Here is a 60,948-nt window from a genome sequence, read left to right on the forward strand (position 1 = left end):
CCTCAGAACTGGAATCACTAAAATGTGTAGTGCTCTCTCCTCTCTTCCTCCCCACCCTGCAGCTACTCAGAAAATCACACAAAATATGTCCTCAATGGTCAAAAAAGGCAGGAAAGAAATTTATCACAGCAGCTCAAGTGCTGGAAGGGGACCACTTGAAAGGGGCAGAGGATAAAAAGCCATAAATGAATATTTCTATGCACTCTCTGCTACTGTTTATTTGAATCCATTGGTTTTGCTGACATTTCCCATGTGGCTGGAAAGGTTATTTTCTTTGGTAACATCAGCAATTGATGTGTTGCGTTTGTTGTACAGCTAGGTGTATCCTAGGTGATGGCATATCACTCTGACTCTGTAAGTGTTTGGTGCTTTAGGGAAAAAAAAAAAAGGTGCATGTTCACTTTCACCTCCCAGCTGTGCACCTCTGTGTGCTAGGCACTGGGTTTTGCTGTTGGGTGATGCCTCTCTTGCAGAGAATGAACTAGCAGATAGTGAACAAATGGCTGATGACCAAGGGTATACCACTACATTCGTTGCATGAGAGCTCTGGGATTTCACATGATACAAGGTCTCTTGGAATGAATGCCATTGAGGTCTAGCAGGTCTACTGATGATACTGTAGGCCAGGCAGTGGTAGGGAGGTGACAGCATCAGTGGAGAGGGCTTTTAGAAGCTTTTAAAACTGTAAAGGACCATTGCATCATCAGGTCACGCGTCAGCCATAATGCATCACGCATCAACTGATTTATTGAGTGAAGATACTTTTAATAGTGCACCACTTTCCTTATAATTACATACTTTCTCATAATTACACTCATAATTACATACTTTCACTGTTAAAAAAATGTATCCCTTAAGCCTAATCTATCTTTCCATTTAATTGCAGTGTTGTAACAAATGGTATATATGTAGTCCAATACCCTTTAAATCTATTCACTTGAAATGCAAAGAATGATAGAAGATGAAATATTTAATTAGGAACTGTTTTGGTCACATTTGTAATTGTGGAGAATTTAATAAAAAAAAAAATACAACATGTATATGCTAGCACTGGCCTGGTATTTTAACAGAATTGTAACTCCTACAGGAAAGACAGCTTTAGTTTTTGATGTGTTGCTGAAAAGTAAGAGGAGACAATTTCTGTTTATCTGATTCCCTTTCAGTGCATGTTCTGAGAAGATACCATTTCTCCTAGAAACTCCCCAGCTCATGCAGTAATAATTTTAATGAATAACATGTTGCTTTATGTAAAAATGTATCTTGGTTTCCCTCACTATTATTGATACATAGAGAAAGCAATTATAAATCTTTTTCAAGATTCAACAAATTTCCAGTAAAGCACAGTATAGAACTCCTTATGTTTTGGAAGGAGTGGAAAGGGGAGGGGAGTGGAGTAGAAATAGAAAGCGTTTCCCTGTGTTTTGCTTGCTTTTAGTGACCTAGAAAAATGTGATGTGTGTGTGGTTTTTTTTTTTTTTAACCTCTCCATAGTTACCAGAATATCTATTTTTCTTTTTTTGTTTTGTTCTCAAATTCTGGCACCCACAGGAGGTGATTTCTGTGCTCTTTTGAGCATTGGATCAGTAAATGGAGATAAGCACATTCTTTCTTTGTAAAAATGTGCAGTCTCCTATAGTTTTTCCTATTCAGGAACTGCTCAAAAGAACATACCTTTTCAAATATAATTCTTGCTATTCAGGAGGTTTTGCTGAACAAAGCTAAAGCTGAATACTAACCTTTTAAAGGAAATTCTTCTCTTTTCAAGATGAAGCTGGTTGGATTCCAGTTTGGACTGGCTGCTGTTTCTACTTTGGGAAAGATGAAGAAGCAGATACTAAGACAAAGGGATACAACTGCCATGTACCAAAATGCCTTTTCCTTGAATCTTTCTGTGCACGTTCTTAGAGGAATAGTGAATATGATGATTCAGAACAGAAGAGCACGGAAACTGGTAAATAACCTGGTATGGTGAGGTTCTACTTCAGGAGGATTCTCCCACCACCTAAGTCCTTTTAATCCTGTCTGACCTCTACTTAGTAAACAGCGGAGGGAAGAGATTTGTTGCTAGATTACTTTCTTGTCTTGTGCCTGGTACAGTAGCGGCCTGGGCCTGGGTTTCTAGACACGCTTCTAGAAAAGATAATAAATAGCAAGAATATTGTGGTCCCTTCCACCACTGTTATTCTAATTATACCAGGCTAAATTTCATTTAGGTAATGTGAAAAGCCAGAGACCTTCTAGAAAACTGCAGAGAAAGAAGAACTTGTGCATAGCAGCCTGCGTACACTGGGACTGTGTAATGAGCCTTTATAAAAGGAAAGGTGCCATATCTCCGCAGAGCAGCAGGTACAAGCTACGGTATAATCCTATTCCTGATTGCTCAGAACAGGGACCTGTCCAAAGTATGCTCTGTTTGGACCCGTGCACCCAAGTTTTGTTCCTGCGCAAAGCAGAGACTCAGGGTCAATATGGACAGGGGCAAGGGCTTATCATGGCTGGGCCTCAGCTTGAAAGAGTCAGAATACAGAGGGGTTTTGCACGCTGACCTGGGGAGGGCTCTTGGGACTCATCTGAGATATGGCTTCTCAGGTCAGGCACAATACAGGAGAGCTGGAAAAAGAACATAGAGAGTTTTCACCACTTGTTTTTGGCAGAAATTCGGAATGTTCGGGGCCAAGGGAACTGCCAGTTTTGAAATTAAAAAAAGATCAGTTAGCTTATCTCTTGCATCCAACTCCCAAATATGAATTAGCAGCATTAGTTCCCTGCAATGTGTTGAAGGGTGATGAAGTTCTGTGAACTTTTCAAAGCAGTTCACAAACACAGTAAATCATAAGCATAGGAGTAGTCTTGTTTATGCAGCATATCTTAGCATTGTCTGAGGCATGTTCCCTTAAACCATATTTGACAGGTGAATGCAATAGAGGAAAATATGGTTCTAGTGTGTATATTGAAAGCAGATGCAGTAAACAGAGTTCAGCGGCTCAGAAGGAGGCAGCTATCGCAAAGCTTGACAGAGGATAAATCATGAGATGCTATTTCTGGCCTCTGGCAAAAAAAAAAAAAGGGGGGGCGGGTTGGTATGGTGGAAGATCGACTTGAAAACAATCACTTTAAATGATTTTTGAATTGAATGACCTGGCGATGTTCTGCATTTACGCTGATGGGTGAGTCCAGAGGCTGACTTAGTTCCCCTTAGTTTTGTCATATAGACTTTTCTTTACCTGTTTTGTTCACAGAAGAAACATTTAAAAGGAACTTAAGAGTCATTTCCTGTGACTGTGAAGCGAACCCACTTGACTGGCTACTTGTTACCTTTTTTTAAAGTAAACAGGTTACTGGGTATTTATTTGCTTCATGGAATTCAACCAAATCCTCCATTGTGATTTAATTGTTTATTTTTGCATAAACACTTGAAGAAAACCAGGTAGATTCAGTTGCTATTTCTCACTGTGATAGTAAGTAGTCCCTGTGCTTTTCTTGGTTATGCATTTCACTAGTGAGTTTTGTTGCAAATTTCTCACATGCCTTAAGCCATGCTAATGAATACACATAAAGAGAAGTGATTTGTTTGCTATTTTCCCTATGTCCTGACATTCACTGTAAATAAGGTTTGTTTTTTTTATCTGCTCCTGTATCGTTTCCAGTTCACTTTGTTGTCTTGTAGTATCTTCGTTATGACATTGACCCTGGGCCACATATTCAGTTGGTATAAATCAAAGGAACTGTATCCACGACTTAAGCGATTTAAGAGCCTAGTCCCTCGGTTCTAGGCGTAGGCATATGCAAAACTTGTGAAGCTTGCAATGCAAAACACTATGTATGCTACGGTAGTTTTGCTGCCACTGTAATTCTGCCAGCAGAAGTTGCCCTAGAAAAGAATTATGACTTAGAAAGCACAAGTTTTTGACCATATTAGTATGAAAGAATATTTTCTTTGAGTTCTGCTTTGACTTCAGGGGAGATCTCTATGAAGTCAACAAGATAGGACTCTGACTTAGAAATAAAATCTGTCCTAGTGAATCATTTTTGGAGCAGGCAAGGAGCAGCTTGCAAGAAGGAGGGACAAAAGCAGAGAAAGTAATTGTCCTGAAGCATAATCTGTTAATCGTACTTACTACCACAGAGGAACTGGGATGAGATTTGATATCTTTTGCAGTGTCAGAAGATGACACTTAAGGGTGCTAGATTTTTAGGAATACTTGAAAAGCTTCTTTCTCCATCTATTTGCATTTCCTGATAAGGTGTACCAGTGATTAGAAACAAACACTTGACAGAAGTAAAGATGTGAATTTTAAATATTGTAAGTATTCAACCACCAGGAATGCTTTTGCATGTTTTCATCACTTCTCTGTTCACATGCTATCAGGAAATTCTGTATTTATTTTTTATTTCATTCTGATATGAACTCAGAATTGGTCTTCAATAATGTTCATCTATGTTTCTCCTGGTTCATTGCTTCCCTTTAATATGTTATATGTGCGAAATGTACAAAGATTCCTGCAGTCTATGGTGAACTTGAGACAAGAGTGCTATCAATTAGAAAGCAGCTTGAAGCACAGTTTTGATGGAGTGAGATCATGGATTAATTTACTCCCTTAAGCTGGTCATGGATCAAGACCCTATAGTGGTGGGGGCTGTTAAAGAGAAAGGCAATGTCAGTCCTTCGAAGCCTGCAATCTCACTGTCAAGCAAGAACTAAAGAATGGATTATAGACAGACAGAGAGGGAGGCAAAAAGAAATATGAGACCTTGTTAGTCAGATGGTTTCAGCACATCAACAGCCTCACACTTAGGGGTTTTATTGACATAATGTCAAAGGAGAATTTTAAGGCGAGATTGGATAACAAAGGTAGCTTTGCAGATGCTTATAGCGATATGGGAAAAAGCACAAAGGTGCCTAACTGAACATCTTAACGAGTGGGAGGTAATAGCTTTTATAATGAATTGATTGGAGGAGAGAGTTGGCTTCTTGACACTTAATGAAAGACAATAACTAGACGATAAAGAACCTTGCAAGTGAAACTTTTGTTTGATGTAATAGAAAAGAGGATCCAGAAAGAAACTCAAGAAGGGTCTGACATGGTTTAATAACATGGTTTGCTTGAGTGGGTACATGACTGTGTTTGTTGAGGGCAAGGGAGGAAAAGATGTCGCTGCAATTGAGGAAAGAGGAGAGAATCCAGTTACGAGATTTATGCCTTTGGACAGGTAACAGAGGCTATATGCCGAAGTGTTACTTACACAGAATTTGCAAGACAGCCAGGATATGGGACATAGATGCCTGAGGTGAGACAGTACCCAGGCAGGACGATGATTCTGCTCCCAAGAAAAAGAGGTAAGGGAAAGAGATTAGTTTCTCTCTCTGTTCATTAATTTATAGCTCTCTTTAGGTCATGTTGAGGTTGAGCTTATAGTTTGATATACTGACATTGTACTACTGCTAGAAAGAAGGAGATAAGGAGAAAAAGGAAGCTATGGACTGCAGACAGAACTTGGATTGGGAAAAGAGGCTGAAAGTAAGAAATAATTAAAGAAGTAGGAAGAAAATCAGAAAGGACTGAGCAAAGAAGTGAGGCAGGACAAGACTTTAAGTGCTGAATGATGCCAAAGCCCTGAGCAGATTGAGGAGAATGTGGCTGGAGCGCTGACTGTGAAGTTTGGTTAAGAAAAGGTCACTTGCGGCCTGGTAAGAACAGTTTCCATTAATCATTAAGGTCTAGAGCCCAGAGTCTGTGTACGTGTTTTTGTTCCTGACTAAGAACACTTAAAAATCTCTTTAGCATTTCTTATTCCTGTGTTTTAAGTTTGGCTGTGAAACTCCTTGCATTTGTATAATTCCTTCCACCCTAAAAGATTTTACAGATGGAATGTTAGTTTGGCCAGCTCAGATTTTTGAACAGAGCAGAGCAGATGTCAACTTCTGACCCTGAACAATGCAGAATGGAAAGTGGGAAACAGCACCGGATCCCACAGAATAGGTAGGTGGAATTTCTTTTTGGTACAAAATTGAAAAGGGACCAAGAAATCACATGCCATAGGTATGATAAGTGTAAAAAGACTACCATTAAAACCTTCCTCAGCATGAGAATTTACTGAAAGAAAAAGCTTTAATTAATCAATATTTCCTCTCTTCCTATACTTAATGAAAGATAAGGCTCCAGTTTTAAAACCTAGACGTGGCAAAAACATGCATTGTCCTCCAGGAGGAGGAACCCTGGACGCTGTTTTTCCATTTTCAGAGAAAATACCAAGAATAAGGAAGCTGATATCCAGTATCTAATTCAAAACAAAGACTAGGCGCCAGCTCTTCTGTTGCTGCATGCTGTTGGTTTATACCAGCAGGATACGTGATCTTTTTGTGCAAAAATTATTTGTCAGTGTCTTAAATGTGAAAGCAAATGAAAGCTTTCCTACTCTAAGATTAAACTGTCCTAGGAAGACCTATTTTTGAAACAGCAAGAAAAGTTCTGCCTTACACTTAAAAGCATTATACAAGACAAAAAACATTAGTAGGGCTCTATATGGCAAGGCAGCAAAACGTTATAATGGCGGTGGCACTTGTTCTCTTCCCATTTATATATTGTTTTTGCTTGTGCAATTACTTTTTGCCCTCCACCCTTAATCTCCCCTCCCAGATTTTCCCCGAAAAATTCTGTTGTGCCTATTGCACATATGTATTTTAAAACTTCCATTAATCGATACTGGTTAAGATGTATCAAATATACATAGCCATTATTCAAGCAAATACACAACTTAATGTTTTTCAGTTTTCCTGCATTATTGCTCAGAAAATGTCATTCTTCCGTGCTCCAGCCCTACAGAGGACTGGCTCCACCTCTAGGCGAATGATAGTTGGCCTTACAGGGTGAGCTGCCCATCACCGTTTATGCCACTTTTTTATTCTGTTCATTTTGTAAAAGCAAACCAGAGTGTTTAGTTACACTGATGGTTCTTGCTAACTGGCACAATGCTGCTGTTCCATATATCTGGGGAAAGTCTGTGGCGGACTGAAAGCTTTCATGGGTAAAACACTCTATTGAGACTTCATGGGGGGGGGGGAAACAACTGCCAAACATTTCCTGAATTTTATGCTTAAATGTATTGGTAATGTCCCTTTTACATAAATTCCACACTACCGAGAAAATCCTATTGGCATTGGTTAATATCAGAATCCTTTGCATTTTTTTTCTTTTGAGTAACTTAAATTATTGTGCTTTTATACCCACACGGTATGAAAGAGGGATTGAAGACTAAAGTGCAACCAAATTATAGTGGAAAAGCTTTGGCAGATTCTCAGAAAATGTTATGTACTCTATTATGTAGCCTTATTTTAATGGAACCAAAGTTTTCATGGATTCGTGCATATTCTCTGAATTCATTTTGAGAAAGAAATGAAATACATAATGATACAGTAAACAAAATCTGTTCTGAGAAGTCTAGAGTTTCCTTCTGGCTTTTACGCAGGAAGCACTTGTTTGACAAATGGTGTGCTTTTAGAGAGCTTACAACAGAGTGCATACACAAGTGGAGGCGTAGGAATGGCAGAAGATTACCAGGAGATAATGGAGCAAGTCAAATGAGAAAACATGATGAAACAGCAGAAAATTTACATACTGCTTTTCTTCCTTTTGCGTTAATAAAACTGGGGCCATCATGTTTACTGCCAAATGACACGCTACAAGCGCGTGTCACTGGATGCACTTGTGTGGCTAAGGATCGGCACAGCCCTCGCCGGCCCTGTGATACCCACGGGGGAGCGTGCTGACGTCTAATGATAGGCTACAAAAAACAGTGTCGGTGAAATATCTTCAGTAGCCTTCTACCACATAAAATTCACCAGGCCTCTCATGAAGAACCTAAATCCATCAGAGGAGCCCAAATGATATATCTCCTTTGGCCTCAGGGAAAATAGATTGGCGCTGGCTGGGTTCCCCTGGGACGCAGGTGGCACTTGCTATGCAGGTGGATGGAGGTGGCTCATTGTGATGGGGCAGAGCCTGCGCCAGCTTCTGACAGGCAGCTGCCCTCCGAGGGAGGACATCTCCCTGAGAAACCTGCAGCGCACGGGGTTGAGAGCCACAGATGTAAATACAGCCTGTATGCATGTTACCTTTGCAAATTGTGCGGAGTGCCATCCCTCTCAGCTGTGAGACATAAAGGCCCCCTGGTGGAAATGGCGGATGAAAAGAAAGGGAGCCGGATTAGTTCAGCGCTTAGCTAGTCCAGCCTTGCTGTCGAACACTCTCCTTCGGTGACATCATGAAATATCTGGACAAGTTTGAATTTCCAGCATGTTATTACCTGAAATAGATTTTTATGTTTTCCAGTTAACATGCTGTCAACAACTTTGCTTTGTCTAACCATGCACAATTTATGCTGCACGCTGGCAGCTTCAGCTCTGAGGGGCAAATTTGTAAAGGATTTTTCGTTCTACCACTTCAGTGCCTTGAAAGAGTCTTAGCCTATTGCATATTTCTGTCTTGGACTCGGGCCAGGACCTTTTAGATGTCTGAAGCATTCCCTGGAGGTAGCTTCAATTATCTTTATATTTTTTGGTGCATAAGCACTAATGCACCTTGCACTTTTTAAGATTTTTCACATGTCCTGGAGGCAGGCAGCTGGTTTTGTAAAGTGCTGAACACACTTATTTCCAGAGTCCTTCCTGTTGCTAGCACTGGCCCTAGCGTAGTCCAGACATACTAGATCTGACTAAAGGCCCAAGAAACCTCCAGAATGAGGTTACCAATGAATAATAACCAATGCACTCTGTTATTTAAGTGTAAGTTCCTTTTGATGTTGGCTTATGGGGCAGAATAGTGTAGTCACATCCATAGTTAGAAGGGCTTTAACCCATATCATACACCACAAAAACGCTTCTAGTGTAGTTATGCTGAAAGAGTTGTGCTTTGTGCCAGTGCTGTAAACCTAAGCCCATATGAGCAAAATGCACGTGCTGTAAAATTACAGCATACGTTTGTCAGCCAGCCTTCTGTCATCATGGCTCTGGATAAGCCATTGCTTTATATGTCTAGCTGACACAAAGTTTACAGCCTATGTTAAACATAGGCCCCAGCCCAGGGAACATGACTGTATAATTCTTTTTGTTCTGCCTATTCTTATGCATTCATACTTCTTTCTTTTCAGAATTATTTTCTTTTTTCACTGCTGTTTAGAACCAGGGCTATTAATCTGGGAAGTGTTTTACCTGTTGTCTTAGGGTTTGATTGAAATCCCTTTCAAATCAATGAAAACTTGACTTCAATGGACAGGGCACTTGGGAAATATGGCGAAGTGGTCACTGTAAAATAAGGATTGTATCCATGTCATGTTTATGATCAATAGCAGGAAATAATACATATATCCTTCCTAGATAAGCTTTGTATATCATTTACCCGCTTCCCGAATTCACCCAGCTCTGAGGTGGAGGGCAATAGCTGTTACAGGGTACCTGTCAACTCTGCTTTACAAATATATCTCTATGAGGAAGAAGTAAACACTCGTATCTGACTGATACAAATGTTCATCTAAAAACTGAAATTACCCTGTTGCATGTTTATCTTTTGTGTAAGTGTTACAACCTGCTTCTGCGAGCCTATAAGGGAAAAAGCTCCCTTGTAGCCTTATTTCTAGAAATTTCAGTGTAGAAAATACTTTTTTAATGACTCATACTTTCCACGGGTGCTGTTAGGCAACTGCGATCCTCTCCTTTAAACTGTAGTCAAGCTTGAGGCTGTGACCTGGTTATCAACAGTGCTGAGCAAAAACAAACAAACAAACAAAACCCCCCAAACCCTTGCCTACATAATTAAATACAGATTTAAGTCTCTAAAATGAATCCATAAATGTTAGTAGGTGAGGTTAACTGACTAACCGCAGCTCACTACTGGATCACTGACTGAATTGGGATCCTGACCTGGCCTTTTCTCTTATTATTAGAAATTACTACAAGTCTGCTTTCTGGCAAGAAAACACCTAAGACCACCCCTCAGGTGACCACATACAAGACTAAACATGTTTCTGAAGCAGGTCCTTCCCCTGTAGTTTACACAATCTTTATCCTTTTCTCTTTTTCTTCTAAGCGTAGAAATCCACGAGCTGTTTTCAAACACGCCGTGGAATGGGGTACCAGCACTGATTAAGAGCTCTGTTTTTAGGGGGCCAGATAAGGCCTCAGCTCCTGGTAAGTGGCTGTGGGTTTCCTCACTTGCAATTAAAAAGAAAAACTTTGGGACAGATGCTAACGCCTTAATCTGTGGTGTACTTTATATCACCATTAGTTGGAAGTCGGTGAGGCTATTTCTGGATAAAGCCACGTGTAACGGCCAGAAGCGACGGCTCCCGTGCGGGGGGAGGCTGTGAACTGCTGTGGGCCGGCACAAACCAGCGGTTCCAGCCAGCTCAAACCAGCGTACGCGAGAGTTGGGGGGAAAAAAACCCCTTGCACACTAAAACTTCAGTCAGTCAGAGGAACGCACGGTGGTCCTGCCTGGACGTATTTCAGAAACTGGCAGCCGCGGGGCCTGGCGATGCGTGCTCAGAGGGGAGCAGCACTGTGCCAAAGGGGGTGCGGACACCCCGCGGGTGACCTGGGGCAGGGACAGCAAGGGACAGAGCAGCAAGACCACCGTTAGGAAGGGAAGAGGGGCAGCAGGCAGCTGGCTCAACCCCCTGCGCCGCGTGTCGCTTCACCGGGGGAATTGTCGTGGACTGAGCGTAACCCCTGGTGAAGAAGAAAAAAAGCAGGGCTGTAAATACTCCGAACGCATAATCCAAGATCTAATGATTCACTGGCATTTAATAAGATGGAGAAATGGAAAGTACTAAATTTGGGGTTGAGCAAACTGCTAGTGGTTCACAGTTCGTTGTTGTTTTTTTTAAATATATGTTTGAGAAAAATACTGATAGTGGTTCACAGTTTGTTGTTGTTTTTTTTTAATATAAATTTGAGAAAAATTCTGTTAGTTCAAATATATAATAAAAATGCAATAGGGACAAATTACTTTCATCACTTGCCTTTATCCAAGCAATTCAAAATGGACCTGTTTCAAAGAACAGCGAAATCAAGAACAGAAGATGCCGTTACAAAATAGGGCAGTTTTGTCACATGCTAAAACAGGAATCAGTATTTCTATTTGCAGCATCTCTTTTCGTAAGCAATTCTGGAAAGAGGCTAGCCACTTTGCTTTTATCTGAGTTTTTTATTTTTGCTTCTCAAGTGAGAGCAAAAACCAAGATAGTGGAAATTTATTTTCAGTAAAATCCCACCTTCGTTTCCATTCTTTCCTCAAAGCAACCTGAACATATAGTTGAAAATGAAAATAAGACCTAAAGTAATTATACGTGAATGAAACTAGAAAATATTTTTATTTATTTTTAGCTGTTACATTGGTGAAAAAAATACACAGTTCCATGTACCATTTCTGCAGGCTTTTACTCAATCATGGGACAAAGAAAACACTGTAAAACAGCAAGATTTTGCAAGCATGTTAAAGATCACAAATTAGTAAGAGAGGGAAAGATGGTGTAACATCTGCAGTGATGTTAAAATAATTAAAAATAACGGGGATTTTTGAGTTGGTGGGATCTTTTGACTGTTCCAATCAAAACATTTACTGTATGTGAAAGCAGCTTCCCACTAGAGGGAGATGTATCCAAAAGGCCTGAATATGAATGCCAGCTAAGTCTTTCCGCTTCCAAAAAAATCAAGTTCAGCAGGTTTTGCATTAGTGCTGACAGTACAAGTGAGAAATGAAAGCAAACCGTGAAACCTTCTGTATCCTCACCTTTCAAGTTAAAAATAATTACTGAGCTTGGAAAGAAATGATATTCTGAAATTCTTTTTTCTCTCCTTTGCTAAGGGAGATGTTTCTCTCTTTCTGCCCTCAGTTGCGGCCTGAAAGAGGGGACTGAAATGTCTTGACAGAAAACTGAAGTCTTAACATGAAAACGCACTTCATTACTTGTTTGTGGCTGATGAATACAAAGCGGGTCTGTGGTTTCAATCACTTTTTTTAACATTGTCTCACCTGCTAATAGCATATTCCCTCCAATTCTTTAATGAGAGCTCAAGTGTGCAAAAACAGGAAGTGACTTAACACTTAAACAGTGTAGTTTTTGGAGAAAACACCTGTAGATTATCTGCCTTGTTTTATGATTGTCTAGCTTCCATCTGGATAACAGAACCAGAATTAAAAACGTACATGCAAAAGGCAAGCAACAAAACCTTTTTGAGCGACCTCTCTCCTGCTTTCTGACCGCGAAAGGTTTCATTATATTGCTCTCCTTTCAAATCGTCCCCTCCTATGCAGAACTCCAGCACTCAGGGCACTAAGGACTGGGCCAAACCGGTGACTTGGGATTTAACGGCCAGCAGATAACGCGGCCCTGCTTCATCCGTACTCTGCTGGCGACTCCCATCTGCCTGTTTCCTTCCGGTGCGCGGCACCCGGCTCTTCCCGCTGCCGAGCACATCCAAGGTGAGGACCTCGCCCGGGCTCCTCCGGGGAGCGAGGAGAAGCCTTTCCTCCGCCGGGGCCCTCCCCCGCCACAGGGCGCCGTCCCGCCACCCACCGCACCCCCTCGGGCACCGGCCTCGGCGGCCCGCCCTAACGGCCGCCCGCATCCCACTGCGCACCGCGGGCGAGCCGCTCCCGCCCGCCCGCCGCGGCCCCGCCCTCGCGCGCCCTATGGCGAAGGCGGCGGCGGCGGCTCCTCCTCCTCGAGGCCTACGGGAGCCCCGCCCCTCCGAACTACACCTCCCACAACGCCCCGCGGCCGGGCTCCTCGCTTTCCCTCTCTGTCTGCCTCCCCGCTGCCGTCCGCCGCAAAGTGTCGTGGCGCGGGCGCGGCGGTTTACGCCGGGAGCCTGCGCTGGCCGCCGTGCCGTGCCGCGGCCCTGCCGGGAGCCGGGCCCCGCCGGGCGGTGTGCGGGCCGCCATGGGCGGCGGGCGGTGATCCCCTCCCCTGCCCCTCCGCGCCGGCACGCAGCGGGGGCCGCCCTGCGCGGGCGCCATGGAGGAGGAGAGCATGGAGGAGGAGGGCGGCGGCTGCGAGGCCATGATGGACGACCAGAACCATAACAACTGGGGGGCCGGCGGCTACGGGCGGCACCTGCTGGGCCCGGCCGCGGCGCCGCTCGGCGACCGCCTCCTGCGCGGCGCCGCCGGCGGGCTGGGCCCCGGCGGGCCCCCGGCCGCGCCGCAGCTCCCCATGGCGCCCGAGGCCAACGGCGTGCTGAGAGGCTGCGACCCCGGGGGCGCTGCGGGGAAGGGGGGTGCCGGAGCCATCGCCGCCGCTATCAACATCAACGCCTCCACCTCCAAGTTCCGTGAGTGACCGACCGCCTGCCAGCCCCCCGCCCTCCGCGGGCCCCCTCCGCGCCTGCGGAGCCGTGCCGGCCCCGCCCGCCCCGGCAGGGCTTGGGTGACAGTGGGACTTCGCCCCCGGGGCGGCTCTGCGGCGCTGTCGCCCTCGCCCTTCTTTGCTAGGAGTCCGCTGCTGCTCCCTCCCTTCTGCCCTGTTTCCCTTCGGCTGCCCTATATATTCTCCTGCACTTGTGGCTGGTCTCAGGCCTGTCCTGCAATAGGCCGATTAGGTGCCCTGAAAGTCGTCTCGAGTTAAAATCAAATGTGCTAACACGTATTGCCTCCTTGGAAGGAGAAGATATCACCTTTCTTGCATTCTGCTTAGACTGTGCTCTTGCTTTCCTGTCATGGCAAGCAGACACATGAGGTGTGAATGTTAGGTGTTAGAACTGGAAGAGCCAGTATGCTCTGGGTGCTCAGAGCTATGGAGATACTGTGTCTTTTCCTGAAGCTGCACTTGGGCAGGATTTTCCTAAAGGCTTTTTCTTTTTGATTTAAAAACTAGTGATAGCCCTGGCTGATTGACAGCAATAGAAACATATGCCGCAAAGATGGCTGTAAAACCTGTTTCTGGTTATTGAAACTGTGGAATGGTGAATGTGCAGCACACCTACTGCCCTGGAACAGATATAAATGTCTGTGAAAGCCTGATTAGAACAGAAGGCATGTTTACTCAAGAAAATGGTTCTGAAATATATTTTGGATGTAGTTCTTGACGGTAATGGCAAACACAAAGAATTTTCTGTGGTTTTGCTGAGCTGCGATCTGGGGAAGATCTTCCTGTCATTCATTTAAATTCTGCCTTTATTTCTAGAAGTCATGCTTCTGGGCAAAATGTGACCTTTTTTCTAATGGCTGTCAGAGAACTTGGATTTGGCTAATTAAAAATAGTTGTGGAAATATAACTGCCATGATGAAATTCTGATGGGAAATGCACCTTTTTTTTTTCTTTTTTCTTATGCCAGCTCACCTGCACAGCTTTTCAGTGGATCAGAAACTAGGAGTTCAGGCTTCTAGATTCCTGGTTCTTTGGTAGCCTAGGTTCTGGCTGTAGGCAGGTTGCCAAGGTCAGCTGCTTTGAAGTTGAGGCTCCCAGACACCTTGAGCTTTCTGGCTCTCTGCCTGGCTGGCTGTCAGGGCTCCAGGTACCTAGGGGTAGCTTGTAAACACTTGAGAAGGTTGAAATGAAACTAAGCTGTTGAATTCCCAGTCCAGAAGTTTAGAGAGGTTAGAATTTTTCCTTTTATTTCAGAATGAAAGCAGTTTTTTTTCCTCCCCACAATGTGAAGGTGACTTTTCAGCTAGCTTTACGAGTTAAGTCTGAGTGGGAGAAAAACCAGCTGTGCATTATTTTGCTTAGCATGTGGTTTTTGAGTTCTTATTTTCACTTCTCAAGCATCAGGAGCCCAACAAAATATCTCTTATTGGTGCTGATAAGTGTGCTTTTTTTTTTTTTGAAAGAAATTTAAAGTTCCTATAAAACATGAAATTCTCTGAGATATTATGTTCATTAAAACTTTTCTGTACCTTTACTTGGCGTTGCTAACTTTGATGTTATGTATGTAAGAACAAAACAAGTCCAGTATTTGTGAAGTAGTACAGTAAAAAAAAATTATGATAGCTAAGTTTGGATCCTGTGAATTCTAATCCTGATCCTGACAGAGGGTGCCTTAATCTCCTCAGTTTGATTCCCATATATGCAAAATGGGAGAAAGGTCGCTTCACACTTGGTTCAGGTTGAGGGTCCTCTGAAGAGGTAAGTATAGAACGACAAGGGAGGGAGAGGGAGTGTGCTTAGTTCCCCTCCTGCCTGCTGTGTCGTAACAGTGGCAGAAGCTGTGCATAGAAGTTGCTTGTTAGTCTTAAGTCTGACAAGAAAGTTGTGTATTGTGTTTAATTGGTGCTGATGACCAATACAGTTGGAAATGGAGCTGAAAGTTGTTTAGTTAAAGGGTGCTGGGAAAAAAAGAAAAACTTTTTCACAGAAGTGTAAGTTGGCTTCAGTATGGCTTGGTATCAGGAAAAAAGTTGGATGCTTCTGACTCTGTAGACCTGAATTGCTCAGCATCCATTACTTAGAGTTTTTGGGGGGAACAGAAGGCTTTTCGCACAGCAGAGAAGGGCTTTGTTCCTTGCTTGCATCATGCGGAGGCTTAGTATTGGGACATGTTTCTCCTACAGGTGAACTTCAAAAACATGGGTTGCTTATCATTTCCTACAATCTGATGATAAATTGGAACTCCAGTGACCTTCAGACAGATCCCTCCCTCCTATTTCTTTCCTCTAAAACAAAAAATCATGATCTGTGTTCTACTGTGTAATTACTTGCGGCATATGGGTTTTGTTCCTGTTTTTAGTTGCAGACTAATGCGGTCTAGTGGGCCTTTTTTTGGTCTAGTTCAGTTTGCAGACTAATAGAGGAAGAAAGTTAGAGGAAAAGCCTTTAAAATCTTTCTAAGAGGCCAAATATTCAGTTCCACCTTGAAATTTTGATAAGGTTGGTAACTAAAATCACGTAAATAAGCTAAGCGTTATTTTAGTGAGTTTTTAAAATACTTTAGTGTGTTAGTGTGTCACTTTTTAAAATACTTTAGTGTTTTAAAAACAACCTAAGGGAATTTTTCATGTTGTATTAACCTATAACTAGATGTTTGTTTATGGTTGATTGGGTTTAGTTGTAGCCATGGGTTTATAAAGTGATAATATAATGCAAAATATATATATTTTTAAGGCCATTAAGAGAGAAAAGATGGGTAAGAGTTTTTAATATTTTAAAGGAAACATCTTCTGTGGTAGTCAGTGAAGCTTATCCTAGCTGTGGGGAAAATTTAATTTTCCCTTTTTATTTTTGCATTCTTTTCAAGCAAGGTTGATACAAATATATTTAATCCAAGGTCCCAGTTAGGATGGGCACATGTGACTGTTGAATGTTGGCATGTCCATTAAATTTCCGATAACCCAGTCGAATAACGCAGTTTAGCGCAGTTTATATGCTTTATTGCATAGACAAATTGTCTGATGAATAACAGGGGATTAAACTTTACTTTTACTAACCATTCTTAGTGCAGACTGAGTACTGGTATAAGAGAAAGTCACTACGGAACAGATTCATAACTTGCTAACATACACTAGAATGTGGTGGAGGTGTAAATCATTATTCTCTTAATGTATATGACTCGTGAGAAAAAGAAAACAGCAGATTCATAACAATAGCTACAATCTGTAGTTTTTTATTGTAAAACTCACAGACTTCTACTCGAAGAGTTCTTAGGCTTTCACAAAATATTTTGGGATTGTAGTGAGCATTGCTACTTAAGCAGTAAAGCTTCATATATTTCACTTTCTGAAATGAAATATTCAAAGCTTCTGAGAGTTGTTCTTGCACCTTTTTTACTGTCTGAATAAATGCAGGTAACTGTCAGACCAGTACCTGCTTCGTTGTCAGTAAGTGGGATTACCTACTGCCTTCTTCCCCACCCCCTTTTTTACCCATATAATAATAAAAAGATTTTTTTTTTTTAATTTGTGAATGTAGTAAACTTTTTGAGTGCCTTTTTAGGTTAAGTTGCCATCCGTAAATAACAGAAGCAACACTACATTAGCATTTTTTGCCGTTCTTCTGGTTAAAGTTGATATCAAAGAATTTGGTAGCCTAGAACAAGATATTTCAGTTATAGCTCTGATATTGAAATATCTTGGTTATAGTATGAAGATCGTGAGTATCCCTTTTCACTTAAATGGTTTTAATGCCACAGCAGTTTTTCTTTGGAATTTTCCTGAATAAAGAAAAACAGCAGTTGCTTTTCTAGCTTTACTTGCGATGCCTTAGTTTTATAATTTGTCAGAGTATATTGGCTTCTTTCCTTTCCATTTGATCACGACTGATTTCCCCCCACCCCCTGCTTGCTGTAGTTGGATAAAATCATGGTCCTAGCATGCTTTATTATTAAATATCTGTCACTTACCAGAAATTTGTAAATCAAAAGGGAGTAAAACTCGTCTTTTAGAATTACCTTTTCCTCCCGAATTGGAGATGGAGGCTGTTGGACAAATATTCTTTTAAATCTTGAATACCTAGTATAAGGTAAAACACTTAAGAATGACATTCTAAAAAGACGACTAAATAAAAACTAAGTGTTTCTAAAGGGATAGTCTGTTTCTTTCTAATATTTGTGTGTAATTCCTTTCCTTCCCAGTCTTGATGATCTTGCAGAGCTCATAATTGGAGGAAACTTCTTTAAGTCATCCTTTGCTTTGTGTATATGGAAGCGCTGCCAGTGAAGAAAGGATATTACTGATTTGTAATTAAGAATAATTTGTTTTTTGGATTAGAAGAATAAAAATAGTAGTGACTGTTCAATGCGCAGTTCTTGGATTCTCTGTTATATAAACATTATGGTTGGCTCATATTCGGAGCTTAACTGTGGAAATCAAACGGAGTGAATAGTACTTGTAAGAGTCTTTTGAATAAAACAGAAACTTACAGAACGTTAGTTTAAACCCATCAGTGTTTACCATGCAAATCTATCAGGACTATCCATAAAAGCACTTTATCCTTTACCTATGCAGCACTTCTAGTGGGCAGGCCTTCCTGTCTGCTGCTACTTTTTCTCCGTATCGTAGAAAGAATTGACCCTTCAACAGCCTGCTTAAAAATTTATTTTGCAGGATTCGATTTGTACTTGACTGATTTTCTTTGAAATGAGTAGAGCTTAGTTAATACGCTAAACCAGATGTGCGTGTAATTATACAGTCAAATCTTAACCTCAGATTTGGACTAATATTTATGCTGACTTGTGTAATGTTTCCTGCAAAGCAGAGTACTTCTGTGTAGACCCACGTTTTTCTGTGGCCAAGTGAAATACAGATGTTTCAGTTTTGCTACTGAGTGTAAACACGAATCTCCAAAGCTAGGTGGAAGCTGCTGCTGAGAACACCTGCCCGGAGCCTGGGCTTTGTAAGCGAAGAGAACTCGGATCACTGAGATGAATGAGGGGGTAAACTTACTGTCAAGTAGCTGCTATGCTGCTCTTGATCACATGGGTACTTCTACATCATGGAGCTGACATGCAACTTAAGTCCTAGTTATTGTTTGTATACCAAGACCCTTTATGAACTTGACAGCGAATGGTGATGTGCTTTCAGATTGCAGACTTGAGTGTAGGAAGAGCATCTTACAGCACTTGGTAGTGGTGACCTTCACTGTATTGGTTTCTATGTGAGGTATTAAGCAAGAGCGAACAATGCGAAGGGGGACTGGGACTACTGCACTAACACTCTTCACTTAGCAAGATTTCTGTCTAAATTACCCCCAAGAGACACATGATGGGAATCTTTGTAATACCTGCTCTTAAGTATGACTTTCAAACATTTTTCTTGTCTCACACCTCTCTTTAGTGCACGTTCTTTTTATATTCTTCTCTTGTCGTAATTCTGTTAACTGTTTTGTCTGTATGTTCCTGAAATGCTTCCTCTAAATGCTGCCAAGACAAGAGTGACAGACAAAGCTCTCTTCAAGCCTTAATGAAACAGAGTTCAGAAATCTTGCTCCTCAAAACAAGCAGTAAATGTACATTTAGATAGATATTTAAAATGCATCCCTATTCAAAATATTCCTTTGCAGTGTGATGTTTAAATTGCATTGTTTGGGGTGGGGACTGTCTTCGTTCTCTGTTCCATACAGCCCTCGCCCACCTGTGGAGTTCAAATAAAGAAATGACTTTAGATTCCCTCCACTGGTCAGGTTTGGTACTAAATATGCTCTGTACTGCTAGTTATTGAGGGTTTTCGGTGGATGCTCACAAGCTATGGTGGTGTGACAAGCCAGGAAGTTAGTCCTGCAAGTCTGTCTCTGGAGGCTGCTATTGGAATTGAGCCATATGTACTTAATTCAGAAATCTTGCCTGAAAAGAGAGAGCTTGAAACTCTTCTATATCAGTGAAGGTACCCAGAGTGGCTTGGGGAAGGGGTGTAGTTGGGTGGCTCAGGAGTAAAAGTCTGGGATTGATAGGGAAAACAAAAGTAAAAGCCTCCTCATTCTTCATCGGGTTGATTACTACCTGGAAAAGGTACTACTACTGTGCCTGATGGGGGGAACGGAAATATGCAAAATATTGTCCAGGTGCCTAACCACAATTGGAGGCAAAGGGAGTTGTATAAACTTTGAGGGCAAGGAAGCCGTTGGCACCATTGGAGACTTGCAAAATTGGTTCATCAGCTGGAAAGGAATATTCTAAAAACTACCAGTCCTGGCCAAACCTTGTTCTTCTGTATGCAAGAACCTCAGTGTTAATTGTGGATTCTGGTCTCCTACAGAGTTATGTAATTTGTTAGTCAAGTCCCTGAACTTTTTATTTGTTTATTTTTGATAAATTTCGTGATATGAGAACTCCCAAGAGTTCATTTTTCCTTATTACTTGGGATTCTGAGAGGTATCCAGGCACTAATTTGACTGATTTTCTGATTTTTTTTTTTTTTTAAATTATAAAGGTACAATTTCAAGTATGCGCTTTATTTTTACATGAGGATATCCTAGCAGAAGTGAACTCTTCCCTTTCTTTGGCCAGCTTGTTATTACTGTGATCTGAAACTGCTGATTGTTCCTTTGCTTCTGCTCTTCTAGCTTAATTTACTAAACATAGTTTTGTCTTTTCTTTGTAGTAATGAATGTTATAACAATTGAAGACTATAAGAGCACATATTGGCCAAAGTTGGACAGTGCCATAGATCAGCTTTTAACTCAGAGTCCTGGTGACTACATCCCTATCTCCTATGAACAAATATACAGGTAAGGAAAATGTTAAATGCTACATGACTGTTGCCAAATTGAATGTTTATTCTGTTTTGCAACCTATGCCTATGTCGTATTTTGTATATGCGGGGAGGAAAGTGGAAAGGTACAGGATGCTTAAACTGTTGGAATAGGTAAAAAGTACTCTCTAAATATCTTTACATTTTATGTTAGCAGGAATAAATGCTAAAGACGACAAATGTAAAAATGTTGAAAACGTTAGTGTTAAAAGTAAGCTTCGCCGCAGTTTAGTGTAATATATTAAGAAATGAATTAAAATCTCAACATTATTAATGATAGGGGAGGAAGAGAATGGTATGTTAGGTGTTTGATATAATGTTTCAGAGGGCTTCTTTGTCATGTTTAATAGTAATTAATTTGGTGCAATAGGAGTGCAGAAGTAAATCAAACCTACTGAGGTCCCTCAGTCTAAACTCCAATTTGGGTATTTGATTTCAAACCAGCTTAGTCCGATTTTCCCTTTGACTGACTAGCCTGCTGCACCCCTGATTAGAGGCTGTCTGAAGGACCAGCTGTTGGTTCAAACCCTTGTGACTTTGTTCTGATCTGGACAGTATTCGTATTGCACCTGGCACGGAGCTTTTGGTTATTACTTTGCTCCAGAAGGAATGCAGGTCACTCATTGATTGTCCTGCAGACTAAGCCAGTGCACAGTGATTGGGTTGGTAGGGGCATTTGCTTCAAAACTATACTACTGCTCCAAACCAAAATGCTAAAGTAGTGCAGTTTTTGGAGACCTGAGAGTTTCTTAGCAGGTTAGGTACAAGGGAAAATTTTTGTTGATGTTTGGTGTAGATGAGCAGGTGTTCAGGGTGTAGGTAATAGGAGGGGGACTGGGGAGAAGCTGCTGTATTTACTCGCCAAGATGCCAGTAAAACCACTGGCCCTTGCTAGCACCTCCGTCATGTTGCACTCCAAAAAATTACACAGACGTCGTGGTCGCTTGTTCTTTTTTGAGGCTTTGAGCCTCTTGGCCCTACTGTCTCCTACCCATGTGCTCTTAGCTGCTTTGTCTCTCCAGTTTGAAGCTTTGGAGTAGGTACAGATACAACTGTAGCAGATCTTCCCTTTTAACGCCAGTTGAAAACTTCAGTAAACTTCCCCTTTCCCCTCCCAGCTCTTTTGGAACTGTTCTTACTAGGACTCAGATAGCAGTGTCTGTATAAATAATTGAAATGGTCCGTTTGAGTTAAGAGAAACATTGTTGAAACTTCAGTGTAAGTAATCAAAATAATCTCCTCAGCAAAAAATCTCCTCTGTGCATACAGCCGTCAATAAGAGTTAAGCTGATGTTTACTGATTGTGATCTCTGCTAAACAGTAGGGTGTGTAAAGTCAATGCTATAATATCTGGAATAGGTCTATACCTAGTTATGGTTTCCAGATAACTGGATTTCATCTCTGTTATCGTTTTACTTCTCAAAAGTTTTTATATACTGAAGGAATAACAGGTTTTAAGTTTCTCCTAGATAATTCATATACATCGGGGCAATACTTTATGATGTGGTCTAGAGCTCAGTGTTACTGATAAAGCTACTATGTCAATTTTTGAAGTTTTCCTAAATATTATATTTATGGACATAATTACTCTGACGCAGCCTCTTCTGAAAACTGAGAGGTTTTTTTCTTTTTTTAGAAGGTATCTCTGCTTAATTTACAATCCAGACAAGAGATTGGAGACAGAAGAAAAACTGCTTTTTTTTTGTTGAGTTCTAATGGTGACATTTGCTTGGAGCGTTACAGGAAGTCTGTAGCAGACTTAGGGTTTGGATTCTCTCTGCTTCTCTAGGCTAGTTCTTTAGTCTGAACAATGGGGTGCTCTTTATTTTTTTATTTATTTAAACACCAGTGGTTCAAGCAGCTGTATATCTTTATATTTCTTACGATGAGCTGATTTGAAAATACAGTGGTCTTCTTGATCACCTTGGTGCTGACTAAAGGAGTCAAGGTTTCTATAATGCAAATTGGAAATACCCTTTCAGATAGCAGAACTACTGTATTTCATCTGATCAGCGGTATCTAGTCCACAGCACTGAAGAGGTGTGTGTACAGATATCTACCTGGATCAGTTAACATGTTACCACAGTGTGATTAGTTATTGTTTTCATCTCTGAGCCCAAAGCCTGCCTGTATATAGTCACTTCTTATTAAAAGGCTTAAATACATTTGCAGAAACTTCTAAAGGAAGCTTCAGAGATGAGGAAATGTGAATGGTTAAATTTTACTTCTGGCAACTTTTACATCTACTTCTCAAGTGTAATGCAATTATATCTTTATTCTTCAGGATAACCTAAAATCTCAGATCTACATTCTTCTCGCTAATTAGTTATCTTCTAAAGTCCTACTTGGGTTTCATTTTCTTAAGGCTTTGCATTATGCTAAAGGATTAAAAAATTGGTGACTGCTTTTGGGTGGTAGGAGGGCAAGGATGATTCACAGGATCAACCCACAATTGGGAACTGAAAACAGGATCTGAAAATGGGGAAATAACCTCTAAGAAGAAGTGTTCAAATAAAATGCAAACATGCTGTGCATGTACAAACAAAGACTGGTGTTTGACTACAGAATGTGCTGCAGGAGTATGTACAGTAATATTGTGTATAACATTAAGCTGACATGTACTTTAAAATTGGGTTTAATTAGATAGTTAGAAATGGAACTGTCAGCTTGTGGAAGTGGCTATATACTGGTTAGTTACTGAGCAAACAAAACCATACAGCCATTTGCTGTTGTCACCTAGCTGGCTGGTTTGTAAGATATCACAAGAACCAGTCTGGCTTTTTTACCTGTGTGTTTCGCTCTGATCCGAATTAGACTGCTATTTTTGTTGTTACTGCATCATACCAAAATGCCTTTTCTGCTTGCTTGTTCCAAAATAGGATCTGCTATTGGTAGACTATTTGCTAAAAACGTGGACTTCTGTTACCAAGAGATTGATAATATCTAACTACAGATAATTACTTTCAAAATACAATAGGAGCAGAGGTGTGGGTTTTTAAGAAACAGTGTGGTTTGCCACGCTACAGGACTTTGTATAGGGATAAGCAGAGTATTTTTTTTTGCCCTTGAAGTTGCCAAAGGCAATATATGTAGAATTCTACAATGTAAAAGACTTAAATCTTTTGGTGATGACTTGCCTGTGGAACCTTCTTCAGGAAGACTCTGGGGGTGGCAATTACCGACTGAGTGAACTGTCTTGGCCCCGGAAGACTTGGTGTTAGTGCCTAACATCTCACTTGCATTACAGAATTACAGTAGCCCTTAGTCTACACTTTTTTTTACTCCTATCTTTGCAGGGTTTTTTTGTTTGTATGTTTTGTTTTTTTTGGTTTTGTTTTGTTTTTTTTTTAACCATCTCCTCAGAAGGGAGTTGAAACGTTGTAGTTGAAGTCACTGCTCTAGAGAGGCATAAAGAATGTTGCTGTACCACGGCTTTAGCCTTTAAGTACTTAGTAAAGCAGACAGAATTCAAGCCTGGGATTTGGACCTTACTGGAAATGGAGTTTTTATGGGTATGTGCTAAAGGAGGAGTCACTAGTCTAAATTGCTTGCTGTCAGAGTAGTGTATGTAGAAGGACAGAGAGAGGAGAGCAGAAATAGAGGCACGGGCAGGAAAGTCAGCTTGTCCAAGGTATCAGGTGAAGTCTCCCTTGTGTGTCAGGATTTTTGTAGCTAGTTTTCAAAATGTTGACCTAAAGAATGAAAGCTTAAAAGAAAATTAAAAGCTGCTTGATACAAATAACATTAGCGTTAGTCCTGAGGATTGAATAAATTAATGTAACTTTTTGCTGAAAGTAATACAAATGTTTGTTTTAAATGTGTTCTTAGTATATAGACTTATTGCAGATAAGCTGTTATAGCATACTACATGGGAGCAATAAAATATTTTAGAGAGCAGCGATAGCACTGAAGATCAGAGTTAATACGTCCAAGCCATGGAATGTAGAATTAGTTTGTTGCTCTTTCATTTATTATGCAGATATAGGGGTTTTTTTTAGAATTTAAGTAACGATGCATGGAGTCACGTGCATGAATCTATTTTTATAGCTTTTACTATTTCCTTTAAAACACTAGCACTATTTTAGTGCAACTTTTATAACGACTTCTCAGTATTGCCCATCTTTTAGTAAGGATTTTGCCCTAGAATATACATAATCCTTAAACCTTCTTATTGTCCTGGAGCCTCTATTCATGTAGTTTTTTTGAGGGCGGGGGTGCAGAGACAAAAGCCAGGATTGGGAGTATGCTGTTGACAATTATCCCAGCTGTTCAGAAGCACACTGTTAGAGTTCGTTGAAAATTAAAGTGAAGTCGGGGTGGGATGCTGGGGTTTCCAGGGTGACTGGGAAGTCTACTGGAACTCATTGGAAGTTTAGGTTGTATTTGAAACTTCAGCAGCCATTCCATTAAATCTGTTATCCTCTAAATTGTGACTTGAACAAAATATTTTAAATTCTGTTACCCTTCATTGCAAACTGTTGTAAGTTCATTGTTTGTTCCTATATTTGTTTCTGCAGTTGTGTGTATAAGTGTGTATGCCAGCAGCATTCGGAACAGATGTATAGTGACCTAATAAAAAAGATAACTAACCACTTAGAGAGAGTCTCAAAGGAGCTGCAGGTAAGAAGCTGCACAATCTAATTCTGTCTTTCCTGGGATCTGTGGTTATATCAGAGCAGCATATAGACGGACCATGGAGGGGATTGCCATTAAGACTAATTTACACTAGCTTACTGAACTGTGAATTGCTTGATTCAGTACTAACTGGCTGCCAGACAGAATACCAGCTTTTAGGTCAAATTGTACGGCATCTGATTAGCCTTAGAAAAATGAATCACAGTGGCTAAAATGTAATATAAAATAGAATCAAGGAGTGGATAGTAGAGAATCTGGAGTATAATCTAGGCTGTAAATACTTCAGTCAAACAGGATCTGAGCACATGATATCGATGTCTGACATTGGGTTAATCTATACAAACTGTTTATGGTCCTTGTGCATCAGAAGCAGCACAAAAGTGAATATCTAAAGGAAATATTCAAAGTGAATTAAATATGAATTATGGAGTAAAATTTGTGAATTACCGCATATGAAAATGTTGTGCTACAGATTGTTCTGCATTTTTTGTACCTATCTCTAGATGTCAGTGGTTTACAGTGTTTCTAATGCAGTTTGTGTATGCCTGTCCTTCTCTGCATATCTTATGTGTGCATCCGTGTTTGTTTTTGTGTGTGTTCCTTGTCTAAAATTCCTCTTCAAATCTCCAAACATATTTTTGAAATTGTCATTGCTGTAGCAGCAACACTAATATCTTTCCTTACAGCTTTTGTCACTTCTAAAACTGATGTTAGAGTTCTGTGCTGACTTGAAGGGAGTCAAATAGAGACTCCAAATACAAAGGAAGCCTAAAGCACAGCAGCTCCTTCACAGTGCTTCTCTTATTTAACTGACTGAAATCAGTTATTTAAAGCGGTCTTGCTGCTTTGAATCATATCAGGTACTTATATGGACATACACGTTTAGCTGTATATACAGCATTTTTATCATTCTGATGTTTTACCCTTTTCCTCCTCTCAGTTTCCTTAAAAGAAAAAGTCCCTAAATCTAATGGATGTCATCTTTGGGACAGTCTTTGACTATGAAGTATTTAGCTCATCTTGAGCTAGATTCTTTGTTTCTTTTCTACTTTACAATTCTTTATTCCTCAGGTAATGACAGCCTCAGCTGTTCGGTAAAAATTGGTCAGCATGGATGGCCGTAATATTTAGAATAAAGTCTTCCCTTGGTCCTGCTGAACCGGTGTAGCCTGTAAATTTTTCCTCTGACTGTAAGCGCTAAGAATCACTGCAGCTGTACAGGTTTGGCCAGCTCTTCTCGTACATCCGTAGTAGTGTACTACTATGTTTTGAATCTGGGAATACCCAGCATTCTTTACTCTGTTGCTGTCCTCGACTCTTTCTTCTTGAGTTTCAAAACTGAGTGAGGCAGCTGGTTTTGAAGTTTGCTCTAGCCCATAGATGCATTCAAATGCATCTGCTGAAAAACAAGGTTGCCCTCTGAACATCAGTTATTGAAAGAACAATTGAGACAACTATTTAATGCAATCTTTGTCTTGCAAAAGTTTCCTTACGTAGGTTAGACACACCTTATGGCAGGTGGTATGATGACTGTAATATAACATGATACAATCTTCGATTTGAGTTTATGATGTGATTTTTATCTGAAGCAAACATGACTGTATGTTTTTAGATGCTAAATCCCTCTTTCGAGCAGCTTAAAGCAATACTTGGATGCCTGGAAAAATTGTCTGTAAAGAAACTATATGCTTTAGCTGTGGACTGTGAAATTGACTATTAAGGAATTCCTTTCCTAGAACATACTTTATTATCCTGATATGTTTTTAATCTTAATGTGTTTTGGTGGTGTTGGCTCACTTTCTTGGGTCTTATGTGGTGATAGACCTTTACCCAATTACTATGTAGATGTTGGTCACTTCTGCTATTGAACTCCTGGAAATTTTTAGTTCGTACAGCAACACAATGAAGAATTACTTGTGTGAATGCTTTTAATGCACGATGTGTGATATCTTACTCTCTCTGACAAAGTCATCCCAGCTGCCACTAATATTTAATGTAATTGCTGAGCTCTGTTTAATTGGCAACATGTGAGCTGATGCAAAATAATTTCTTTTTTCTTTTTTTTTTTTTGCACGTAGGGAGAGTCAAATGTAGCCCAGCACAGGCAGGAACATTGGTTTTGTGTGAGCAAGTGGGTGATTGTGAAAACTAAAATGGCCAGCAAGTGCAAAGTCTTATTCTAGACAAGTTGAGCAGCTTCTTTGCATGAAAGTGCAACAGTTCTTTGGCAGGTGATTGCGGAACATCTGCGTGTAAGCGACATGCCAGAGCAAGCTGTGTTTCCTGTAAAACTGTCAGATGCCAAACCGTAAAAGCAGGAGCACCTCAGCGGGCTGGTCAGACTTATCCTGGCTTGTTCCTTACTAGAGTTGATCCTCTTCCTGCGCCGCGTTCACGGCAGAGCCCCCCCGATACTGTGATTTTCGTGGTGCCGTGCGTGCGCTGGGCGTTACGCGGCGCGCCTGCGGGGGCTCGGTGGAGGGCTGGGAGCGGCCGGGGCCGGGGCCGCCCCGCGGCGGGCGCGTTGCGCGCCCTCGGCCCTCTAGGTGGCAGCAGAGGGCAGCCCGGCGGCGCGGCGCGGCGCGGCGCGGCTGGGCGCTGCGGTGGTGGCAGGGGCGCTGTGGAAACGTGGGCAGGGTGATGGATACGTCTGTGCGTCAGGCATTGGGTGAAGAGCGGTGAACGTTATCTACTGAGAAGGAGAATTAACCGTAGGTGATATTAATTGCTTGTCATGAGACCATCAGCCCTCTGAGGCAGGCGCTCCGCCTATGTCTCAAGACGTTAAAATGTCAAAACACACTGACATGTTGAGCTGGTGCCCGATAACAGCCTTCTCGTGCAAGCGCAGATAAATATTTTCATTTTAGTTAGAATAATCTCAACTCCTGTAGGAAGTGGCTGGGAGCTGAAAAGCAGTTGTCATTTTGCACAGTGTTTTTATGCAGAGCAAAAGAGGGGAAAAAAAAAAAAAAAGGATCAAATCAATTCTAAATCTTGACCAGAAACAGGTAATTCCTGTGTTCAGTGAAATTAATATGTGAGAATCGATCTTTAAGTAAGTAAACACAAATTTATTTGCATGATGTTTAGTTCAAACCAAGGAGAGAAGTGGTAGAGGTAAAAGGCCAAAATTCCTTAGCTGAATTCCATCTGTCTAAAAGTATTACAATACCTTGTTAAACCGTTGTTTACTTGGAAGAATATGTATAGTAGTCTGATTACTGTAAAAACCATTGCAGTAGTGCTCTCCTGGCCTTAAGGACTGTAAGATCTCTAGGAATTCAGTGCTTTGTATCACACCACTCAATTGATCATCTTCTGTTCCCAAAAATATCTGGCAACATAACTGTTGTGGGCAACCTGTTCCTTTCTTACCTTTTCCGTTCTTCCTTTTTTCCTTTGTGTTTCATGTTTACCTTCCATTTGTTCCCTATGATTATATGGGTTTCTACCATCCAGTAGTGAGAGAACTGTCATTTCCTTCCCTATCTTATCCTGAAATATTAATCTGATAGCCTTATTGTATTTATCAGGTTAGTAATTGTCAGAGGCCTGGCTCTGAACCTTTAATTGCTTTTTGTGCTTGTTTATCTCTTGGAAACAGTTGCCTAACTTTCAGTATTTCTTCTGACTATAGAAGATGTAAAGTATAAACCTTAGAAGAGGCTTATAATGTTTACCTTGTTATGAGCTTTGCACGTAATCTGGGTGGTGTAAAACTGTGACCAAATAGTGCTCTGAGAGATAGGTGAAACTGAACTCCTGACTGTTACCCTTTCACAGTAATTCTTAATGGGCATTCCTTCGAGTAATTCTACCATAAATATTTTTGTAGATATATTTTGTTTTCCTTCTAAGGTACATTGACTACCTTTATATAGTGATATATATTGTAGTTGGAGGCTGTATGACAGAACTTTTGACAAGATCATCTGTGCTTCTGTTTTTTTTTGTGTAATCTTAGTGAATCAGATCTCTAATGAACTTACGATCAGACTTTATTAACGTAGCTGTGTAAGGCCAGGTTACGTATACCATCCATGTGAAGAAGCCTGTCCTTAGTAATTGTGTGTGTGGGCGTTGTTCAGCTTGCTAGCCAAATGAGAAATAAAAAGCCTTCAGGAATTGATGTCTCATCTCTTGTAGCACAGAAATGATACTGAAATTAACTTTAAATTTAGATTAGTTCATCCCTGAAATACTTCAGAGATATGGTAGTGGTGGCAGATCTGCTTTCTAAGTAAGTGTCTGAGAAACTATGTTCTGCCTACTGAAAAAAGCAGTAGAGGTGGAAAATTGAAACTTAAATCTCACATTTCCTAGCTCTTTTTACTAAATGTGTTAAATTGTTGATGTTTGTTTGAAGTCTATTTGGGTCATTGGCATGTCCTGTTAATAACTACAGTCCGTTATACATTTCTAAACAGTGAGTCTGAATCTCTTCTTTTATCTGTCATGTGGTCTTTGAAAGAAGAAGAAAAAAAAAACCCTTCTATCTCCAGTGCTGTAGGCATTCACCCATCAGTTTTGCAAGAGAAGTATTGCTTAATCGTCATGAAACAAGCCTTTGATGCTGTGATCACACTGTGAATTGAACTGGATCAAATTAATGATATGGTAATAGAACTGATTTAGGAAAACTGGTTTAAAAGATTCAGATCGTTTCTTGCATGAATAACAGATTAATTTGTGTAGCCGTAGCCATTTTTCCTTTTCAATTGGCAGGTATGGGAGAGATGCTACAGCATGTGTGCTGCATTTTGGCATTGAGCATGTTCCCAGAAAAATGGAATTGCCCATTCCGTATAGGCGTGCAAGCCTTATTGAATATAGTGCCGATTGTGCTAGATTACTGTTCATAAACAGATTAACTTTGCATTTGCCTAGCAAAAGAATGTTTTCCTTGTTTCTCGTGAGCCATTTCTGAGTTGTTTCAAGCTAGCAGCATGCGTTCTAGTGTTCCTGTATGTTGAATCAAACCATGGTATTCAAACAATTTTTTTGAACTCTTAAACTGAAAACCCAATACCTTTTTCATGTTTTAGTTCACTTTGTTGCTCACAAGTTAATTGGAATGACTAGTTATTAGATTACAAATAAGGGAAAGGTGATTTAGTTTGCTGGGTCTCCACCTACTTCTGTTTGAAGATGTCTACATCTTGCATGTCATCCTCTCTCAAATGTGGTTTTTATTGGTATTCCTCATGTCTCTCAGTGCTGTGAGATGTCCAGTGTGGTACGTGAGGAAGTTAAATGACGTCCTTAACATCGGCTTTTAACAGCAGCCATATAGGACAGTCATGCTAGGAAAAAAAATCTTCTCAAAAACAAGCTGAAGGTGTTCAGTGCAATGCATCACAATCTGAGAAATCTGATCAAACTTTCGCAGCTCCTGTGGGCAGATGCATTGTAGGGTTGCTGCTAGAAAACTGTTCTTAGCACTGTGAGTGATAGGTGAGAGAAACTGTAGGAGAGGACTTAAGCTGTCTCCCCCTAGTAGAGTATCCTGAACAAGATAAACCTAACTGTCAGTTTGATAGGATTCAGTCTGGAGAGTGAAGGATCCTTTTCCTTCCTGGAAAACCTTAGGCTCTCAGTATATTCTTCTTTCTCTGTTTGAACAGCTGCTTTAGTACAGACCCTCAGGTAAGAGAGCAGTTTTTATACATGTGGTTTTAAGAAGCAAATGTCATATGTTTTTTCTCCCCTTAGTTCAAACAGCTGAATGGATGTGTTGTCTTTTCTAGATTAAGACCAAGAGTGACAATTTTCACCCTGAGCAGTTTCTTTATTTTTATGATGGTTATAGCTGTATATATAGAGATTTTAATGACAAGCTCTACTTTAATGATGGCCATTAAATAGGAAAATCTTAACACCATCTTTGCAGTCATGACAGCATGTGTTCAGTAGATTTGGTGTTAAGCACTGCTTTTTAGCTTATAAAACTCAAATCTATGGAAGTTAGTCCCACTCTAGTCATTGTCTTATTAATGTGAATACAGATGTATGGAGAAAGTTCTGACCAGAAAACAATGAGGTGGTTATGTTTTCTCCACATGGATTACAGTAATTCATAGATAAACTATGAAAATGCTATTCTTGAATTCTTTGGCTGGCTTTTTTGTTGGTTTACAAGTCAAGCAAAAGAAATGAGGAGAGTTTGATTTGTCAAGTTTTTATTTGGAAACGAATGGAAATGCCCATTCAGTGCTTTCTTGTTAGTGTCTTGACTGTCAAGTTGTGAGGCTTGCTGTGAAACATTAGGAGAATAAAACTCAAAAATTAACATACTTAGTGTTAACTGCTTAATTAATATTATGATTTTGCATTCTAGAGGTTAAGATCAAGGCCTAATATTTACCTAGTAGGAGTGAGTGCTTCTTCTGAAGCTGTTACATCTTTGCTGGAACAATTGTTTTCTGCTTGGTTTTGAGGTGGTAGTAGTGAACAACTTCCAAGTATTCCTTGCTAAAGTGTGAATTTACAATAGTTAGTAAACTAGGAACTTTTGACACTGTTCGTGGAAGATAGTATGGTGCACGGTTTTTGTTTCCTCTTAAAACTGTTCTTTTAAACTCTTTTTAAAACTCTTTTAAACTCTTTTTTTCTTTTAAACATGAACTCTCAGGTGAGGGAAAGGTGTGTTTTCATCTGCAGCGCGGAAAAAGAAATGAAATCTTAATGTCTCCTGTAAAAAGCAGTGGCAAGCTAGACTTATTCCATTGGACGGAATCTGTGGATGTGGCTAAGTCATTTACTGTCCAGATAACTCTTGTTTCTTTTAACAAAAGGTGCAAGCTCTCAGTATAAGATGATGAGCACCTTGTGTCAGACTGTTGTCACCTTTTGTTTGACACATTCTTTGAAGCAGAGTTTTCCTTTTTTTCTTTAAGATTAAGCAGCAATGTGTCAAGTCTTGACAAGTCAGAAGTTGTCAAATCAGCTAGGGCCACCGTACTTAAAGTTGAGGTTTAAAAAAAAGCGGAGCAGGAATGAGAGGAAGCGGGAATACATGTTGCTTAGAAATGCAGATTTCAGTGCATGTTATTTACAGCATATTATATATATTATGTATGAAAGGGAGCCGCTGGAGTTTGTAGCCACTTTTATACATTATTGGCGTTTTGAACTACGTTTTGGCCACTCTTGAGAACTGCATCTGCAATCAGATTAAACGCTTATGGTGAAAATGAGCAATAACCATATATAACCTTTGGCAACAGCATATGGAATAACCCTCTTTATTCCTTTGCCAGTTGTGCTTTCCTTTCTGAAATGTGTGTTCTGTATCATTAGGTGCTTACTGTGCAAATTAACATTATCCACATGTTCATTAAGATTACTAAAGAGGGAGGCAAAGGAAGCTAGTGTAAAGGACAAAATTCGTGAATTCAGAACACTGTGTAGAGCAAAAAGTCAATGTAAGTTTGAACTATTCTCTTAGTGCCTCTGATAAATGTTCATGTAAAGAATGAAAAATCTCCTTAAAAGATAAGAGCTTTAGGTAATGATGAGGTAATTGAGGTGCAGTTGGTCTTGAGCATTTCTAATACCAAAAACTAGGTGTTTTTGCTTGAGGAAAAGTCTTTGAGCTTGTTTTCTGGTAGGGTTCCAGTTACTGCCGAATTTTTTTTCGTGCTCTCCTTGCTTAGCACTGTCAGAGGAAAAAGGTGCAAGCGAAGATGAGCTTTGCTTCTTACAAGTGAGCAATGCTTTTCGTTGGGGTGTGGGGTAGTGATGGTGTAGGTACATCAATAGTAGGAAGTAGGATAGTTCCTCCCCCCCCTGCCCCCCCCCCCAAAAAAAAAAAAAAGGGAGAAGGAGGTGAGGCAGAGCACTGTATGTGGGTGGGTTGGGATAGAGATGGAGCTGCAGAGAGCAGTATTCCTCCAGTAATCCCCACTTCCTTGGCTGGGTGTGCATGGGCAGTCCTGAGCGCTCTGTCTGCTTCTCTCCAAGTAAACGTCTGTGAAAGAAAGGGTGGTTAGTGCTTCCCATTTTCCTGGTTCCCTTCTCCATGTAACTGAGCTTGCTGAAAATAGTTCTTTTCTAGCTTCCCGATTTCCTCCTTTGGGAAGGATGGTATTTTATACCGAATATAGCAGTGCTGTCACTGTGGTCTCTACAGGGTCAACCGTAAAGCAGACTCCTTTAGTTTTTGAAAGGCAAAGTTTTGCTTGGGGCTGCAGGGTAAGGCTTATCTGTTGGAGGACTGCAGTTGACTTAGTGGGCCTGATTTGGACTGTAGGATTCCAGATGCAGAGCTCTGTGTGGAGGCATTGCTTTGTAGTCCTTCCAGCTCAACATCTCTGAATATTTGTCTTGCCTTATGTGACCCAGCAAAAACTTAAAAAATACTTTCTGTGAAGGACAGTGCTTCCTGGAGCTGGAAGATGTGCTGTATGCCAGCTCAGATGCAAAGCAGCAGCTTAATATCCCCCTACAGTTCTGGAGTAAAAGCCTGCGAAGGGATCAGTGCACGCACCACAGCACTTGTTCAGATCTGGTTATGGATTTTAGGTTTGCCATATGGCTTTTGAAAGAATGTCTGGCATTTAAATGTTTTCATTTGCTTATGCTAAATGCTAGTTGTTATAGGCATACCCTACTTAACATTGAACGTACTGACACATAGGCATTGACACGTAGGTCTTAGTAAAAACCAGTTGCTGTTTAAAAACTGGTTTTGCTGGAGGGAGTTATAGTAGAAACTCTGGAATAATGTGTGGCTTGCTTTGTGTGGACTTAGTCTATCAAATAATTTGTAGTTTTTGGAGTTTTGCTATGAAAGCATAGCCCATGGTGTTCCAGATCTTTCTCTTGTTCAAATTACAACCTGACTTTTACGGTTTCTTGCAGGCCAGCCCTCCAGATCTCTATATTGAAAGATTTAACGTAGCTCTTGGACAGTATATGGGAGCATTGCAGAGCATTGTGCCTCTTTTCATATATATGGTAAGTTTTAGAAAATTCTTTTCAAATAAAGTATGTCCGTACACAACATGTTAACTGAAAGTGAAAACAGTAAAATACAGCTATAATTATTTTTCTTGTAGAATTTTATTAATGCCTGATTTTGCTACCTACATAACAGTTACGATCAAATCTTGTCGGCAAAGAAAGGTGAAGCAGTGCTTTTAAATGGAGTAATTTGCAATTGGTTTTCTCTGGTATTCCCTTCTTGAGAGGGGGAAAGGCATTTTATTTTGATGGAAAAAGATCTTCCGAGATAGGTCATTGTTTATCTTTTCGAACAGCGATAGTTTATTGGCTTGTTATATGTTGACTTGATAGTTTGGGCAGGGTACAAAGATAATGATTTCTTGCTCTAAATTGCACTGATTCAGACAAGACAGATAACATTTTCTGTCTTTCAGACAGCAAACTAGTCTGTATTGTCTATTGGAAATGTCTGTTTCACTTGATCAGGCAATTTAGAGCATTGACTGGATGAAGGCAAATTTGTTTTCTTAGCTCTGTCAAGCATACTTGCAGAAGTTGAGAAACCATTGGCTATAACTATTTGTCCTGTAGATTCTGGAATTTATGAAGTCTTCCATACCTCTGATAAACTTTATTTGCATAGTTTTTGTCCAAGTGCCAAGATTTTTGTAGCCTTTTCATGAATGAATAACATTAAGTTTGGATTATGACCTTCTCAGAAATGGTCTTTGCACTGGCATCCTTCAGAAATAAAGGAAATATTTGTTGGGAAAGAAACTTAAAAAAAATTAAAGTGATTAACTATTAAATTTTTGAAATTCTCATTGATAGGTTCCAAGAACTTGGAAAACAGCATCGTTTTAAAAGATGATCTGTGTTTTAGCAGATGTACCTGAAACAAAGTATTTGGTAGAGTCTTTCAGTACAGTGTCACCATGTAGATTTGTTACATTAAAAGAAAAATTCAGCTTTCTTGAACTGGGTGCCTTCTAATCTACTCTTTATCTAGTTAATATAGAATGGAATCCAGTTGCTACAGATTTGTCCCCTGTGTCCTGTCTTGAAATGCTGGGAAAAGTAGGAAGAGACTTTTTTTCTTACGTTCAGACATTTTCTTAGATTCTAGTCACCTCTCCACCTGTATGTACTCGACTTGTTTATTGCAGGCAGGTTTTAAGCAATCTCATGCTTATCTGCATTTGTAAATGGATATTAAATTATCAGCTCTTCCAGTGTGTATTTTATTGAAGGCTCCACATGTGTCGGGTTCTTGGTCAAAATCTATGCTTAGTGATTAAGACCACAGCAATTATAGCATCCAAGAGAACGTTCATGATAACGATAAAAACCTTTATTTATGGCTAGACAAGGTGTAACTGCTGAATAGATTTTAATATCCTCCTTTGTATGCAGTTGTAATGAATGTTTTTTATACTTTGAAAGGAGAATGTTCTGAATTTTATCATTACTTGATTTTTAGTTTTTAAGAGTATAGCTGATATCTGAAAATAGTCAAAACTGATTAATGAATAATAAGCAGGGCTGTAAAATGAATAGTTTAGTAGTAATTGTTCCTTTCTTCGAGAACAAAAAAAGTGTAGTTAGTCTATCTTTATTTTAAAGGAGAAGCTTCGTTAAAACATGACTAGTGATCTGTTTAGGTAGTAAATCTCTGTTCCTACTAACACTTTCTTATTTAAGTGACTCCATTCAAGTCAGTACTGAGTGCTAGTGACTTGTGTGCCATTCATTGTGCCAAACGCAATGCTGATTTGACTCAGCCTTCATAGGTATTTTTGAAGGAGAATGTGAAGTTAAGACTCATTCCCTCCCGCCAAATATTTTATTCATCAGTGTTTTTTGTAATGTCAGAGAGAGTTATTTGTCATCCTATCTTTCTAGAGATATTTTCTTCTAGTTTTTCCATATGCATTTGAAAGTGCTTTATGTACAGTCACTTTTGCAGTTCTTACATTGAGTCTAATTGAGGTTTCTTTCATACAGCAGCAGATGTTTCCTTTATTTAGACAATAACATACAATTATAAAACAAAATTGCAGGAGCTGAAAGCCTAATTTTTCTGTACTCTGAATTACAGTTTACAGTTACTTTAATAAATATATATTTCAATGTATTTTTAAATGGAGTGGACTAAGTTATTGAAATCTGCCTTTATCAGAAATGACAATGTTTTCCTTTTCTGTTAGTGAAGTTAATTGTTCTTACAAAGGTTGTTGAGTTGCATTGATAAACTTTGTTCTGAAAGGGTAATTACTTTGCTACTTAAGAAAACTTTTAATATATATTCTTAAACATTTAAAAATGTAGGAAGCCAAGGAAAACCTAAAAGCTTTTAATACAACTGGAACATATTTTTATGCCTTGGTTGGCAAAAGAGGCGCTGTATTTTGTCTTAGGCGTATCCATATAGGTTTTGAAATTAACAGCAGCGCTTTTCTTGATTTACCTGGTAGGTATCAAACTATCCTTGCACATAAATGGTAGAAATACAGGAAACTTTACTAGTTTAACTTGCTTGTGCATGTTGTCCAAGGTATGTTTCCGAGCCTGTCTTGAGAAACTTCTGAGAGGGATGACACTGCGATTGATTCTTTTTTCTTTTTCTTTTTTCTTAATTTTGCTAGGAGCACTAATGTTTTTCTTTTTTACAGGGTGATGTGTTTTGCTGTCTCTGACTTTAGTTGCCAAAGTAGACTTTTCAAGAAAATATGGAGGGCCAAAGTACTTTTCTCTCCCCAAAATTCATTGGGTTTAAGCACCTTCAAAAGTTTCAGGCTGGAACTACTGCTAAACCAAATTAAACTGGAGATCAGATTAGTACAAAATGCTTTATTCCTTGGAATTATTTCTAGTAAATAACTATTCTGTATGCTCTATAAATCTAAATGAGGTTATTCTGGAAGCTTAGAAGTTGTATGTATCACATACTGCACACATGAATAAAAAGAATTATATTGCTACTTCAAGAAAAATTCAAATGAACACTTGGAAGATATACTTTTCATGTTATGATAGATTCAAATTAGCTAATTACATTCAGGGGGGTAGCTGAACATCTTATCTTGTGGCATGAAGTGATCCTAACAATCATGAGTCCTGAGATTTTAAGATAGATGAAATTAGAATTTTTATTTGCCTCTAAAATGTTACCATTCTTACTGGTTGGTACTGCAGTCTGGTGCTTATCGACTAGAGGACATTGTGTGTGTGTGTGTATTTATAAAACATATATACATACATACACAATGTGTGTATACAGACATGCACAAAAGGTACGGTAGTAAGCATTCTTGTGTATTATTCACTTTTTTCCTTTTCAAGTTCCCCCCCCCCCCAATGGCATTAACACAGTCAAGTCTTTGATGTTGGCCAGATTGCTGTACAGTAAGAGTTTCTAGAAGAAATGCTTAAACCATATCAGAGTTTCTTGGGCATTGATACCTGCTTATCTTTCTACCTATCTGTTAAGCCTTTAAGTGACTTTGTATTTTTTAAGAAATATTGATATAGCTTAGGCAGTGAAATCTTATATGAAAAGTCTGCTGACTTCTCTACTATCAAGAATGGGAAGACTAAAGTTCTGCTGTCCCCTTTCAGCAGGGTTGATTGGAAACAAAGTGTTTATTTTACCTAGTTTTTCATAGTTTACATCTGCAAGTGTAACCTTTTTTTCTGAAAATGTTTTTCCAAGTGAGCAAATGAGAAGGGTATTTTGCAGCTTTTCCTGTGTATGAGTAGAGTACTACTGTGTTGTAACTCTCCTCCTGAAAACTACTGTTTTTTGTTGCTCGCCTAGTTATAAAACTTAAGGTATAGTACAGCTTTTCAACTCTTACGGAAAAGAAAGCATTACTTCTCATGCATGTTGTTGCCAGATGCATGTAAGAAGGATCTGATGCTAGGAAAGGAACGGAGTCATTTATTTCTTTAGTTGGGCATGTCTCATCTGTCAGCTTAAAGGTGCATTAATTTGACCCTGTCAGATTCTGAATCAAATCAGTAAACTGTTGCCTTGTGATGCTTTGGTCATTTCTGTATGTTGCACCAATGCCTACATGATAGTGCTGTCTCAGAAAGCTCAAGATAGAAATGATCTAGGAATTTAGATCTGGTGAAAGACTATAGTTTGTAGCTTAGCGCTTGGTAGAAGATGCATTGGAAAAATTCTTCCAATTGCTGTTGCACAAAATCACAGAATTACAGAATAGGCGGGGTTGGAAGGAGCCTCTGGAAATCATCTGGTCCAAGCCCCCTGCCCAAGCAGAGTCAGCTGGAGCAGGCTGCCCAGGACCATGTCCAGTCAGGTTTTGGGCATCTTGAAGGATGGAGGCACCACCACATCTTTGGGCAACCTGTTCCAGTAATCAACCACTCTTGTTTACTGTGAATTTCTATTGCAAAGAGAATTAACCCTTGACAAGAAAACATTAAAAATGAAGTTAGTCTTTTTCTTGCAATGTAAGTAGCTCTATCTGCAGAGCTTTCCTTCAGTCTCTTTACAAAGAACAGGCCCGGATGAGGGGGAAACAACTGAGTAATTAGCCCTTTATTAAAGGCTGTATGGTAGGATAACTAAAGTGAGAGAACTGGCAATAGGAAATTACTAAATTTTTAAAAATCTCTTACGATTTTTGTTCATTGCTGCAATGGGAACCTACAATTCAATGGAGGCATGAACTCAGCCCTAAGACTGCCTTTGTTCTAACAGGTTCAGTTTTGTTTAAAGATAAATAACTGCAGTTGGTGCTGAATGCTTGCTTTGAACATTTAAATGGTTTCTGAATGGCAAGTTTACTACAGTGTGTTTTGGTAATGGTGAAGAGTATGGGTTCAGGAAAAAGTCAAAGGCTGCTCTAACAGTTTTTTGAGGGTTTATTCTGTTTGTTAAATGCTTCAGTGCTTCAGAAGATAGACAAAAAAACTTGATTAAATTGTGAGAAACCTTTCTTCTTTGAACTGTCCTTTAGTACCAATAAATCTTTCCCAAATAATCAAAGATAATGTACTGGGATACTTAAATTGATCTTCTATTACCATGTCTAGTTAACTGTTTATTATAATACTTGTCCAGATGAAGTCAGTATGTCCATTTGCATACTAGTATTGTAAAGATAGCAGATTTATCCTGAAACAGCTATTTTTTTCAGTGTTTAAAACACACCTATGCATAAAATGTAGACAAAAAATCTTGCTATTCATTGCAGTCTTGGAATTGAGGAATAAGAACCTAATATAAATATTATATTAGGTTTAAAACTCCTCAAGGAACCCACCAATAGAATTTCCTCTGAGGGGTGAAGAAAAGAATTTATTATTAATACCAAGTGGGTCAAGGTAATTAAATTCTCAAAATTTTAACATAGTTCAATGTTATATAACTTTGTGTATCACTTCTGCAATTGTTTTAATTCATTTTGACTCTTGATCCTCTGAGATTATCAATGAAGCACAAAAGCAGATAGCTCTACTGATGATTTATTATCGTAATATACCTGTTCTAATGGCTTAATCATTTTTAGACACTAGTAAAATGCTTATTTTGTTATAAACATGATGTCCAGCCCTATTTTGGAGTTATAGCATTCATAAAGTTCTAAAATGAAGTGTATTCTCACAGGCCTTTTCAAACTAAAAAAAGTCTTGTTACCTCAAAGTATATTCATTAGTGTGAATAGTAGCACGTGCGTTCATAATTCTAAGTACGTGTTTTTGTTGTACGGGACTGTTCTATATGATATAAATGCATTTATGAAGGAAGCACTTTACATGGTCAAATGATTTGTTTTAAAATTTGAACTGTTTTTACTCAGGGGAAAGTAAATGTACTTAGTTTACTGTTATGAAAACCAAACATAAAAGCTTCTCTCTCTCTTGCTTTCCAGAATAAATTTTACATAGAAACCAAGCTTAACAGAGACTTAAAAGATGACCTTATAAAGCTGTTTACGGACCATGTTGCAGAAAAGCACATTTACAACCTAATGCGTAAGTACACTTACTGAATTTTTCTTATAATGGGAGCCTGGACTGGGAGGACTGGGAGTCTTTTTAGGTATTGTAGAAATCCACAGCAAATAGGGGAAAAAAAGGCAAATGGCTAATGGGCTTAAATACAAATTCCTTTACCAGGCATATGGAGGATGGTTGTTTTTTTGTTTTATTTTTAGTTGCTGGTAAAAAAAAAAAAAAAGATGTTTTAAAGCTGAGCCTTTTGTTATAACACTTGCAATTTCTTTTATTCTGTGTGAAAGGGTATGGCACGTGTTAGCTGTTAATTATTTATTTATTTTTTAAAGGCATGGTTTTGTATGTAGTCATAGTTGCCCCAGTATGTTGGTGAAACAGTGTTAGTTGTGTCAAAATCATGAGTCTTAAGAGAAAACATACACTTTATTGTGCTGCTGCTTATGATTTTGTTTGTCTAACTTCATTATCAAAATATTAACAGGTGTCATCAAGAATATGGCATGGTCAAAGAATTATATGATACAGCGTATTGTCATGATGCGCTCCAGAACTGCGAGCTAGTTGGTGAACTGTGCAATGCTGGCAGCCCTTTCTCTGTAAAGCTGAAGAGGTGATGCAGATAGAATGTGCTTAGAGTGATATGCTTCCCTTTAAGCATTCCTGCAGTTGACTCCATACGGTGAAACTCTGTGCTTGCCTGGAACCCCGCTAACATCAGGGTGCGTTGAGGTAGGCATAGGGACATTGGTATTGGCAAAGTTAGTCCTTTGAGAGGACAGTTAGCAGAAGGCTGAGGTAATCAGTCTTGGAGTTTAAATTGCAGAACACCTCAGCAATATTGCAACTGTAGGTGCTTTATGCAGTATGATAGATCTTGAGTACTGTATGGAGTTCATTATGTAGCCTTTTGCCCTACTGTGGTGTGTCATCTGGCCCTGCTGTGTCTCTGTTTTCATCCAACTTCTCCCTATCTCTTCTCTGAAGCATTGCTATCTATATGCTAAACAGAGACCAAATTAGGGTGATTGGAGTCAAGTTGTATTTCTCCTTTCTTTCTGTTTAGGTAGTAATGCTCTTTTCTCTGCAGTCAAAGGCTGGGGGAAAGCACCTTTGTGTTTTTTGGGTTGCTATGAATCTGAGCGTCCTGAAAGAGGAATAGGTGAACAAGGTGAATATCCTGGAGTTAGGGAATTTGGTGCTCTGGAATCATGGGGAGATGGTGGTTTCTAATGCCAACTAGTTTCTACATTTTGGAAAAATCTCTTAAGAGCTTTTAGCACTGTAGCAGATTAGGTCACCAAGGAAAGAGCAGGAGAATGAGAAATGCCAGCCCATGGACCTGATGTTTTACTTTGTGCTTTTAAAGAGGTTTAAGAGCATCATGAGATGTGGTAATGTGATTTTTTTTTTTTTTTGAAGTTATTGAGACCGTATCATGGAAAATTCGATTAACACTGCCTGTCACAAGATCTCATGTTGTCTATATGTACATGTTCCAGGCAGTGAAAAAGTGTACATTAGTATGATTTTTTTTTTTTAATGAGAAAACAAAGGTCTTGTGACGCTTACAGTCAAATTCTTAGGATATTAGTATCTTCCGGAATGTCTTGCTATGTAATGCATTTTCTGTGACTTGTAATTATAATAATCAAATAGAAATTATAGGTAATGTTGTAATGAAGGGAAAATCCTGTGCCAGTGAGAGCAAAAAATTCTGATATTCCCTATGCTTCCCTGCCTGTGTGTTAGTTGCAGAAATCAAATTAAAAGAAGAAAACATTGAAAAAAATAAAAAAGCTGCCACCTGCTTTGTTCCTAAATGTGGAAAGCACTGTTTAACCTTTGCATTTCATTTCAGTCTTACTTTCACCTTGTTATGACTAAGTTATTTAGCACTTGTTTTACTCTGAAGACTTTTATGAACTCTTCACTGACTTTGTTAGATCTTGGATAATAATACCTTTAAGATGAGTAGAAATATGCCTAAATAAATGTCTAAACTTGCTAACTAGGAAATTCAGTTATTTGCTGGGAAATAATTGAAGAATACATGGCATGTGATATAGTACTGCAGAAGTACTGGAAAAGCCGTAGTATTGTAGTATTTTCTGCCATTCTCACCTGTTCTTCTAGCTTACTGAAATTCATACCAGAATAGATGTGAATTTATTGATATCATTTTCAGAAGTGTAAGGGCTATAGGAAAACAGGATACATAACAGGGGTTTGTTTATGCCTTTGCTTACAGGCTTAATTTTCACTATGTGTAATACTGTTTTTCTGATACTTGAATGTAGATTTGGTTCAACAGAAGAGTGTTAGTGTATTATGAGGAAAAAAGATTAAGGTTTTGAGTAGATGTGCTTAGGAAATTGAAGTCACTGAATTTTTAGTTTATATAGAAAAATGGAATTCGTGGATGTTCCTTACAGATGCTGCAGCTGCCACTTCAGCATGAAGAAGCATGCCTTCCCCTCCATATGTTAGAAGAAGAAAACAACAGTTTAGTCAGTTCGAGATCTAGACTTAGAGGGAAAGAATAACATCTATTTTTACTCTTGAAATTTGTTAGTATATTTTTCATACACAGGGATTTTTCTTTGTAGAATTGTATCATTCTATCAAGGCCTGGAAACTGACATTTCTATTTCAAGTTGTATTCAGGAAGGACTATAAGTATATTTCAAGTTCACTTGATTTAAGGAAACGTTCCTACTCCACTTAACCATCCATTTAAAAGAAAACTGTCAGAAAGTGCAGCACAGATGTCTTAGCGTTCGACCTTGCATCAAACTCCCATTGGTTAAAGAGGCTCCAGGCCTTGTGTTGAGGGCAGGAGATGCAAAATGAACTCTTGATGCAAAGGTTTTTGTGCGAGCATTTGTCTGAACACTGAGTTGCAGAAAGAAAATGGTGAATACCTGTGATCAAGGCCAAGAATTCATTATTTGCAGAAGAAATATTGCATAAGTGAACTTTACTTGGACAGACTTTGCCTGCGCATACACGGGTTCCCTTTTTGGACAGAGGAAACATTAAAAAAATTGCTCTTAGTATCTGGAGCACTTCTGAGCTCTTAAGTACCGTTAAAAATTATATAGTACACAGATGCATGAACACAGTTGTGTTTATAAAATACACTCGGACATATTTGTCAAGTCAGTGCTCATCACATTAAAGTAGATCCATGTGAACTAAGTGAATATAATCTGATTATTTTCCTTATGCAGTCTAAAGCTGGCTCTTGCTCATAAGGCCACCGTATTATATGGTTTGGGAGAATTTGCTGTGTACAAAACTGCTTGACTGAATATAACAAGCAAAGGTACAGCATCTTATTTTGAAGAAGCTTCTGAAATACAGAAAGATGCAGATAATACCTAGTTGCCCCTGGGAAGGAGCGGAGGAGAATGCTGCTGCTGTTCCTGCTAGAGTCCTGCACAAGACTATTGCACAAAGTTCAAAAATACATGTTTTCTGTCCTTGTGCAGTCACTGTCTTTTTTAGTAGGATAGACCTGGATTTCCTGAACTATAATCTCAGTGCCCTGGAAACACTCTGCCTGTTTGTTGCTTCTTGTGTTTAGAAGAATGTTAATTTTTATGAACTTTAAGTGTCTTCAGCAATGAAAATAACAGCTCCTGAAACTCGTAATCCTTAGTGTTTGTAGCAGGTAAAATTCAGTGGCAGAGAGTGGTTTATAAGTAACAACTGTTTTTCTCTTTTTGGAGATCAGCTTGGTGTCTGAAGAGACTTAGGAGGGAATCTGAGGAAAAGAATCCTCCTTATTCTTTGTTGAGAGCAGTAGCGTACCCTCTGTGTTGTTGGAGCGGGGAGGACTAGGAGGTGTAGAATTACTTCGTTACGGCACTTGCAGCTAAGTGGTAGTCTTAGCATATCGGTATGATACTTAACCACGCACCAGCCTGTGTGTGCCTAGGAGCATTTTTTTCTTACCTTCCATGTTAAGGTTGAATTCAGGAAGTGGTTTCTATTCCTATAAAATAGGGTACTATTATGTATCATTTTGAACAAGCTGGTTCTTTTCATAGAAGCATCTACCTGTGCTCCTGGGCAGTCATTGCTCATCTACTATCTGGAAAGCCAAGTGAATTATATCAGAGGAAAAACTGCTTTCTTCACCACTTCTGACCTTTTTCCTCTTGACTATTGTGAGCAATGAATAAATCCATTTTCTAATCTCTGATCTACTTTGTCAAGAATAGATCAGAGAAATGAGTTCTTTTTATCTGGAGAAGAGGAAACCTTGGGCACTGTAGCAAAAGTGCACTGTAAGATTTGTGTATGTGCCGGACAAGTGCTATAGGGTAAACAGAATCCAGGAACTGCTTCACTTCTCTAACAATTGTTATCAGAAACCAAACTGATAGTGTAGCCTCTGAAAGAGGTTTCAGGCTGTTCCCTGAAACTTACTGGTTCAGAACTAGAGCATAGGCTTGAAACTGTGTGAAATACAGACAAGATGATTTTCGGGATCAAAGCATTAAATCTCTGATTCTGGCTGCTTTAGTTCGATATATACCTTAGGTAATTATATAATTAGCCACTTAATTGCTGCGTATTCTGTTTTGTTTATCTATATGTAGGTTCTAGTAGCATGTAGACAATTGTTTAGTGTAGTGACATATAGGCATGTCAGTGCCTATATGAATTCAGAGTAAAAACCTTATGTAAAAATATATCACAAATATCCAATGAAAATATAAGCTTTTATATGGTTTGCCAAGGGAAAAATACTTTGTGAAAAGGACTCGTGACTTTTTCCCCCATCTACTTCATTATGTTGGCAGTTTTTAGGTAGATACACTTTTCTTTGAAGATTCTTGCACATGAGGTTTACCTTTTCCCACTAATGTCACTTGGATTCAACGAAGGGTAAGAGACTTTGCTGTTCTATCTTTTCATTTTTATTAGTTGTTGGCCTTCTGTTACAGTTCAATAAAAGGGCTATTTACATTGCAAAAGATTTCCCTTTACAAAGATGGAGGGGAATATATTTCTGCTGTGTTGGTGAAACCAGAAAAAATTGGCCTGCAAGTTGAAAGAGATTACTAGCAGCTTTCTGGTAATGAGGTCTGTGTAACTGTCCTTTTTTTGGCTGCAGCAGGTACAAATTCATATCCTAGAAAATGAATGAGGCTCTAACAGTTGGAGGTTGATATATGTAGCAGGGAACATATTTCCTTTGTAGAGATTTGTATATTATTGATGCAGTGGATAAGCAGGAGAGTGTGTCATTCAGTCTGTACACGGATATATGTTACTAACACATGTACATTGCTGTGTTAACAGACTTCTGGAGGTCAGTGTCAGTGATTCAGAATAATACCCTGATCTCCTTGGCTGCTTACTACTATGACATAATGTCTTTCACTAATAATCTCCATATTTATCTTTTGTGAATACCACAAGAGAAGAACAACTGTTAAAGGCAGGACTGTGCCTGGTGCCAGGTTCATTGCCTGGCTATACAGCTACATCAGAGAATCTGAGGTTTCGTTTGGTGTGTTGCTTTTTAATTCTTTCCCTTTCCCCATGTCTCACCCTTTGGCAGAAATAGGCAGGAAAAAGATTGACTAGTTGAAGACTTCTTCCCTGCCATAGCTGGCACCTCTTTTTTTTTTTTTCTTTTTTTTTTTTCCCCCCAGTTTGAAAAGTGTCTCTAGAAGAGTCAGCATAAGGGAAGCAGCCTGTCATTGCCTTGACCCACAAGACTGCAAAGAAAGTCTACTGAAAAAGGAGGAAACAAAATCTTAGCAATTTTCAGCTTCTTTTTTAATAAGAAGGGTGAAGGCAGTATTTTCTGCACGTTACCCCTCTGGATTTACATTCAGGAGTGCATCTTCCTTTGTGTTTCTCACTTCCATATCAGATCTCGTGCTTACACCTAATTAGGAAATAGCAGTTATTGTCATAAATGACCATGATCTGGAAGAGCTGAAGAATGGTTGTATTGGGTGAGATCAAAGATCTGTGTTGCCCAGTGTCCTGGTCTCCGCAAGGGCTGACAGTGGATATGATAGGAATGCATAGAGCATCAGTATAGGTTTGGTTAAAGGTGCAGCAGGAGCTAATTACCATGGTTTTCTAGCGTGAAAGGTGCATACCGGACCTAACAGATGTTGTGTGGGAAGAGCTGAAGGTTTTCTTGCAGGATTTAGTCTATGTCTACACTAGCAAGTGGTATGGTGTAACACGAGGAGATCTGCAGAGTGAAGCAGTTGGTGCTGAGGACCTAATCTTCACATTTACGCGCATTTACAAGCTATATTTCATGCTTGCTAAGGTCTGATCCTGTGGATGCCAGTTAATATTTTGAGCACATCTGCTTTAATCTTACCTGAAAAGGAATAAATTTCATGTGCTCTAAGACTGCTCTGTGGTATGAAGGAAAGGGTGTGATAGGTGGATCCTTCAGATATCCTTCAGATATCCAGTGGTTATTCTTCAGAGGTGCGTTTCTAGTCTGAAATAAAGCACTAATGTAGAATGCAACCTTAAGCATTTGAAATCAATAATTTTCTTTGGCAGACAGTGTGACTACTGTGATGACAAAAGCAATATTATATAAAAAATGTGGGACTTGATTAGTGAAGCTCCTTTTTTCTGTAGTGTATTGGATGTTGCTCAGCTCCTAGACACTGCTTTGTTTACTGTTTTCCTAAAAGTGTGCAAACTTAGCATGAGAAGAGAATCTGCACAATGTAACTACTACCTTCATAAAGCTGTACAAACTTATATGCTATGTTACACTTGGGTTTTAAGTTTAAGAATCCTACAGAAAAATGAAGTGTAAGGTTTCTAAGAAAGAAGTGCTACTGATTTGATTACTGTGTAAGCCTGTGCTAAGGAATTAAGCTGTGCATTTATTATAGTTCTATTGTTATTATTATGCATTTGCAGATATCTTGTTTTTACAGTTGTGTAAGGGCTCAAGTTCTGCAGAAATGTAAAAATGATTACTCTGCAAAATTAGTTCCCATGAGTTCAGTGGAACTGTATAAATATTGGAGTTAAATACTAAAGAGTTCGTACATTGGGATTAAGTTTTCTTTAACAAATTTAGTTTATTTTGCCGCCTTATTACACATATCAGTTCTGCTTCCATTTAGTTCTGCTTAGTTTTATTCTGTCTCGCTCTGCCCTATCTGTGTAAATGCTGCAGGTAGAGCTGTCTGGAAGTACATATAGAAGGAGCCTGTGCAACTTCTCTGTTGTAGTCTCTTTAATTATTCTAAAGAGACTTGAGTGAAACAGCTAACTAATGCCTTAGCTGTGAAAGTTTTTGGAGTTGCTTTTGGTGTGACTATGTTTTACAATTTTTGAAAGTGTGGTTTTTGAGCACATCTGCCCTAAGGCATACTTGTATATGATTTGTTGCAGTATCTTTTCTGAGGTTCTCCTTGATTACCACAAAGGAGGATAAATCATGTAAGCCTACATGCAGAAGTTTCACTGTTTGCCCAGAAAAAAATACATCTGTGCCAAGCAAAATAACTACTTTGAAAGGAATTTTGAAGGAAAGAAAAAGAATCTTAGAATAGTGAACTCTTAATTCTTGCAGGTAAATCTTGGGTTATGAACAAGAGAAACAGTAACACATTGTCTGCTCCTCTTGTAATTACTGGGGTTGTTTATCTTGCCCTAAGTACCCCACTGTAATTATGAAGTAGCTTAAACCTTAATTAAGGAATGATCTACTGCGGTATTACTGTGGAGTAATAGAATACACTTGGTTACTGCAGAGTGCCTGAAGTGTTGCAGGTTCATTCCTGACCGACTCCACTGTGGTTCATCCGCTGCTCCTCCAGCGTCCTGAGGTGATTATGGCTGTTGTGTCTTACCTCAGTTTAACAGTATTTCGAAGCATCTTATAGCTTTCTGCACTCAAAGCATTTCATTCGTGGGAACCCACAGCTCTCTCCTTTGATTCTGACGTGTTATTTTCATCGGTATTTGCAGGTTAATTAAATCTTTTACATGTTGGTTACTTATGAAGTAAAACTGCATTTCACAAACTAAACGTTGTGGAGGTGGTCAGATGGTATCGTGTCTATCGTTTCCACTGTCGTTCACCTGAGATTTGGTTTTATTCTGCCTCGCCCTGCCCTGTCTGTGTAAATGCTGCAGGCAGAGCTGTCTAGAAGTAGGTAGGAGGAGTCTGTGCAACTTCTTTGTTGTAGTCGCGCTAATTATTCTAAACAAGCAAGAGCCTAACCTATGTCTTGCAGGTCTTTTGTAAATATAAGATTGTAAAACAACAACGTAGCTAACTTCTGTGTGTCTGAGACAGCTGTTTCTGCCCTTATTTCTTCTGAGCTTTCCAATGACGCTCTCTTAAGAAGTAGTATTGGATTGAAAGTATGGGTAGGAATTGGTTAGGTTTCGTTGCAAAACTGAAGATGAATGTGTTTGAGTTTTACATGCTTTGTGTGTTTATATCTTTGTCTGTAAAACTGAGTTGAGATTTTCAGATCCAGAGACGTTTGGAGTCCTGTTCGTTCTTGTGGAAATCCTTCTGAAAGTACATCTCCTACAGCGGTGTTACTCGTTCGTCAGATATTGGCATCCAGCTTTTGGAAGAAGTATAGGCTGGGTTACAGTTTGTACTGCAGGGTTTCATGAAAGGAATATTTTTTGCTTTCTTTACCCTGTTGATACATACGGTCAGCGTTCTGGAATAAAAACAAATTGCTCATCATTATACTTGTTTCATATCACAAATACATCTGTTGACAGGTGATCTGTTAGGATCAGAGTGGAGTTGAGAGTTTTATAGGTGAAAATTAGCTTCAGAAGAAACCCATGAGAAATATAGCATATTTGTAGTGGTGAACTGTCCTTGATTATCATATTAAACTGTTGTGCAAATAATTCTGCCATCCAGCAGCACTTTGAATGTGTTAAGGGACTGCTTGTGTGGGGGGTGCAGTGGTGATTTTCACCAGTCGGAAGATGAGAAGACAGGGTGGAGCATCTTGCACACCTGGCATGTCTCCAGTACATGAGACACGTCTGAGAGGAATGAGATGGAGAGACAGTCTGGTGGGCTCTTTGCCTCTTGGAAACTCTTCTCTTTGATCCATATATACCATAAAATATAACTTTCATTTGTCTCTGCCACCTACTTGAAGGTGTGGTCATGGTATGAGCATCTTATTTCAGATTCCCTCTGGAATGGATGGGATATGTCTGGCCTGGAGTTCCTCATTTACTCAGAGGAGCTAAATGGTTAGATGCATTCTAGTTAGCTATGTAGCTGTGGGGCAGCTTGCTTTAAAGCTTGGGTTTGTCCCCCAAAGCAACTCTGAGTAGCTTTTTCTCCCAAGGTATGTTCTGTTTATGTGCAAATATACGAAATAACTTCTGAAATATTTTTAAATTGCTCTTGCTGGTTATAACCTAGACATTATTGGAGAGTACAGTTCTCAGTTTGTCAGTAATAAAATCAAGTAGCTATGTTAATCTACCTAATCTATCTAACAATTAGATAATTGTTCCTTAACATTTGTTAAAATTTAAATGTTCAAGTGATTTTTTTTTTTTTTTTTAAAACTCCAGATTTTCTGGTCCATATTACTGCTTAGACTTGCTGTGTTTTAAATAATGTTACGTGTATGTAGCGTGAACATAATATAACGTATTAGTACATCAGAGAACATATGAAGAACACTTAGGATTCTCTGGCCATTTTGCAAATCTTTTGAGACTTGTATTGAAGTAGCTACAGTCTAATTAAAAATGTATATATAGTGTAGGGATTGTGTATGACTGTCTAGATATCTTCCTTTTAAAGTCTTCTACCCCTTTTAATTTTGCAATTTGTAACTTTCTTAGCTGCCCGGAAGCTGTTTCAAGAATAGTGTTTGGGAAAGAGACCCTAAATGTGTCATTACAAAACAAATCACAAGCCCTCACCATCTCAAGGCTTCAGCTGTGGAAGGACTAAGCTCTTTTAAGATGAAGTTATTTGTAAAATATATTCATTTCTAACAGTTACATTTAACTGCTTTGACAAACTCCACTGAGAGGTGAGAGAAAAAATACTTCCTTAGTCAGTTTCCCTGTTTTGTGAGCCGCTTTACCCACCTTCAGGAAGAGAAGAATGTAATATGTAAGTTTTCTTCTTTTTTTAGGGTAAGAGCCATAGCGGCAGATGCTAAAGATAGAACTGGAGAAGCTCTGGAGTTAAAAAGCAGTGTCTCCACAGTACAGGTGGAAGAGATGTGCCCTTTAGGTAGAATGCCACAGTCATTTCTCCTTTACATAGTAGCTTATGTAATGCACAAATCCTTTGTAGAAACAAAAATTGAGAGGCAGCAGTTGGTGTGAACCGTACTCATTTCTTTTTGTTTGTCTATTTTATAATTCATATATATGTGCAAACCTCAAATTAAACGCAAGCCAGGCTGCAGTCCTGAATATCATAATGTAAACACTCAGTCTGCTCCTACTGACAGGTTTTTCCACTAGAGAAAGAGGCAATTATTGGTATGTTTACTACAGATGATACCAAGAATGAAATAGAAATGTTCATTCTTGTTCAAAGAACAAACAACTTTTTCTTGTTTGATTTCACATTCTTTTTCATACTCACTTGTACTTCATTCATAGACTTTCAGTCCAGCCTTAGTTTTGTGGACAAGATATTAAACACCATAATGCAAGGATTTGTGAGCCTTTTGGCATTTACCACAGCGGTGTTCATAGTGTGCGAGTGCTTCTAAAAATAAATTGTTTACTTCAGTTCTGTATCTGAATACTTAAAAGCTCTTACTTGCTTATTTTTTCTCTGTACAGCTCCAGATACCTAGCTAAAAAGGGATGAAAATAACTTATTTCACACTTTCATCATGCATAATTTGAATAGGATACTCTTACATAATTCAGGATTAATAAAAGATAACCTTAACTTATCAGTCAGATACCTGACCATTTCCTTTGTGAGAACATGAGATAACAGAAGAAGCAGAACTACTATATTACTTTTACACAAAACTACATGTGTAGGATCTGCATTTTTGATTAAGATGATGGCTAATTATGTGTCTCAATTTTATTTCAGCTTTACTTTTGGAAGCTCAGTCAACACCGTTTCAAATAACTCCTTCAACCATGGCAAATATTGTGAAAGGCCTGTATACACTAAGACCAGGTAAAAAAGAAAAATGTTTTTAGGAGTATCTCATACTGTGGTTCTGTTATGCATTACACAGTGACTACATATTTAGGGAAACATATTTAAAAAAAACAAAACAAAAAAACCCCAGGCACATATTATGCTCCTGTCCATCATAATGCTTAGCTATACTGTGTAAAGGCCCTGGTCTTACTTTGTAATAGTAAGATGTAGACTTTTAACAATATTAAAATTATATTTTTTATGCTCTAATGACCCATTGCAGTTCCTGCTGTAAATCCCTATTATCAGCTGTATCTGCCTTTGAGAACTGAAAGGAAATGGTTTGGCCTTTTTGTGACGTTTCAGAATCAAAATGTTCATCTATTATTTTTCTATATTTAAAAAAAAACAAAAACTAAATGAGCAAGAGAAGGATTGTACCCCAGCTGTAATCTGTTTTTTTTTTTCCTTTGGAATCCTCATTTATAGAAGTGAGGATGAGAAAATTTTACAAAAAAACCTAAACCCTTTTTGTAGTGCAATATTCAGCATGTATGCAAGCTAGGGATGTTGTGGACTGTACATTTACAAAACGCATTGATTAAATCACTTTTAGTGGCTCTAAAACTTTTGGAGTGCCTCTTCAGCACTCCTCACTTTTTTTTCCCCAGGATATGTATGCTGTGCTATGTTTCTTGTTCAGTGGGGCATGTTCCTTTGTATGTATCATGGAGATAGGGGACTAAATGGGGAAGCATAGAAATAAAGCAGAAAATCTGGCCACTGGGAAGTGGCTGGCGGTTTGGAGCAGCCCTGGGAAGCCTCTGCTTGGACAACACAGCAGAAGGAGGAGAAGCTGTGTTGATGCTGCAGGTGGCCATACACTTTCTCTTCTTCTGTTGTCCGCATTGCGTTCTCAGGGCATTCTCAAGCACAGCTGCAGTCTCCGTGCCTCACCCTGACACATCCCATCCTCCTGGCATTATGCCCTGTTATTCTCTCCAGTGACACCCTACTAACACTTCCTTCAAGGGCGCTTGAGAAGCATGAGTCTAGGAGACCATAGAGCAGTCCCAGAAGTGGGAAGATACAGAGTGACTTGTTTCCACGCAATCTATGGTGGTGTTGCACTGGGAACACAGAAACCTGAGCTTGAAGAACAGCGTCTGTCTCATAATACTTGTATAGAACAGTGTGATGGGAAGAGTAACAGGACTAACCGATGAGGAACAAGAAGAGTAATGGGAATGGAGAATTTTGCTGCTCTTAAATGTTCTCCATCAGCTGAACTCGGGGAGCACAAAGCAACTATTTTCAGCAGGCCCATAGAAATGTGCAAGTGATCTCTAGGAACCATCCTCTCATTTTTCTTTTGCTTTAGGAATACAGCTACTGGAGGATGTCCTTATTAGAGCATTTGGCTGCAATTTAAAACTTTTCTTTATTGGTAAAGAACTTGTAAAACACTAACCCGACTCATGAGCTCTTACTGGCTAGTGAGTAAATCCTCCAGGACTGTCTGACTTTTTTTAATGCTGGAGAGTGGACTACAGTTATGGCATGTCCCAGCAGAATGCTCTCCAGGAGTCCTACACCTTCTCTTGGATAGCATGTGATAGCAGCTTTTTTAATGTTTGCTGGTCAAAGTAGAGATTATTGAAGCTTGGTTTATCTCAGCTAGTAACTGTACCCTGGAATTAGATAAAAACTTGCTGCATACCTTAAAACCATCCCTTTTTTCCATGTGAAGATGAGGTTTAAGATAAGCTTTACAACCTCTTTCAAATCTAGATTTAAAAATAATTGAGTGTTCATTCTTCCCAGAAACTCTTACCCAATTGCTATAAAGCCAGTTCTCAGCCTTCACTCAGTCTTCTCTGGGTCTTTTATTGTCAGCCTAGAAGAAGTTTTAAGGTAACCTTTCTTGCTTCTGTAGGACAACATTCAGTGTAGTGAAATTAGATTATATGTTATCCTGAAGCTGAACTCCTACAGTTTAAAATTATCTGAACATTAAAAAGTGCTCATTGTCTAGGAGCTAGGTAGATCTTCAGTAGAGAGAATTGCATCAATTCATTTGAAATGGGAGAAGGAGTAGCAGGACTGCGTGGTGATTAGCTGTGTTTTCTAGAAGCAGGGCTTGGGAAGAGATGTGTGAATTCTGTGACTCTGCCTCCTTAAGCAAACTATTTCAGATGATCTGATTGTCAAGTTATATTTGAACGGTTGTGCCTCTCCTTGGGATTGTTTAGCTTTGTAATGTCGTAACTGAGGTTATCTGCATGGATTTGTTGTGTGGCACAGAAAGAAATGAACTTCACCTTGATGACAGGGATATCAATAAAAAAAATTCTTAATCTAGATGTAAACATCTGATTTTAATAGTCTGAATATTTGTTCTACTTCTAAGACTTGGGTTCGGAGGTCTGGATGTCTAGAGAGATGTTGATAATGGAGTCTAGATTCTTTACACTTTAACCTTATTTATGTTTAAAAGGTGTGGATAAATACTTTTATAAGCTAATAACATTTAATATTTTGCTGTGCTGTAGTAAATGATCACAAAAGTGAAAAGACTTCAAAGAACGCATCCTACAGTTACGTAGCTTTATTATCAATGCCAGGGCCCACTTTTGGTGGGAAAGCTCTTGAGTAAATAGATCCTAAAGTTATTTAAAATAGACCAAAGGTACTAATTCTTTTCAGAGTATAAAATTTTCACAAAAAAATCTCTTCCACGTGTTTTGTTGTTAATTTCTGTCTTCTTACAGAATGGGTACAGATGGCACCAGCTTTATTTTCAAAATTCATCCCAAACATTCTACCCCCTGCTGTGGAATCTGAGCTTCAGGAATACGCTGCTCAAGACCAGAAATTTCAAAGAGAGCTTATGCAGAATGGATTTACTAGGTAATAATTATTAGCCTTCCACAGCAGTTCTCCCGAACTATGCTGAAACTTTAAAAATGGATATGCCTGAAAGTATTGACAAATATTCTGAGTTAATCAAGAATATTCAAAACTCAGCATCTGAAATGTGCCCTAATTTTCCCCTACAAACCCGGCAGATGGTAGTAAGAGGTAGATGATCAGCAGTCTTAAAATATTTTCATGAAACAGATAACTTACAGTTCATGCCTCTTTGTGTTTTTTAATTGCCCTTTTAATGCGTGATTGTTCTCATTCAGCCTTATGCTTAGGCCATTTATTTTCTATAAACTGATAGTGTGATAATTTTGTAATGATATTTCTGAAAATGTCAGTTGATTACTTCTCCCTATCCCCAGAGCTATTTATTAGCAGTACAATCAATTGTACTGATTTTATTTATTGATTTTTTTTTATTATTTATTTTTGAATGGGCATTTCTTTTCTGACTGGGTCTTGTATTGGAAAAAAATGAGCAAACAGTAAAAGAGACAGCAGAAAATGTTCTTTAGCTATACTGTTATTTGCACAGGGCTGTGCCTGTTGCTGTCTGCTCTTTTACTGAACCGTCTAGGCAGAAATGCAGCACTTTCACTACAGCGCTGTACTACTTTTGCAGTAGTCTGGTAAACCAAGATCAGGCTGGGGAAGCTAACGTGCTCTGTTCCTGCTATACCTATTTCTGCACAAGAAAAAAGAAATCCTCGTCTTTACTGTCACCAGTGGAACAGTGAGAATCGGGTCCCGTAGTTTGAGCACCCACCTGATGTGGGTATGGTAGCTGTAGCTCTCTCTCCTTCCCTCCAAAGCGAGGTAAGTGAGTGAACTTCAAAATTGTGCTAGTGACCCAAATGAAAATACTATTGTAGACCTGCCCTTTGTAAAGTAGGAGAGAGAAAACTACTTTTGTTCACTGTCCGTAGAGGAAATTTTTTTTTGATAGATTAGTATGTGAAATAAGACATTGAAAACAAAGCCGTAAGAACCTGGGCTGAGGAAAGCAGTGCATTTGCCCTGAGAAGTAAGTTTGAGGTGGTTTGAAACAGAGTAGACATATAATAAGTATCTTTCTTGCTCTTGTTTCCTAGGGGTGACCAGTCACGCAAGAGAGCTGGAGAAGAGTTAACTTACAGTAAGTATAAATCTTCTACTCTGCTATTTTATGAGCTGCGATTATAGTTCATGCCAGCAAGCAAGAAGAGACAGAATATTTCTGTGCGTGTGTTTCTCTAGCAGGTATTCCTCTTGAACTGTCCTGCTTATATTTTATTGCAAATCTATTATATTCTGTAATGAAAGGAAATTAGACCTTGTGGACAGCTTAGAAGCGGTAGTCTTGGCTTTATTTCTTGGCTTGAATAAGGATTTTTAGTCTTGCCTGACAATTGCATAAGTGTGTCAAGGAAACATAGGCTGAACTGTAACAATACGGTTGCAGAACTATCTGGTGGAGTATTCTCCGGGCAGTAAGCAGAGCTTCTCTATCAGATTGTCAGATGATCACAGTTAGATATGATTCTGGTCTGTTCTTGGTATAGCAATCAGTATTTATGAACAAATTTGGAGGAGAATAATGTGGGCACATGCTGAATGCAAATTCTAACCCTGGCTTGCAGCGTGCTGCAGTCCCTCACAAACTGGGCATACAAGTAATGATGGGCGTTTGGGTTCTGGTGGAGGAGGGGGGAAGGTGTGTCAAAGGCTGCACTTCACGATGTAGCTAGCCGTCTGCTGATGTAAGCTCTAGCATTCTGAGTAATAATACACACATCTCACGTGCAGAGCCTGGCTGACTCTGCCAGGCTTCCACGGCCCCCTTTTAAGGTAGGAAGATATCCTAGCTACGGAAGCTGGGATGCTTCTGCTTCATTTAAGCACATAGCTGAGGTCTTAAGGAAAGAGTATAGTTGCCCAAAGTCTCTGCCTAGTCTGTATACGCATACAGGCAACGAAATGGTGAGCCAGTCCATTTCTGATCTAAAGAACTTCTGATCTAGAAGATCTTCTGATCTTCTTACCCTTTGTGTATTTCTGTATGTAGACAGAATAGAAAATTTAGAGGGGTTGTGCTTTTCAACTTGGAATGGTGAGTTATATCTTTAATAGAAAAACAACCTGAGCTGAGATACTAAAGGGCATAATTTGGTTACAAACGTTCAAGAATCTTGCAGCAGGGAAATTCTCTTCCAATTGTAGATGAAGTTTTTTGCTGCAGGTTTAACTGTGAGGCTCTTTGCTTTGTTATTCTCTTAATTTCTCCGATATAAATTGGGGAAGGGTGGGGAATGGGCAGAGACACACATAGGAGTGATGTTTCCGTTCTCAATTGGTTACTGTACTCCAGAGATGCCTAAGTGGTGTGCAGTCAGTTACTGATCCCTGATGGAGTGGTCGCATCTTCAGTGCTGAGTAAATAGTTTGCACAGGAGAAAATCTAGTCCCATGTAGTCTAGGTCAGGATTTAGAAATAAGGTCCTGATTGCTTTTCTTTAAGTAGCCTTGGGGATTGGGTAATGGTATCTATTCTGGTGCTGTTGTTAATTTCAGTTCACTTTATTGCATTCTTTCTGCTCATCTTCCTATTGTGCTTTAAGAAGGGTATAATCAGTTTATGTCCTTCCCTAAAATGTCACACAGCGTTATGAGCTCTTACTACAATCTGAAATGAATGAATGACTGTTTAATTGGTACATGAGCTTTGGTTTACACTGTTAGTGTTTTGCAGGTAATGTTGTTTTTCGGATTGTTGAGGGGGGGTGGTGGAAAAAGGACATAAGTTGGAAGTTTAATATGAGAGAATTTCTTCAACTTTTTTATATGATTTCAGATGGCTCATCAGCTTGTGCAAGCTCCAGGGGGTACAGATAGTGAATATACTGGATCAGCTTCTATTCCTAGCCAGAACAGACACTGGAGGAGCGCAGGTGGTATCCGGAGCCTCCTTTGGCAACTGCTGATACTCGAGCTCTGACACGAACTATGCCTCGAAGAAGAGTTTTGGACTTTCTTCTTTATATAATAAAATGTCAGTTGCTGCTACAATTGGGATGACTTTGAAAGACATGATTCCTTGGTCTAGTCTCTCAATAAGTTCTTGTTCTGCGATTTTGTGAGGAAACGCACCTTGAAAAACAATCCTTTCAAAGTGGAAACGGGCAGCCGAAATCAGCAGCTTCCAAAAGTGTTAGAATGGAAGAATCTTTTTTGCACTCTTTTCTTAATATTAAGGACGTTCTTAAAACTAGTTAACACATCAGTGTATTAGTTTTTAAACTTCAAGGTATTTTCTGGAGCTTTTACTTAAATAATAAGAATAAAGTTTCATTATTTTGCAGTATTTGTTCATTAGTACAAAAATGATGTCACCTTTTAAGAGTTGGTCCCATATAAATGTATCTTCTGTCAGGGAATTTTAAATTTCAGATTCTCTTGTATCAGTTTTTTTTGTAACTTCCTCTGTTTTAGAATCTGTTTTCCTATGTGTTTGTACTCTGTGCCTTCAGCTTGTGCACTTTGCAACTTTATAGACCATATTTTGTTACTGCAAAATATGTTCTTGAGGAAAAGCTTCTGATGTGAACGAACATGCTGCAAAGTCACATACTTCTCTTGCATCAATAGGAGATGAATTTAAGAAGGAATGATGAAAAGTTGAACTTACCACTGTCACTAACAGTGACTTGGTAGTTTGTCCCGTTTTGTTTTTCATATGTATTGGTATTTAATGCTGGGACCAACTCTTGTAGAATCCCCCTCATTAACTTTTCATTGGCTTCCATAATTGCAATAGATTGAGATGTGAATTCCAGACTGAATGAAACGCTAAGATATGTTTTATACCATGTTGTACAGAAACAACTGTCACGGCTAAATTTTTTTAGGATGGATCGTGGATAAAATTCTCCTGTCTAGTAGGTCTACAAAGCGCATCTCCATTGGCACAAAGCAGACTTGCACATCGTTGTCAGAGGATAATGGTACCTGTCCAAGATCACTTTGTGGCTCCTGTGCCTTTTCCCTTCTTTAGATGATGTGAGGGGGGCATGATAGTAGATGTAGTCAGTGTATCCCTGCATTGAATTGCCAGAAACGCACAACAGAAACGGCAAGTTACAAATGTGGCATAATGCATCCATATGTACCCATCACCCTCCCTACTTCCAGTCTTGTGTGAACTTAGCTGGGATCCAGCTGAGGAGATCTGAGATCCAGTAGATCTGGACCTATGATCTGAATCTTAACGATTATAACATCTGTTTTAATCAGTAGAATGGCTAATGCAATTCGTTTGAGAGGAGAAATGTTCTTGAAAGAGCAGCTTGACTACAGATTTTTTTTTTTTTATTAACTGGTGACTACGGATTTATTTTTCATCAGCTTTTGTTATGAAGAGAAATGAGTTGGTTATGTAAGACCTTTCTGAAGTGAAACAGATGTTCAGTTTTGTTTCGCACAACTGTTATGTTTGTATTAAAAAAACAAAACACAAAAAAAACCCTTTATGCTTGCATAAAGCATTACAAAATGCAGGAAAAAGACAAAAAAATAGATGCGGCAGGGACAAAATTTCTTTTTCTTTCTGCTTTGTAACCTGACTTCATGTAAAGAATTTAATTCTACCAGTTTCACATCAAACACTTAAGCAATGCCTTCAGTGGTGGGGGGTGAAGGGGGAGGGCAGAAATGAAAAGCATTCTGTTGTGATTGACAGATTCCAGTCTGACTTACCTATGTATTTCTTTGCATATTTGCAAGGCTTATTTGACTTTTAGGGAAGCTTTTCTCTTTTTAAATTAAGAAAGAATGCTTTAGACTTTAAGAACAATGTCAGCAATCTAATCTCATCCCTAATAGTGAAAAACAAAACCCCTCTTAGTAGGAGTTTTAAAACGTTCTTAGTGTTTGCAGAAGTGTAAGCAGAATTAGGCTAAAACTGAGGGACTTTGAAAATCCAGCTCAGCACAATGGAAAAGTTAATGAATGCTAATAGGGAACAAATACTGATTTGCCATCTCCCAGTTTGTAATCAGTTTTTGGCTTTAAATAAAAAAAAAACCTCTGACAGTGTCCTTAGCTTTATAAATTAATCTGTGTGCCGAGATGGCAATATTCTTGAGTTAAGAATAGGTGCAGTAACCTAATTTGGTTGAATTTTGTTTACAACTTCACTACAATTCTAGTTCACTTAGTACAGTGTACAAGCTCCGTTAGCTTTATAAAGTGATTGCAATTGTTTCTATTTTTAAAATGGTTTTACTCATGTGAGTTTGTAAATAATGTGTAGGACTTTTGCCTCATGGTTGAGGCAAGGGTTTTAACATTCACTTGACACTGCACTATGTTTGGACACAAACTTCTAGATCAATATTTCCATCAAAAGGTAAAGCATTCCTGTTAGTGTGGTTCGCTTACCCACTATGAATAGTGCTTGAATGCTTTTCAGTCCTATGTAGCATTTTTCACTTGGCCATGAAACATGAGACATCTGTTTGTAAAGCACTGTATTCTGTTGTAAATTTGGCATTAAAAATTCTGTATGTTTTGGCATTATTAATGTAATGCTGAAATATTGTTTATCTGTCTAAGATTTTATCATTGTGACTGAGCATGATACAATACAGCATAATATACTAAATTATTTCTCTGTAAACTTGCATTTTACTTACAGCAAAACTAACAGCCAATTTGAACATTGGTACTGTAAAGCCACGACTACAAACAGCATGGTCCTAACTACGCTATTTAATTTATCCCAATAACCTGTGGTAAATTTGTTTCATCTGTAGCTTACTCTGTTAAGATTAAGCAGTAAAGTTGGTTATACAATGGGTGTCCTCTTTATGTTGCATTGATTCTTTAGCCAAACTTGCTACATTAAAACATTTTTAAATGAATTTCACTTCTTGCTTTTGAAAGTTTAAATATTTCAACTTATACTGCTGACTGCCATGTTTCTGGGAAATTGTCACTGTGTGGCCAAGGTGATCTGTGATGCAAACGACGAAGGGCATTCTATGTAGATAAGCACTCGGCTCTTGTACAATTGGATTTCCTTGATGCCTTTATGCAGTTTTTCAGGAAGCGTGTGTAAATGAATACTTTTGAGGAAGTTTTTTTGACTCCTGTTGTTTGATAGAAATATAATCAGCCAGATTCATCCCTTTGGCAGAATCACTTTGAATAGAGAAGATGCGGTGCTTAGTGTCGATAACCACGTCTAGGAAGAATTAAAATGGGTATTTTCCCTTATACAGGTAAATAAACAAAACCACAGAACACTGTTCTGAGTGATTGAAAGAAATCTTTCTCATGTATGCTGTGACAACCCCAGTGGAAGGACTGTTCTGTAGAACTATGGAATAAAAAAACAGCTGCCTGGATTTTGACTCTTGTCCTCAACCCAACTCCAACTGAGAGGAAAACAAAGGTGTTTTGATGCCTTCACGGGCTCCCTATATCCACAGGGCGCCTGGTTCAGATTACAGCGTGAAAGTTAAAACACTTTTGGGATCTTCCTAGTTCCTGACCACCACCAAAAGTTACTGCTAGGGAGGAACTGCTTTCTCATACCTGGAGATTATGATTCTACCCAGGCTTCTCCCTTTTCCTGTGTACCAGAAATGCTTTGAATCTTTGATTTCTGCATGATCTGCTCAGGATTTCACACAGTTTAGCCTTAACCAAACAAGTGTTGATCTGAAGGAGCACGTGAGTTCTGCTTGGCTCTTAAGGGGAGCAATAAGAGCCATCCTTTTTGGAGAAGCATTGTGGCATCAAGATTTTTTTTCCGCAAACTGAAGCACAGAAGCTACTGTCCATCATAAATGTTGGACTCTTCTCTGAATTTGTATTAAGTAGGAAGAAGAGGGGGTGTATTGGAATACAGCAGAGTACAGAGGTGTCAGAACACAGAACTGGAGGTCCAGTTTCAGCCTGCTTTGCTGAATAACTCTGCTATATTTTATCAGGACCAACTTGAAGATGCTGTAAGGAGTGCTGTAATGAGGAAACTGTAGGAAGTGTGAAGCTAATCTACTCAGTCGGATGTAGAAACGTGTGTGGAAACTAGACATCTGTTCTTCCTCTCCCTATTGCGTCCCCAGGTAGTGGTGTAAAGACCCCTAACTG

The 60,948-nt window shown here is 39.1% G+C and overlaps 1 protein-coding gene across 2 annotated transcripts; it reads left to right on the top strand.

Moving 5' to 3' along the window:
• Window positions 1-12,894: 12,894 nt before the first annotated feature.
• Window positions 12,895-59,714, top strand: CACUL1 (CDK2 associated cullin domain 1). 2 transcript variants are annotated; one of them, XM_068951611.1, is made up of 9 exons: window positions 12,898-13,330; window positions 20,028-20,154; window positions 24,695-24,797; window positions 33,678-33,773; window positions 39,665-39,767; window positions 50,836-50,925; window positions 53,664-53,802; window positions 54,909-54,952; window positions 56,648-59,714. In XM_068951611.1, the coding sequence occupies exons 1-9, from the start codon at window positions 13,015-13,017 to the stop codon at window positions 56,686-56,688; spliced, it is 1,059 nt and encodes a 352-aa protein (XP_068807712.1). In that variant the 5' UTR covers window positions 12,898-13,014; the 3' UTR covers window positions 56,689-59,714. The 2 variants fall into 2 exon arrangements, with proteins under 2 accessions (XP_068807713.1, XP_068807712.1); XM_068951612.1 differs by lacking the exon at window positions 33,678-33,773 and having other exon boundaries at window positions 12,895-13,330.
• The last annotated feature ends 1,234 nt before the right edge of the window (window positions 59,715-60,948 follow it).

This window comes from Struthio camelus, chromosome 7, assembly GCF_040807025.1.
Source record: "Struthio camelus isolate bStrCam1 chromosome 7, bStrCam1.hap1, whole genome shotgun sequence".
NCBI lineage: Eukaryota > Metazoa > Chordata > Aves > Struthioniformes > Struthionidae > Struthio > Struthio camelus.

Coding starts and splice junctions, on each gene's coding strand:
- CACUL1 (XM_068951611.1), top strand. CDS start 13,015: ATGGAGGAGGAGAGCATGGAGGAGGAGGGCGGCGGCTGCGAGGCCATG. Junction 20,155..24,694: donor TCCTATGAACAAATATACAG/GTAAGGAAAATG, acceptor TTGTTTCTGCAG/TTGTGTGTATAAGTGTGTAT. Junction 33,774..39,664: donor TGCCTCTTTTCATATATATG/GTAAGTTTTAGA, acceptor CTTGCTTTCCAG/AATAAATTTTACATAGAAAC.